Source organism: Azolla caroliniana, unplaced genomic scaffold (genome assembly GCF_043228905.1).
Source record: "Azolla caroliniana isolate FFs.n. ecotype wild unplaced genomic scaffold, voAzoCaro1.0.p SCAF_13, whole genome shotgun sequence".
In the NCBI taxonomy this organism is placed as follows: domain Eukaryota; kingdom Viridiplantae; phylum Streptophyta; class Polypodiopsida; order Salviniales; family Salviniaceae; genus Azolla; species Azolla caroliniana.
Window position 1 is genome coordinate 13,349,020 of NW_028230448.1, and position 71,712 is coordinate 13,420,731.

At 39.6% G+C, this 71,712-nt stretch overlaps 5 protein-coding genes and 1 non-coding gene across 9 annotated transcripts; 5 read left to right on the forward strand and 1 right to left on the reverse strand.

The window, feature by feature from the left end:
• Positions 1–5,584: 5,584 nt before the first annotated feature.
• On the forward strand, positions 5,585–12,260 carry LOC147856197 (shaggy-related protein kinase epsilon-like). The gene is made up of 12 exons (XM_087329798.1): positions 5,585–6,000; positions 8,483–8,575; positions 8,673–8,732; positions 8,836–9,108; positions 9,182–9,256; positions 9,383–9,439; positions 9,515–9,655; positions 9,742–9,792; positions 9,888–9,983; positions 11,363–11,446; positions 11,527–11,629; positions 11,717–12,260. Exons 1-12 carry the CDS (start codon positions 5,956–5,958, stop codon positions 11,800–11,802), a joined length of 1,164 nt encoding a protein of 387 aa, XP_087185924.1. The 5' UTR covers positions 5,585–5,955; the 3' UTR covers positions 11,803–12,260.
• Positions 10,997–11,100, forward strand: LOC147856198 (U6 spliceosomal RNA). The gene has a single exon (XR_015530752.1). It is a non-coding gene; the product is annotated as a U6 spliceosomal RNA (small nuclear RNA).
• A 3,323-nt stretch (positions 12,261–15,583) lies between the features above and the next one.
• On the reverse strand, positions 15,584–26,623 carry LOC147856199 (uncharacterized). Of its 3 annotated transcripts, none has more exons than XM_087329796.1 (16): positions 26,568–26,623; positions 26,421–26,466; positions 25,838–25,959; positions 25,602–25,652; positions 24,388–24,507; positions 24,183–24,302; positions 22,841–22,982; positions 22,251–22,421; positions 21,934–22,089; positions 21,096–21,202; positions 20,535–20,625; positions 17,824–17,965; positions 17,519–17,675; positions 17,315–17,431; positions 16,925–17,051; positions 15,584–16,026 (listed from the first exon to the last, which is right to left on the reverse strand). In XM_087329796.1, the coding sequence occupies exons 1-16, from the start codon at positions 26,573–26,575 to the stop codon at positions 15,787–15,789; spliced, it is 1,917 nt and encodes a 638-aa protein (XP_087185922.1). In that variant the 5' UTR covers positions 26,576–26,623; the 3' UTR covers positions 15,584–15,786. The 3 variants fall into 3 exon arrangements, 2 of the variants coding, with proteins under 2 accessions (XP_087185922.1, XP_087185923.1); XM_087329797.1 differs by having other exon boundaries at positions 26,421–26,463; positions 26,568–26,618; XR_015530734.1 differs by having other exon boundaries at positions 16,004–16,026; positions 17,323–17,431.
• Positions 26,624–27,804: 1,181 nt separating this feature from the next.
• LOC147856200 (UDP-N-acetylglucosamine transferase subunit ALG14-like protein) lies at positions 27,805–31,303 on the forward strand. The gene is made up of 6 exons (XM_087329799.1): positions 27,805–28,020; positions 28,098–28,252; positions 30,088–30,245; positions 30,375–30,503; positions 30,657–30,716; positions 30,802–31,303. The coding sequence occupies exons 2-6, from the start codon at positions 28,111–28,113 to the stop codon at positions 30,976–30,978; spliced, it is 666 nt and encodes a 221-aa protein (XP_087185925.1). The 5' UTR covers positions 27,805–28,020; positions 28,098–28,110; the 3' UTR covers positions 30,979–31,303.
• Positions 31,304–33,011: 1,708 nt separating this feature from the next.
• Positions 33,012–34,153, forward strand: LOC147856201 (uncharacterized). Its single transcript, XM_087329022.1, has 2 exons — positions 33,012–33,171; positions 33,479–34,153. The coding sequence occupies exons 1-2, from the start codon at positions 33,064–33,066 to the stop codon at positions 33,929–33,931; spliced, it is 561 nt and encodes a 186-aa protein (XP_087185148.1). The 5' UTR covers positions 33,012–33,063; the 3' UTR covers positions 33,932–34,153.
• Positions 34,154–43,047: 8,894 nt separating this feature from the next.
• LOC147856202 (14-3-3 protein 7-like) lies at positions 43,048–46,104 on the forward strand. Of its 2 annotated transcripts, XR_015530682.1 has the most exons (7): positions 43,048–43,206; positions 43,379–43,685; positions 44,656–44,743; positions 45,264–45,373; positions 45,476–45,624; positions 45,730–45,825; positions 46,009–46,104. XR_015530682.1 is itself a non-coding variant. In XM_087329223.1 (6 exons), exons 1-6 carry the CDS (start codon positions 43,134–43,136, stop codon positions 45,762–45,764), a joined length of 762 nt encoding a protein of 253 aa, XP_087185349.1. In that variant the 5' UTR covers positions 43,048–43,133; the 3' UTR covers positions 45,765–46,104. The 2 variants fall into 2 exon arrangements, 1 of the variants encoding a protein (XP_087185349.1); XM_087329223.1 differs by having other exon boundaries at positions 45,730–46,104.
• The last annotated feature ends 25,608 nt before the right edge of the window (positions 46,105–71,712 follow it).

The window sequence follows — 71,712 nt, forward strand, 5'->3', positions numbered from 1 at the left end:
TCCCCGGTCTTATGTCCGTGCTCGGGCGCAACCGCCGAAGTCTCCGGTCCCGGTGTCGAAGGATCTCGCCTCCGTCCGCTACAAACCTCCTCTTCGTCATTTTGGTTGCCCGCCTTGCCGCCGCCACCGTCCGTCTCTCTAGGTCTCACACCGGCTCTCGGGCCGGTTGCCGGAGTCTCTAGGACCGGTGTGTGGAAGGTCGCAGCACCGCCGCTCATCTCCTCTTCTTCCTCAATTTTTCCAGCCTCGAGTATGCTCGCGAAATCCTCGTAGAATGTTTCGGGCAACCGCGTCCCAAAACTTTCGCCCACTCTCGAAGTGGCGTCCATTGCTCCGTAGATATCAGCCTCATCCATGGTCGTCCTCTTCCCACAAGTCGAGAGGGTCGCTCGCTCCGCACCCTCTCCCACATCGTCTCCGTGGTCGCCCACCTTGCCGCCGCCACCGTTCGTTACCCTAGGTCTCACGCGGGCACTCGGGCCGGCCGCCGGGGTCTCTTGAACCGGTGCGCGTAAGGTAGCAACGCCGCCGCTCGTCAATGCTATGCCTGTAGCCACCTCCATTCGGACATCATCGTCCGTGGCTACCCCTCCTCCGTATATGCAAGCATCAATTATACTTGCCGCCTCCTCTTCCACGGTCTCCTTACCGTTGTCTCGGTTGCCCGCCTTGCCGCCGCCACCGCCTGTCGCTCTAGGTCTCACGCCGGCAATCGGGCCGACCGCCGGTGCCTCTAAGGCCGGTGTGTGTAAGGTCGCGGCACCGCTGCTTGTCTCCTCCTCACTCGATGTTTCGAGCCGCCATGTCCCGAATCCGTAGTTACCGGCCTCCATGGTCGTCCATTCGCCGCAAGACGAGAGAGTCGCTCTTTCCGCACCCTCTCCCATGTCACCATCGTGGTCGCCCGCCTTGCCGCCGCCACCGTCCGTCACTCTAGGTCTCAGACCGGCTCTCGGGCCGGTCACCGGAGTCTCTAGGCCCGGTGTGCGTAAGGTCCCAGCACCACCGCCCGTCTTCTCCCCGCTCGATGTTTCGGGCCTCCATGCCCGAACACCCTCATGTCCGCTCGAACCGGCGATCGCCGCCTCACCGTCCCCGACCTCGTCCTCAATCGATCTTTCTCCGCATGTCGAGAGGGTGGCTCGCTCCGCACCCTCTCCCGTGGTACCGATGTACCATTCTCTTTCGACCTCCTCATCCTCCGATCTGCTCGGGCCCGACTCCGCAATAAGCCCTTCTTCGGCTTCGACTTGTGCCTCTACGATCTCGTACGCTTCCCGCACTAAGGCTTTGATGTCGAGCTCCTCCGAACCGATTTGCGTTGAGCTCTCTTTCGGCGGTAGTGCGTAGTCGGTCGCCGCTCGCGGGCCGCGTTGTGGCCGACCGCCTCTCATCGCATTGTATGCACGCCCATTCCACCTCGTTCCAATCTTCGGTGAGGCCGTACGCCCCTTCATCGTCTTCGAGGTAGGGAAAAATGGCCATTCTCCCCCTTTCGTTGACCGACTTCAAGAATAGTGGGACCTTGTCCGCCCCCACCGATTCTTGATCTCGGACCGAAAGTTGGGAAAACCAGAGATCGAACTCCCGGAATGCCTTCATTGCGCTTCGAGGAGCCTTTGCCGACGACACCCATAGATCGAACTCGCGTCGATCGTACTTGTACGCCTCTTCCCGTCTTTCTCTCCTTCTTGCGAAATCCCTTGCCATTCTCATAATTACTTCCGCGATGTCTCCGGCTTCCATCTCCTTCCTCCCTTGCCGCCTCTTCACGTCGGGTTCACCAAATATGTTGCGTTGCTACGCGCGTGCGTGGAGAAGGGCAGGACCACGGGGGTCTTGGACTAAGGAGTAGAGGAGAAGGAATCGGACACGGAATGGAAGCTTCGCTCAAGAAGAGGAAGAATGAACAAGAGGAAGATGGAGACAAGATGAACAACAAGATGTATTAAAACGAGATGAACGATTACAAAATGGTGGCCGCATAGGCCGCACCAAACGACTACTCGAAACCCTAACCCTAACCCTAACGCTCGACCTATGTGGTATACCTCGCACACTCAAAATAGGCAACCCCCATAATGGTGCCTTCCCTCTCCTTTTATAGCACAAGGAGGGAAGACCGTTTACAAACGTGAGACTAAAATATCCCCTTTCATTCAAAGGGGATATTTGCCTTGATTTGGGGAAGGGTGAGATTGATGGCCCCGTTAACTCCCACCTCCTCACAAACAACTAGGTACCTATGTACCGCATAGTACCTCTCTCTCTCTCGCGCGTGGATGTGCGCACAAGACCACATCGCCTTTATACCTTAGGGATCTTATGGGGCATTTCTAGCACCATACCCTTTACCCCTATTATTATTACAAATACATTATGTACGTGTGCAACGTTGCAGATCGCTCTTTGGCTCTCGTTGCTCGGGTTTCCGCTCGTGGACGAAAATCTTCACGACAACGTGTACCTCACAATTCTAGGACATTGTCTAAGGGTAAGTGTGCTAAGTTAGCCCCACGGTTTTGTGAACCTTTTACAGTCCTCAAACGCATTGGGTCCTCAGCCTATCGTCTTGCTCTTCCCGATGTCGTTGAAATTCATCCAGTTTTTCATGTGAGTCGTCTAAAAGAACTTCTAGGTTCTGGCAACAATACAGTTACAACTGAAACTCTGGTTACTTTTGAAGAATTATCTTCTAAACCACATGTATCAGAAAGAATTCTCGATGTTAAAATAAAAAAATTACGTGCTAAAGAAATCCGAGAATTTAAAATAAAATGGATGGATAAATCAATAAAAGATGCCACATGGGAACATGAAAATACACTCAAAACTAACTTCCCTAACTTTCCATTACAAGAGTGTTGTTACGGGCATGACCATATAATATCCCGTGGTGAGAATTTATTGTAGTATTCTATACACGTGGATAAGTGTGAGGGTTAAACGAGAGTGTAAAGAAGGGGAGGATTACTTTTAATCCTCGGGATTGAGACAACCCATTAGGCCAAGTGTGAACTTGTCTGGGGGCCTTGGGTATCGCTATAAATAAGAGGCCTAACTACCCTCATTTCATTATCTTGTTGACTATGTCGAGACTTTGTCTTGTGGTGGGTCAACTCTTGTAGCGAGCGCGCCAGCACCAGGTACGACTTGATGCCACGACGGTGGTATGGGACGTCGATCGAGGCTTGAGTCCATGTCGATCCCTTCGCTCGGGGGTGGTCAAGTGGATCAGCACCCTTCTTTTTCTCTCTCCTTTCTATCTATCTATACATATTCTATCCTTATCTAATGCTTACATTAGTTCATGTCTCTAACATCCTCAGTCCACAAGAGCGATTGATCTCTATCCACCTATCTGCCTATAGCCCTCCTATCCCCCACTTCAGCCAAGTCTAGGTAGTCCTCAATCCACATGAGCGATTGATCTCTATCCCCCTATAACTCTCATGTCCCCCACCTCAGCCAAGTTCAGGTGGCCCTCAGTCCACAAGAGCGATTGATCTCTATCCGCCCATAGCCCTCTTGTCCCCCACCTCAGCCAAGTCCAGGTGGCCCTCAGTCCACAAGAGCGATTGATCTCTATCCGCCTATAGCCCTCTTGTTCCCCACCTTAGCCAAGTCCAGGTGGCCCTCAATCCACAAGAGCGATTGATCTTTATTCGCCAATTGCTAGCTCGTACACGATGGCCCTCCTGTCCCCCACCTCAACCAAGTCTAGGTGGCCCTCAATCCACATGTCAAGCGATTGATCTTTATCCATCGATTGTTAGCTCATTTTTTGTCACTAGCCCCGTCCAACTATCAGAGCCGGCAGTTCTACGAGGATGTCCTCAATGTCATTGTAGCTCAACTCGGTGTCCAACAGATGTTTACGTCCCCATACCATCCTAAGACAAATGACCTCACCAAACGCCTCAACAAGACACTCAAGAAGGAGATTGGCGCTTACATCGATCCATGCCACAAAAACTAGGATCAAATCTTGCCTTTCGCCACCCACGCCTACAATACATCCGTACAGGCGTCAACATGGATCAACCCTTTTTTAGCACTCTATAACCCTCGCCTCCAACCAGAATCGTCCATCAATGTCCATTTGAAACCTACCAACATGGATAATGCCACTTGGGAGCTCCATCTCCACTAGATGCTCCCCCTCCTTCGACAAGCCATTGCTCATGTTCTTGTTCCTGCTCCTGCTCCTTAGTGTCTTGTTTCTCTCAGGGGGAAAATGTGGTGTGCATGTGTTCCTTTGTGCCACCCTTTTAGCACACCCTTTTTAGCTAAGCCAACCCAAATGGGTACCTTTGTACGAACTATAAATTGAGTAAGAAGTAAGAAGCTAACTAGGCTAGTTTTGATCTCTTATGTGCATTTCACAATATTAAATAACATGCTTAATGCTCAAATGACCATAATTTATGCTCGATATGCTCACAATGAATTGATTACGATGCAATTTCTATTTGGAGAAAGCTTATTTGGGTTAACACACATAATGGGCTTGGACAATGTCTATCCTACCTAGAGCAAGATGTTGTGTCTAGAGTAATGCTTAATGTTGGAGTGACATCAAATACTTCCCTCGAGCTATTTGTTTGACAATGATGCACACTTAGCCCATTGTTTGTTTGTTTGTTGCAGCAACTCATTCCTTTGTTGGTGATGTTATTACGAATTGCAACTAATGATGATATTGTGGGTTTGCATCTTCCATATGGGGGACAGGTTACAATTGGTAGCACTAGCTTTGGCAAATGAATATTTTATGTTTCTACAAGCCTCACATGAGAATCTTGAGAAGAGGATGCACATATAAGACTGATTTGCCGCGGCGTTCGGATTACATATTAATTGGAGGATGTAAGGCGTCGTGCTCTTTAACAAGAGGGATTTATAATGTCTAGGATGACAAAGATCAGTGGTTGAAAAGGCTCTATTTTTAGGGTGTCCATAAATCAATAGTGAATGTTACTAATGTCCAACAAAGTGAATGGAGGATGTGTGACGAGGGGCCTCTGTCTTCTCTCTTCTCACTTTTCCGTCCCATTCCCTTGTCCATTCCATTCCATTTGGGGTGTGTGTGTGTGTGTGTGTGGACATGGAGATGGAGAGCTTGCTTGCTTCCATTCCCTTTCCCATTCCCATAGTACGTAAAATTCATGTTCGTCTAGCATAACATTCGTTCTCCTACGTTGGAAATGAGAATGTTATTCAAACATTCTTGTGTTTTTTGTTTTTCCCTTTTTTAAAGTTTTTTTTTTTTTTTTTTTTTTCCTTTTTTAGTTTTTATTTACCTCATAATAAATAGTTAATCCAAAAGTATGTATGGTATTTAGCATTCTTCGAAGGGTGTTTACCATACTCGAATGATTGAAGCATTCTCGAATGCGAATGAACTTATAGTACATACCATGCCTATTCTTCCATTCCATGCCCATTCGTCCATTCGTCCATTCGGAAAGCAGGCAAACACAAACAAACAAACAAACGTCAAAAGAAGAAAAGGGGGCTTCGTCTTCTTCCTTTTTTCCTTCCTCCTCCGCGCGCGCACAGATACACGCAGAGACGCAGAGACGCAGACGCAGAAACGCAGAAGCTCGTCGCCATTCCTGCCCCCCTCCTCCCCCCCTCCCCGGGGGGCCCAACATATCTACCCCTTCCTAACTTCCCTCCACCATGAAGAAGCTGAGAGATTCAGAAGAAGCAGAAAACCCTAGATTTCTCTGCGCTGAACGAGGATATGATCCCTGTGATGAGTGCAGAGCAGAAGCCTTCACCTAAATCTTGAGGCATCTGAAAACCTTTGCTTCCTTCCTCTCTGCTTTGAAGAAGACGTATTGGCTTCTGTGAGTGCGAATTAGGAGTCGTAAAGCTAATCGAGCTTCCAGATTCTCCATCACAGGAGCCCTTTCTGCTGTGCATCATTTCTCATTTTCTCACACCAAGATGAATGATTTGAAGATGAGAGATGGTTCTGGTGCAGAAGAGAAGGTAGGCTTCAAAGTATAGCATAATCTTCCTCTTAAGCTTTCATAAACTTGACATTTTTCTGCCATTAAGGTTTCTGTTTTTCATAAGAAAGAGTGTCTTTTCTTATGTTCAGAAATAAGATTTACTGATGGGAAGGTAAGATAAGATTCAAACACAAAGCTCCATCTTTAATTTAACATTGCTAACGACAGGTGTATGTTTTATGGGTAAGTGTATTTTTTTCATATGGTCTATGGAACTGCTGGGGAATAGAAGGAGCCATTCCAATATAGCTAAATCTTCTTTACCAAACGCTACTAAACAGTACATTCATTTGAATTTATCATGCCATTCATTAGCATTTTCTAGCATATATGTCTGGAGCAGGGTGTTCCATACATTCAGAGATGGTAAATTGTATGTAAGTTATAAAGACAAAGCGTAATTTTCAGCTAGCATTGATAGGAACAACATTTAAGATCTTATTATCCAAATAATTAATGTTTCTTTCTAGTTGCTTGCATTTGCCTTAGATATGAATGAGCGTAATTTAGCATATAGTTAGAGATGATACTAGTACAAAGTGAAGGTAATACTTGAATACAGATTCTAATTCGTCATTTCTAAAGAAAATTTCTATCTGTTACATCATATGGAAAGGGTTTATACACAAACTCAATCGTTTATTCAGTGCTCCTTATTATGAATGTGTGATTTCGTTTATCCCAAATTCAACTCTTAACAGCACCTGCCTTTGATAGTTTCTTTTTTATATACCAAATTGAAGTAGCATCTTATTGAGATGAAGAGTATTTCATATTATCGTAGATGCTGCTAGTGGGAAGATGAGATAGGCTTCAATAGAAAGTCTATATTTGGTTTAAACTTGCTCATTGGAATGTTTTAACTCTTTTTAACCAAGCCATTGACAGTTTTTAGTTCCTGGAGTTCATAAATTAATGATTATAGGCAGCACTATATTATATTCAAAAACATTTTTGTTAATCTTTGGTCAAGCTTTTTTAGTTCATGAAATAATAAATAAAATGATCAGAGTATGCCAAAAATTTGGGAATTCTTTAAACGTCTATATTTTTGTGTACCATTTTGTTCCTTCTGTAAATAGTTGCAACTGACAAGGTCAAAATTCAACATCTACCTGTTGTGCAAGATATCTTGTATCCAAGTTGAGATTCTACCCATCACCATGATGAATTACAGAGGAGAAAATTGAAAAAACAATGTTATGAACTTGTCTTTTACCACGTTGAGATTCTACACTTCATCATGATGAATGAGTTACAGAGGAGAAAAGAGAAAAAACAAAGTTTTGAACTTGTATTTATGAATGAGGAAAGAGAATAGAGAAAAGAGAAGAGAGAAAGATAAGCAGGATTAGTAGACTGTGAAGGTTGAATGATGAAAACAAACGAGAAAGATCTGGAGAAAATTTTGGGAAGAAAGATAAGATTCAAAAAGTCAAATTGGGGAAAAAGCTAGGTTCTTTTACCTTTCCTTTCATATTGTATAGTTAGAGAACCAACCTTATTAATTTTTAATCTTATGATGTCAATTTTACAATTTCTGAGAAAATAAGCATCCATATTTTGAGCTATATGTATGCAGAAACCAATCATTTAACCGTTTACTTTGCTGTTTTACAGTGTGAATGACCCTGAGAGGCATGAAACATGACTCTGAAACCTAGATTGACCAAAGTTTCTAATGTATTGGATGTGTACTTATGTATATATATATATATATATATATGTATACAACCAATCATTTAACCGTTTACTTTGCTGTTTTACAGTGTGAATGACCCTGAGAGGCATGAAACATGACTCTGAAACCTAGATTGACCAAAGTTTCTAATGTATTGGATGTGTACTTATGTGTATATATATATATATATATATATATATATATATATATATATATATATGTATACATATATATTGCTTCCAGAGGTACATAACAATTCAGAGTGAACATTGTTTTTCAATTAATCTTTACTCAATATTTTATTGGAATTATTTACCACCGGAATCCTGATATTTAAAAGTTTTCTATGCTGAAACATCCTAAACATCAAAAGTCAACTTGAGGAAGAATGAACACATATGCTGAATGTTTCTTTGAGAAACGTTATCCTAAAGGCAACAAACTTGATGGATTGGAAGAAAGCTGAAGAAAAGATACTTGAGATTAATATCCTGCATCATCATCTTACTGATGATTTTTAGCATGTTTTTGTAATTCTGAATGTCCTTGAGAATGGGTGTCCAAATATCTATTCATGCATAAATTTCCACACCTCTCGCATTTTGTTACTTAATGTACAATGTATATTCCATAGAAGATTTTCATAACACTTAAAAAATTGAATAAACATGTTTGATCATGTTTTTGAAAAAAGTTGGTGGCTAGTGCGTCATGTGATTCTCAATAGTGGGCTATGTTTTGGAGTATATTCTTTTTTCACATCAATTAGGTAATGCAGGAGATGGAAACAGCTGTTGTTGATGGCAATGGAGCTGATACGGGTCATATAATTGTAACTACTATTGGTGGAAAAAATGGACAACCCAAGCAAGTAAGTTCATTTTTCTCCTATATTTGCCCTGAAGATAAAATTGCTAGGCATCCTCTTTGATGCTGACTATATCCGATATCTTCTATTGTGCCATCAGACAATAAGCTACATGGCAGAGTGTGTGGTTGGCACAGGTTCCTTTGGTGTTGTCTTCCAGGTGGGTACCCATTTTATAATTGTGATGAGAATATATCTTTCGTTTCTGTGTACCCTACCCTATTTAACTATCATTTCTTCCTTCTATTTATTTCCTTGTACAGGGCAAGTGCTTGGAGACTGGGGAAATAGTTGCCATAAAAAAAGTACTTCAAGATAAAAGATATAAGAACAGAGAATTGCAAATTCTACGCCTTCTTGATCATCCCAATATTGTTTCTTTAAAGCATTGCTTTTACTCATCAACAGAGAGGGATGAAGTTTATTTAAATCTAGTTCAAGAGTATGTCCCAGAAACAGTCTACCGAGTAGCCAAGAACTATAATCGGATGAACCAAAGAATACCTTTGATACTCGTAAAGCTTTATACTTATCAGGTGAGGCTGGGAGATTTTTAGCATCTCATGAATTTGTTTCTGAACTGTTATGACTGAAAAAATATACAAACAGATCTGCAGGGCATTAGCTTATATACATGGAGCTATTGGTGTTTGTCATCGGGACATAAAGCCACAGAACCTCTTGGTAAGACTGTAAGCTTATAAATACTGTGGATAACTATGCTGTTTGTTGAGGCCAGTTGATCTTTTATGCATACAATTTAATTCTTTTATGTTTAAATGTATGCAAATTAACATTTCATCTTCATAGGTGAATCCACAAACTCACCAGCTGAAAATATGCGACTTTGGGAGTGCTAAAATCTTGGTGAGCATTAATTATAGAATCTTGGCAAATCGATATTATTTTGTCATTTTGACATTGATTCATTTATTAATACAGGTGAAAGGTGAAACAAATATTTCCTACATCTGTTCTCGCTACTATCGTGCACCGGAGCTCATTTTTGGAGCTGTCGAATACACTACTGCCATTGATATATGGTCCGCAGGTTGTGTTATGGCAGAACTCATGCTTGGACAGGTGCTTTCTGGTGCTACATGTCATTTGATTGGTACTTGTTAAAACTTTAGCTGATGATTTGTCTAAAAGAGATGAATGCAAAACAGCCAATTTTTCCAGGCGAAAATGGAGTCGACCAACTCGTTGAGATAATCAAGGTCCAGTTACTCTTGTAGTTCAAATATTAGATTCATATGTATTGGCAAATGACATGGGTGGTTTCGTGTTACTTATAAATACATCATGCCAACAGGTTCTGGGCACTCCAACACGGGAGGAAATAAAATGCATGAATCCCAACTACACAGAGTTCAAGTTTCCTCAAATCAAGGCTCATCCATGGCACAAGGTGAATATAATTTAGGGGACAATTATGTAAAAATAAGTCCTGTACTATTTATGGAAGTAAGTTTGCAAATTTGTAAGGCTATGCGTATCATTATTGGATTCATAGAATTTTATTTTGCCAGTTCATCTGTCACTCTTAACTTCTTATATAATTATGCCATCCACGGTACATAGTTTGGGGTATCCTTGGTGATTAAGTGGGCATGCATCCAAATATTTGCATCATTGCCAGACTACGTAATGCAGTATCCTCCTGTGCGTGCAGGTTTCTAACTTTATTATATACCCTTCATAGTTGCCATGTACAAATTTCAACTTTGTTATATAGCTTTCATAGCTCTTCTAGCTAGGATGGTGATTACTTCCATAATCTCTCTCATGTCATATTTATATTTAGTTTTAGGTGTTGACTTACAAATTTCTTTCCCTAAATTAGCTACATTATATGCAAAAGGATAGTCATAATTTGATTAAATCAAATTTCCTGCAAACCATATAAAGAAAAACGAAATTCTCAGAAAAATAGAGTTCTAGATCGTTTGTGTGAGTTGTAGCTATCAGCAGAGTCAAGATATCTTCAAATGGCATGCACAGTTCATCTAGCTGTTTAGGTTACCGTGTGTCAATGGAAGGAACTACATAATTGAAGATCTAAATTCAGATCAAAGAGGCGATAACCATGCTCAAAAAAAACCTAGCTTAAAAAGTTTGCTAAGTAGCAGGTTAGAAGTAAATCATATGAAAGGTACAATCATCCGTTGAAGTTTCTTTATGAGTATTGAGACTTGTGGATATACACACCAGAAGTAAGAAGTTCATCTCATATGATGCATGTGTATATCCACATATTAGGGATATATACACCGAAGATGTTGATCAACACTTTTGCTTTTTGTTCTTTATAAATTTTCAGGTACCCTAGGTAGTGATATGATAATGTAATATGCGAATAGTTTAGCTCATCTAATGTGTCGATTGCCATTCTGTGGATTTAAAATTATGACTTCTTTTCTTGTCCCTTTTGGGAATATCTGATAAAATTGGAATGATACAGTTAAGATTAGCAAGACTCCTGTGCAAGGATGACATGTTCAAATCATGAAATCGTCCGAGTTTCTTATGAAATGTTCCTTTTTACATCTTCAAATGGTCAAAATGACCCAACAAAAGTTCTTGTACCTCTTAAAATGAAAGAGAAAAAAGATTATACCAAAGTACCATTTATTTTCTTATACTCCCATCCTCTGCAGTTAATTCATGTTGGTTATATTCCTCAGTGGATAGTACTATTTTATATCATGAACATGGATGCCTGCAGAAAATGTGTCATTCCTGTACTGGCAAATAGAAGGTGCATTTTAATAAAACTATTTATTTCAGATATTCCACAAGAAGATGCCTCCAGAGTCAGTGGATTTAGTGTCCAGATTGCTGCAATATTCACCAAATCTTCGATTTACTGCGGTGAGCTTTGGCTTGTAGCTAAAATTTTCTGGGTGTTTTATGATGACATTTCTGAAGTAACCCTTTCTATGCTTATTCAGTTGGAAGCTCTTCTTCATCCATTTTTTGATGAGTTACGTGATCCTAATGCTCGGCTTCCAAATGGAAAATCTCTTCCACCACTCTTCAACTTCAAGCCACCAGGTGAGCCTTAAGAAGAACATCTTTGTAAAATGTATCTAAGTTGATGAGGGTCTTATTATTAATAGTTATTGATTGACCATGTCTCAGAGCTTAAAGGTGCCACCCTTGAGATGATACAAAAGCTCATCCCTGAACATGCACGGCGCCAAAATCCATTTTTGGGGTTTCAGTAGTTCTCGAAAGCTTTGTGATTTTTCAGTGAAACGTATATTATATGCACACTTTTGAAGGCATCATTCCCAAAAATTCCTATGGTAATCAGCCGGAGCTGATTATGAGTACTTTGGTTGTATGTCTTATGACAATTCTTAATCAGCAACTTGTGAAAAAGGATCAACTCATGGGATATAAATAATTTACATCTGTTGTCTTTTAAGTTGTTTTTTTCATTCTCTCCAAGTTTTGTCTAGCAATATGCCTAGCAAGGGTGAGGTACATTCTTTTGCATCATCACTGCTGTTGGTAATAGACTAACTGAACAAACACTACATCATGGTTGAAATGTACTTGGCTACATGTCTTATATGAATGCAGACAGTAGTAGTAATGTATCAATTCTTTTATGCATGGATTATGTAATTCTCTTCTTTTCTCTTCTAATGGTGTATTAGCAGACTCAAATTTTGCTCAACTAGTGGTATCTGTTGGAATGACATCCTAATAACATCATGTTTCTGCTCATTGTTTTGGTGTCAAATTCATAAAAAGATTTATGGTGTTTGATGAGCCCATAACTGGCTAGGCGTTTTGATGTTGTGTCTCATGAAAACATAGTTAAAGCTACCCATTTTTTTATACTTCAAATTCATGTTATTCCTTGAATATTGTATCCCTCATTTTAAATGTCGGAACTACATTTAGGGTACGAAGTCACCTCTATAACCATTGTCCTTGATACATCAACCTAACAGGTTTGTTCAAATCGGCCAAGTATTTGTATTTAATTTAAGAGACCACACTAGGTCAATGTATATTAGATGAGGCCAAGATGGATTGAGTATGCAATTTATGCATTTCTAATGTATGCATGAATGCAAGCAAAGACTGCTAGATAATGAAAAGGTGTGGTTGATGACTAGATTTCACAATAGTATGGCAAGTTAATAAAAAGAGCTTTCTTTGCCAGTTCATATTTTAAAAGGAGAATGTGCTCCAAACTTGCTACGTTGAATTCCTACTACTACATATCCCTAGAAGTAGTCTCGTCTGTATTCCAGAGCACATAAAAGTATGAAACATGTATTGCAATCAAACAGGTAGTGGACGTTTGAGAAGGTTGTGACATTAGTAAATAGTGATATTAAAATTTGAGTCATTTTAACAAAAGAACCACACTGGGAGGGGCCTCGGTAGCTAAATTTTTCATTCTCTATAGTTCCTATAACGTTGAGGATGTTCTGGCATTGTTTGCATTCTCTAACATGTGGCATTGTTTGTTTTGAGCCTTTGACACTCAGTTTTAAGCTCCAAACAGGCTGCAAATAAAAGCTACTAGATTTTGCTGAAGTAGTGCAGTAAAGTACTTTGATCAATAAGAACTCATAGCATAGCAACACATGGCCAGCTACATAAAATCTTGTTTTAGTTGGGACTTTCAGAATAACCACAAATATACATAAAAAACTATGCAGCCAGCCAGATATTTGTTTTAACCGTGACTAGTAGAAATGTATAGAATCCATGGAGTGTTGACATGAAATCCATTCTCACAGAGCAGAAAGATTTCAAAACGAATTTATATGAGGTCTTTTTGTAAAGAAACTCCAGGAAGCATGTTCCTTGGACCGCATTGTGATTCATTCAGAATGGGGGCTTGTATCCATGAGCTGCATCCAATCTGATTTATATATGGATGAGTTCGCAATTGAGATGTCAGTGTAACCATGATCTAGTAACAGTAAAAAAAGAAATATTTCTCTGAAATTCTTCACATCCAACACATGCAAAGGTCAACACAGAAAACTCTTCATTTGGAGTTTCCGCATTCATCCATCCAACACACTCAAATCTTCCAAACAAACCTCTTCCTCTGGATTCTTCACATCATCCTAACACATCCAAATCTCCAAGCTCAAAGAAAAAGGAGAAGGAAAACTCAAATAGTCAATCCATGATGTGTTAGTAAATATTATATGCTTCATTCATGGTACAATCCGAGCTGAAGACAGCTATTCTATGCCGGCTGTTAAAAGATTTGGTATAATGTTTTTGGCTATTTGCATTGAAAACAAATACTTACAAAGGCTAGAGAAGCAAAGCAAAGATGGATGAAAACCTCATCGTGATGATCCTCTAAGGACTTGATCGGGAGTCAAGAGTGGGCTTTCAAGTTGATAGAGGTTGAGTGCAGGTCCGATGAAGCGGAATGCGATCCAACCTCCGATGATTATGAAGATGGAGGCATATGCAAGCTTATTGAGCCAGAATAGGGCCCCTCTCTCACCTACATAGAGCTCCACTGCCTTCTCTGAGAGGCTCATGGTCTCCCAATCCTTAGGAGGGGGTTTGGATTGAAGAGCTCTCCCATCTCTCTCTCTTTCTCTCCCTCTCTCTTTCTTGCTTCGCCGCCTTTTCCCAAGCTTTTGCTCGAGTTCTTCCACTGAAAGGTTGGATATTATTCTCTCTTGTTCCCTGCGTTCTTCTCCTCCTCCTCCTTCTCCTTCTCCTTCTCCTTCTTCTTGACGCGCAAAGGCTCGTACCATGAGTGGCGATTGGCAGTATTTGAACCTGCGACAGAAGTGACGTGGGGAAGAGAGAGGAAGAAGAACTCCACGATGAGAAACGAACGAAGATGATGAGGAAGAAGAATGGGGCAGCAGCTTCACAAAGGTTGAGAAGCTGGAGCTCGCCATATCCATATCCTTCTCTGCTCTGCTCTGCTCTGCTCTGTTCTGTCTTCTACATATTTCCCTTATCTCCAGTAGTTCCTCTCATTTTCAGCTTTAAATCCCATTTTGTGCTTTATTACAAAACTATGCCTCTCCGTATAACAAACAGCACACATCACACTTCACTTCAGAGGTAGGTCTGAACTTTATGCTTTTAAGGAAAGCAATTCCTCCTCTCACATTCTGAGAAGGCATACAAAGCTACTTACTATCCATATGCTATAAGGAAAGCAATTCCTCCTCTCACATTCTGAGAAGGGATACAAAGCAACTAGCTATACAGGACTCTCATCATCAACTTTTGACTATAAAACTTTGTTGACGATTCTCACAAGTCCAGATCAATCTGGTAACTGCCTCCCAAATATGGGTTGTTTCACTTTGAACAACTATGCATGAAATGTGCTTTCTACCTTCTTCCATATTCTGTTTTCTATACCTTTATCCCTAACATGTCCATCTTCTTGTTCCCCTTGTGTAGTAGTCAACGCAGCCTTTTTTCGAATAGGGTATTGGTTTCTCTCTATATCTGTTCTATCAATGCATCATTTTATTAGCACTCTTTGGTATGTGTTTTTTTTTGGCAACATACATCATTTTCTCTAACAAAAAAATCTAATGCGTCTGCGATTTCCCATCTATTGGATAAGCGATTTCCCATCTATTGGATAAACCTAAGGTGCGCAACTCATTAAATGGCTGTTATGAAACAATGAGTTGGCATGTTTTATTTTGCTCTAGTCCTGTACATATAGACCCTTTCTAGAGCTATCACCTTGATTATCCTTCTTCCTACCAAATCAAGAACTGACCAACAAATACATAATGAATCACAAAGCAGCTCCACTCTCAAATATCTGTTTGCAACTTGTAAATCATGTGTTTAGGTAAACAATATTTTGCTTCTCTCCGTATCCCCCAATACAAAACATGTGCCACACAACCCTCGATAGATAATGCAACGACTCAAGTGCCACAAAAACAATAAGAACTAATGAATATTAGGGTTTCACCAATGTTAGTAAATGTCATGAATTACTCGAGTTCACATTCATAAAAATCAGGGTAACAGGAAAATGAAAACGTTACATTTGCCTTGTGTGTCAACAAATTACATCTAGGTTTTTATTATATTTGCTTAAAACTATGCAGAAAACACACACATGTATTGCAGTAAACAAGGTAAGCATGTAGCATAAGATGCCCATGTCCTTTTGCTTGTGGACCTTTGTAATGCAAAACTAATATTAGTATTTGTAGATATGGAAGTCAAAAACGTGGTGGTTCCTCAAGGCGTAGATAATCGTACATGACTCCAGTAAAGATACTTGTTGCCTTTCTTTGTGTTAAATAGAGTACATTCTCCCCATCCTGAAGTAGTTTTGGAGGTACATCAACACTGAATAGATGATATAAACCGTGAATTCCATGCCTTGCAATCGCATTGTCTTTCCCAATTTGCATGGTATCAAAGAGGGGCCTATATACACTTGGATCATTGAATCTAACCTGTCCATTCAAAAGCAAAAACGAGAGATGAGGTCGGTAAATCCACAAGTCATCTTGACCTTGGTCTTGTCACCCTTGTGATCAAGGCCATTATCACCCCGACACCAAAGGTGCTGTCCTCACTTTGGAGACCTATCCATGTTGGCCCGGCTCATGCTGGAGATCTTTCGCGGGCAAAATTTTAAGATCTTAAATTTACATGCTTAGCTATCAGGAATATCAGGAGAATGGAATTTGGATATTATGAGCAGTTTTACAAATTCATTTATATTTATTTCGGTTTTGTTGTTTTCCAGAATGAGAACTATTTCAGAAGTAATAACTTGTTATGTCTCATAGGTCATTGTGGCCTCTGATGTTATTTTTCTTTTCTTTCTCATAGGAACTTCAGCGAGGGTTCCTTACAACAAGCCATCGATACTTGAGATTTTTATCACAGTGAATTGAGCTAAAGAGTTAAAATTTTATTGATATCATTAGATAGCTATCAACCATAGACAATGTGACTCTAGAGTCCTATTACCCTCATTTGAATGATTCTACTGTCCAGCTGCTCAGCATAAAAGTCCTGTCTCTGCATTTCATTGAGCCCCCCATGAGTGAGAATCATAAGAAAACATCTAGTAAAGAATGTATTGTCCATTGCATGATGGTTTCCATAACAGAATCATCTTTGATATAATAATATACTTTGCTGCTATTATGTCACCCATCCGGTATCTTGACAGATGCACCATACAAAATATGTGGGTGAAGCATGAAATCATACAGAGGCCATTCTATGTCACCCATCTGGTATCTTGACAGGTCTGCATTTTATGCACTTTGTATTTGAGGCCATTCTCATGAATTTCCTTACTGATTGCACTTAATGAATGATTATGCAATGAAAGTATACCTGGATGGCAGCATTACTAGCTGCAGCTAAAGATAACTGAAGTTTGTAGTTCCCTGTCAATATGACTTCATCCAGCAAAAATTTAACTTGCCAGGTGGTAGGTAGCAAAGTCCCATCTTCACAGATTCTGCAGTATTTCAGGATATCTTATATGAAATAAAATAGACACTGCTAGAATAATAAATTATAAACAACAAAATCATTCACATATAAAACAATTCATATTTTGACATGCTGGTTGGTCCTACACAACTTTCAACGTGGTCTCACTTAATCATATCATGCATAGTATAAAGGTCATACTCTTTGCTTTTATCCTTGAGTATTGCACAGTATAGAATTACATTTTCTTGGGGGAAACTACTAAATAAAAACACATTTCTTTCATACCTGCATACATGTGCAAAAAACCAATCTCTTCTCCAATCACTAACTCCTACAGTATAGATAAGATCTGTAGTCGGATACAACTCAGTGTACCTTTCCCACAGTCCATATTGTCGATACCTGCAACAAAGAATGTTTTGATGAGCTTTTATTTTTTTAAAGAGATTACAGAACTATCAAACAAATATTCTAGGGCCCCATGTTTACCGTTCAGGATGGTTCACGAAAAGCTTGTTTACATAGTTTGGATTAGGTTCAGGGATGAAGAACTCTGATGCAGTACGATCTGGGATCCCAATTTCCCAGCTTGTTTTGCCTTGTCTAGGTGGGTGGAAAGTGATTTCACCCAGATTTACATCCAAACCTAGATAGCCAATTTCCGAATAGACCACCAAATATGTGATGAATTTATACAATGACCAAATATGTAAACAAATGGAATGGAATGGATGGCCATGGCACAAATTATATGTAGGGTAAAATGAGGTTATGCTTAGAGATGAAATATAAACCTGGAGAAATTATCACAGCTGTTTCCAATTTATAATCCCCAAGCACACCAGGTACCCAACCATAAAGATGATATTCACCCATTCGAATGCCCCGTATATCGAAGAAACCCTCAGCATCTGCTTGTGCCCAAAATTGATAACCCTATGAACAAAATCACTTAGAAAATACATTCATAAGGTAGCAAGTATTGAGAAATACCAAGGCACATCTTTACCACTTTTATATACTTTCTGAGACCAGAACTGGCTAAAACAACAGCTTCTGGATTGATTAATTAAATGTTGATAGCACATATGTTGATATTAAAAGAGGACAGGCATACTTTTCATTTTCTTAGGATGCACATCCTGCTACACCACATGCACGTCTTGTAATGAATCTTTGTAATACATATCCATCCACACATCCTCTATTATTTGTGGAGTCCTACAGAAATGGCAGCATCGCCAAATTCAAGCTTGCAAGCAGGAGTTCCATCTTTTTACTTGATGAATACTTAAAGAGTCACAAATGAAATTGTGCACATGTGCAGTTCTGAGAGCCACAAACTAAATTGTGGCTATTTCATACACTTGTCACAAGGACAGTGGTTGGAACAATTTGGATTGCCCTTTGTTGTGATGAGTCAAGACTGATTGCATGATAAGGAGCAAAGCATTGGGTTCCCCATGATATAATTTTGGCGGAGATGGAGCATCCCCAATAATTGCTGAGGCATTATTCCGATCATTGATCAATATCCAAGGGATTTGGGAACTCTCTAAATGAAGGTACTCAAGGTTGGCGATTATGCCATCAAAACAACTTGGTGAAAAAGGAGATAACCATTGTTGGTATGTTGAAACACAATGGTTTGTGTCACATGGCATAAGCATAACTGGACAACCCCCATTCGAATATATAGCTTGGATAGTCACCATCTGAACATGACCAAAGTGGAAAAAATTGAGTGATCCAAACTTATATTATCAAATTCAATAAAGGAAGAATATGGATCAGCTCCGCTACAACTCTTGGTAGGAAAAAGGCCCACTATAAGCCTTTTTATACACATCGGAGTATGGAATCATCATGAGACCCTCTTATATGGACATACATCTATGCTGTGCTTTATGATAGGGTAACTGCGGATCTCTTCATATCTATCCCAAAATTGCACGCACACCTCTTGAAGAAAGAATCTGCCACTGTATAGTTTTTTATGAAATAAGAGGGAGATATTATTGCGTCTTTAACCAAGGCTTTGACCCAATATGCAAGATCATGGAGTATGTGGACGAAAGGTGCTTGGGGCTGTTCTTGCTAGAACTCAAGATACATGGGGAGAAGTTGTTGAAGAACAATACAACCACACACACCTCTCAAAGAAAGAATCTGCCACTGTATAGCTTTTTATGAAATAAGAAGGAGATATTATTGCCTCTTTAACCAACGCTTTGACCCAATATGCAAGATCATGGAGTATGTGGACGAAAGGTGCCTGGGGCTGTTCTTGCTAAAACTCAAGATACATGGGGAGAAGTTGTTGAAGAACAATACAACCACACAATCTCAGAAACAAAGAACAAAAACAAATTACTTTAGCCCCATAACTCCTGCTCATGCTTCAAGTCAATCATGGACTGCACAAGTGGGATCCCAACTAGGACCTTGCAAAGGGGTTACAATAGATTGGGCTATATCAATTTGTCGTACAGGTAGGCAATTTTTAGTAAGCATGGCACCATCCTTGTCATTGACAAATAAAGGCCATTATCCCCATCATTGCCTTGCTTCGAAGATGTCTCCATCCTGGATCAGCCCATGCTACAGATATTTCGGAGAGACAAAATTACAATCTATTGGTGTGAAAATCTTACATGCATTGATAATGGGATTCTTTAGACTTTTTTACTTTTTTTACTCGGTTACATATATTTTAGTTTGTTATTCTTAAAGACGAGACAACATTTTAAGATGTAATCTCTTGTTTGGTCTTATAGACTATTTTGGCCTCTTCAAAGACCTTAATATAGTTCTCTTTCTCTCTCTCTCTCTCTCTCTCTCTCTCTCTCTCTCTCTCTCTCTCTCTCTTAAATGTAATGTTTTTGGTCTCATAGGTCATATTTGACCTCCACAGATAATAATAGAATCTCTCTCTCTCAGGTCTAAACAACCCCTCTACGCAAAATTATGCCAGAGATTTCTCAAATGAAACTTCTGTGACCAGAAACTAGCGCCAGAAGCTTCCCAGCAATATGAAGGTGTTCCTTGTAATATCACAACCACACTTATTTTAAGGAGTTGGGACTCTTGAAAGTTGGAACCCCCTACACTGTCACATGTTACTATAAATTAAACAAAGCACATATAGTGTGATTAAGGTTTTGAGGAAAGAAAAAACTCAAAAGATTTAACGTCATGCCAAATGAATTTGAGAGGCTCGTGACATATGGACTACTGTACAGGGATGGTAATAGAACAATATCTTTCTCTAAGCTATAATGCATGAATATTAATCTGTGTGATTGAAAACTCATGCAACATTTGGATCTGTAAAATGATTTACCCAGAGGCCTATACAATTTCTTTTAGTTGGTTCCTTTTGCACTCTACAGTTGAACAGTGAAGAGAACTATTTCGCAATCATTCTATTTTTCTAGTATTTCTGCAGTGAAGTGTTTATTCCATAAGCTAATAAGCATAATCAGATCAGATGCTAGCATCATACCTTGCTTTCCATCTGCCAAGATCCTGCTTCACCTGGTGCTGCTAAGCCCAAAAATGCATATTTACCTGACATGCTCACTGGAGAAAGAAACCTATTTGACACAGTGAATAAATTCAAGCACGAGCAGACTTGTCTAGAATAAGCAGATGATGGATTTATTCGACAATATACTATTTAGAGACTCATGACAAATCTCCTGTGGCCCAACATATTTTCATATGACAACAGCACATGTGTACATTCCCATGAATTAAGAGAACAAGAAACCTATATTTTTGAAAGGGACAAGAAACCAAACAAATTACTTTCTTAAAATATAAATTTGGAAGTGATTGGAGTTCTCAATCTCACAACAAGTGCTCCATACTCTATGCATGTAACCAGAAGCTTCATAATATTAAGTTCAAAATCTGATGCCATATCTTTGGAATGGAATCAGTTGCTCAGTGGCAGACACAATAATAAGTGAAAAATCCCTAAGGTATGACAAAGAGAATTTATCGTAGTTCACTGGAAATCGTAGAAACGGGTTTTTAGGAGACCCCAAAAGGAATAACTCACTTATCTTCAACGAGCAATCTTCCACGGATAGATCCTCTTTCCCAGGACTTCGGATAGTCAGGAGATTTCGGCCAGCTGTATGGCCATGCGGCAACCTCAGAGAACATCTGAACAAAACATAAGCAACGCATTAGCCATCAGTAAGTCAAGCTAATAAAACCAAACATCATGCAGCATGGGATGGGCCGTAGCTTCTTGAAAGAACAAAGAACACAAGATATGATATTCATTTCTTGATGGCCAATCTTAAAATACTGTCTTGAACAAATGAGCTACTAAAGATTGACATTAATTGCCTATACTAAATCATATAGCTAAAAAACCCTAAAAATGAAGGAAAACTTAGCCATCAGTAAGTCCAGCTAGTAAAAACAAACATCATGCAGCATGATGGGATGGGTCATAGCTTCTTGAAAGAACAAAGAACACAAGATATGATATTCATTTCTTGATGGCCAATCTCAAAAAACTGTCTTGAACAAATGAGCTATTAAAGGTCGACATTAAATGCCTATACTAAAGCATATGGCTAAAAACCCTAAAATGAAGGAAAACTTTCAGCATTGACAAGCACTACATCATAGTAGCATAGCAAATACTAGCTGCAACCACAACAGAAAGAGAAAAACATGGACAAACAACAAAGGTTACATCACGACATAATTAATAACTGTAATAATGTGATTATACCAAGGAGCAACAGCTTTCATATATGAGTGTCAAAATCAGATAAGATTCATTTCCTCCTATACCCTCTATATAATTGAGCCATAGCAATGCAGCTTAAACATCAACCAAAAAACTTGCATACATGCTCAGTCAAAAATAAAGTGCATACCTTTTGTTTTGCATCATTCCATAACAGGGAGTGATGGCATCCCTCAGGAATTGAATTCAGGTATATGAGTACAGGACCAAAAACTTTTGTCCATGCTTCACCTTGCCGGAATTGAGCACATAATGCCTCACCCGCATAATGAGCACTATGAAACATCTAAACGATCATTAAACAGTAATTAAAATATGAAAATCAATGAGATATTTCATTGGACACTAATCAGAAAATATTTATAACAAATGCCCAACATAATCAAGAAAAGGAAAAGATTGGCCTTCATTTTTTGCAATAGAACATGTTCATGAAATACAGCTCACAGAGAGACATGTAGGCCCAACATGAGAGGTTAGGTTCTGCTTCATAATACCACCATTCCGGAACTCATTGCTAGCAGTGATGACCCAGAATCCAACTAGTGGTTGCATACTGATCCATCCATGGAACCGGTTTTCTCTGTTGTCACAAGAGTACTGGTATTTATCATCAACCTGCAATGTAGTGGCTGTTACAAACTCGTAGATTGATCCTTTTATAGGAGCTCGATGTCAAAACAATAGAATTATGTATCCAAAAGGAAGCATGCATTCATTTGTATGTGTCCTAGCTCCTTGAAAACAAGAATTTGTGGGTGTTTTTAGCTTGATGTCAAAGCAATAGAATTATGTATCCAAAAGGAATCATGCAGTCATTTGTACGTCTCCTACCTCTCCTTGAAAACAAGAATTTGTGGGTGTTTTCGCTTGATGTCAAAACAATAGAATTATGTATCCAAAAGGAAGCATGCAGTCATTTGTATGTGTCCTACCTCTCCTTGAAAACAAGAATTTGTGGGTGTTTTTCGCTTGATGTCAAAACAATAGAATTATGTATCCAAACGGAAGCATGCAATCATTTGTATGTGTCCTACCTCTCCTTGAAAACAAGAATTTGCGGGTGTTTTTAGCTTGACAGCTTCTGGATAAGCTAGTTTTTCACAACAACTAGGCAATACATCATCTGGAGAAGGCATAAACCTTTGTTTATTGTCTGAAACCGCCATGTAGTGGAACCTGTTTAAAATAAATTTTTAAGATGATAGAAAATAACATAGCCATCAATGCATTTAGACAAGGATAATCTTCAAAAGATTCAAAGAAAGGAGGCAATGATCTACTTCCATAATGATTGTTCTGTTTTATAACTGAAAACAGGGACTATATTACTCATGCTCCATCAAATGAGAACTGTGGTGCATTTGGAGAAAGACCACACACCCAATTTGACAGTAGCATCTACTCTTGAATGTTGATAGCTTCAAGCTAGTTTCTAGGCCATGGCAAGCAATGGGTTGGCAAGTTTTCTTTACATATATAGCTGTCGACTCTTTCTAGACAATCACTTCATACACCTTCCTATCTCAAGAAGTACACTAGAATATGGAATTTGCTTTTACTATCAAATCCCAATAATGGGATAAGAAATCTTTTGTATTTTTTCTGTTTGATTCCACATGGTTTACTTCCACTCCATACAGCACAATGTGTACAACACATGTATCAAAGATTGTTGTTTTTATTTCAAATTGGTAGTTGGATATATTCGAAATGATTTATCAGACATCTGTCACTAAATGTTTTTCCCGAGTGCACCCCCTTACTCCTATTCATTATTGTTGCTCAATCATCTTTGGGCTCAAAACTCAATTTCAGACCTCACGACTATGTAAAGTAAGACGAGGTTTTTATTCAGCATCGGAGGTTAATCATCCCTATAATATGATTCGTTCCCATAATTGTTCACAATATATTTTGAAGTATGAAGTTCGACAGGTTTGGTAGTAAAGTTGATGCTTTTTTATGATATAATTAGCATATACGATGTACCTCATACAGTATTTCTAGGAAGACTTCAATCATACGTAACAATTTCCAAGGTTAATCATCTCTATAATATATGAATTGATTCCCATACTTGTTCCTAATATATTTTGAAGCATGAATTTGGACACGTTTGATGATAAAGTTGATGCTTTTTTATGATATAATTAGCATATTCATGTACCTCCTACAGTATTTTTGGGAAGACATCAACCATAGTTTTGTACATGTTGAATTTGTCATATGTTTGACTTATGAAAAACTATGAATGGAATCTTATTCATCTGTTATTTTGACTGATGAATGAATATTTTCTCACAAAAAAACATATGTCAACTATATTAAAAAAATGTAAGAACTGCTTTTTTCACATCGAAATTTATACATCCTTACTTATCTTTCCGCAATTTGAAGGTTATCCGTGTTTGATTGAGGTTGAAATCTGCCCACCCTGCAGGCCTCTCATATATGGCATAAGTATAGAAGCCACTAATCCCACGAAGAAGAATAAACCTATGCAAATCATCAAATGACATGTTTTCTACTGTCTGAAAATTTTGAGTTTATAATTACGGTACTATGCCTACTGTAACTGTACCTTTTATCAATATTCAATGGTATCATTCCTGGTTTCGTATCAGAAACAGAAAGCCGAACAAACGAGACTTCCACAATCTCTGGACTCTCCTGAATAATATGATATGAAGTGCCATAGATGCTGCAATGATCCTCAAAGTTGGAAATACATTTTTAAAAATATTCAGAATCATGAACAGCAATGTTTTTCTAAATAAACCAGAGATTTTGCAAATGTTTGTTAAAGGGGGAAAAGAAACCCCTGGATGAATAATTATTACACACTCCCTATGCACTATATCCTAAGGTACTAAAGGAGAGGGACCTACAACATTATTACACACTCCCTTTCTCTATCTACAGGATCAAAACTCATTAATGAGCTTTTGCATATGGAATTTGACAATGTCGCTGCAACCTCTCTTGAAAATTTGCATATCCTTGTACATGTATGTAACTTTTCTGCTTAGAATCCATTGCACATTAACTAGAAATGTGATTCTAAAGTCTAAGATACCCATATGGATATCTCATGCAAACTTCATGTAGGTTGACCATTGTACTCTAATGAGATTTCTTCACACTAAAAACCATTTCCTTTTATGCTAAGCAGGAAGCCAAAACCTTTACATCACCGTGAGTATTTTAAGGGTATGCTGTCTGCTTGGACGCACGGTTGCTTGGGATGGGAAACGGCTGTGAATGGAGGATGGATGCTTGGTATTGACAGGATTTGAGTCAAATGAGAAAGAGACTTGAGATGAGATCAATTACATTGAACATAAGACAACATATTGAATTATTAACGAAAAATGATGAGTCATGCTAGTTGAATTATGTTTCAAATTGTTGTGTCAGAGGCGGTTTCAGCTTTCAATGCTTATATTATATGGATGTAATATACGATTTTTGTCACGATACCTATCAACAATATACAAGTAGACCTTTTGAGAACTAATACATTCAACAAACAATAAGCATCGCCTATGCACACACAATAATTCAATAGTAATTTCAAGTTGGGATCTTGTTCTTGATTTATAACCCACTCAATATGCTCAATAGTAATAAAGATGAGATTCTATACCAAGTAAATCAGTGGTGATTCTAGAACCTATATTGCATATATCCATGAAGTAGAGGATGACATTAGAGAGTTGTTCGGATTTTTGAAATGTAGAAGGGCTTTATTTCACAAATCTCCAATGTATGACCATAAGGTGGCTGGTTACTCACACATCAAAATTATCCCGCCCTCCAGGCTCATTCCAGTTGAGATCCCAATACCTGGTAATGAGAAAATACATATATACATTATATATTTATTATCTAAAGCACAAGATCAAAGAGAAAACAGAGCAGGATAATAATCACTTGATGCACTATGTCAAAGAGGGAAACCCCAATTTATAACTGCCATCAAATTCACTAATTCAAATAGAGAAAGAACAAGCATTAAAAACTTGGCATACCCTCTATTTGTCTCTCTATTCCTTATCTCTAGTACATTGTCTATTCCACCATAACAAAGGCATAGGACAATCCCACCAGGCTTGGATAGTGTAACTTGGAGAATATGATTATCCAAAACAACCTGCATAAGAAATACATGTAAAATTCATAATACATCCAATTCTTATATAACATAACATGTTCATACTTCCCTATACCACTCTTACTCTAAATATTTCCCCAGGAATACAAATACAATGATAATACATTAAAAAATCCAATTTCGATTTATGGCATGAACTTTAAGATGCCACTCTGGGACAGTGCATCGCCTAATAAACACATGTCCAATTATCAATACACGAAATGACCCAATTTACACATTTGACATGAAATTTAGGTATATATACAAAACTTTTACACGCCACTATTGGACTATGCATTGCCTAAAGAATACATATGAGATATTCGTGGTCCGTGAAATAATCCAACTTAGTCTTCTTTCTGTAGTAATCTTTGCACTGAAGTCTCGTTAATTATTATTGGTTGATCCCATTATTTCTGTGTAGAACTAATTTTACGCTGTTGAGATAGGGGATGTACATGATTCCCTCTGTCGATCAAGCGTACATCCCCAGCAGAGATCCTGCTGTATAAACACGAGATCATGTTTTTTTTTAAGACGACGATGTGAAAAAATAGGCGCAGGTAAAGTATTTGTTTTTATAAATTGACAGAGTTTCCATGAACCTGAGCATTGTGAGTCTGAAGAAGGAAGGCTCTGTTCCCCTCCCATACAAAAACAACATAGAAATGTATGTATGTATGTATGTATATAATGTATGTACATAAGAAATTAGTAAAGATGGGGGTGGTTAGATCCACGCCGCATAGAAGAAGAAAGTCTCGAGCCGCCCCCGAAACTTGATCCGTCCATCCGTTTGGTCCGGCCGGCCATGCCCGTAACAAAACCCTCTCTTCTTCTGCTTCTTCTTTCTACTTTCGACACGCCATGGCCATTGCTTTTATGCCTGGACATGAAACATGTGATCCCCTGTTCCCGAGTTATGGTCGGCCACCATTACATGGGAAGCATTCTCATGTGGTGTGCATAGTCAAATCCCCCCCCCCCCCTTAGGGGACAACACATTGGGGGATGGGTTCGAAGAGGGGTGGTGGCAAAGGGGGGAGGACCTGGTTGTCCCATCTCAAGTGTATATAATTCTCGATGAGATAGGTAAGTAGTAAGTTGTCTGTCACAAGACATGTCCAATGAGGACCTATCAGAAAGAAGCTGTGAGTGTGAAAGTGAGAGCTAGAAAGGAAGAAAGATATATTAACGTCTTCTAAGAACAAATTTGGCCCATGAGAGAGAGATAGAGTGTGCAATTCGTGGTGTGGTATGGTCATGAGCGAGGGTTGTGCTGGAAAATGAGTGTGACAAGGCTTCTTCCTCTCTATTGTTTGTTTGTTTGAAATATTGAAAATTTTAAAGTTTTTAAGTATCGAGTTTTGACCTAACTTGAAAACCGAAACCAAACCGTGAAACCAGAGTTTGAACGGTTTAACAGTTTAAGGGTTCGAAAAATATATCTACAGTTGTTTGGTTTGCGCTTGGAATTTTTTGGTAGCAGTTCGGTTTGAAGGGGGGGGTTTACTTTAATTGGTTTCGCAGGGTTACGGTTCGGTTTAAGTTTCAAATGTTATAAACGGTTTGCGTTGTTCGGTTTGCGCTTGGAATTATTTGGTAGCAATTCGGTTTGAAGGGGGGGTTTGTTTTAATTGGTGTCGCAGGGTTACGGTTCGGTTTAAGTTTCAAATGTTATAAACGGTTTGAGTTTTGACACTGTCGAACCGAACCGTTGGGTGGGAGGTTTGGATGGGCATTTCTGGAGGCAATTATGTACATAATATGTATAGGAAACTCAGGGAAAGGGAGGGGCATTTCTTCGACTCTTGACTGTCTGATTCTCAGGGCGATGCTGATGATGAAGAAGGATTAGACGATGATGCCGCTGCAAGCAGCACCTCTTCTTAGCTCTGCAGAGATTTCTGATGCGACAAGAAAAACGACACACACGATTGAGTCCCATCTCCTGATGACCATGCCGATGATGGCTCTTCTCGCCTCATAGATGAACCTCTCCTTCTCCTCCATATCAAACGCTTCCTACTTTTGACACGAAATCTTTTCGACTAGCAGGTATGACTCTTGGTGCGAGTGATTGAAGAAAAATCCATGCAAATTGAAATGAAGTTCTTTTCTGGTTTTTTCTGCAGGATTTCTTGCACAATGTTACTCTTAGTTATCGGATCCTTGTTGCTTGGGGGGCTAATGATGCGCGTTTTCTATGTCCTTTGGAATACAGGAAAGCCATGTCCAGAAATCTATGGCAAAAAAGCTTCTTTGAAAACCCTTGTAGTACTAGGATCAGGTGAGATTCATGCTTTATCTTGCTATGAAAGTTTTTGGACAAATATGAATTGCTGAGCTTAAGCTATTTCACCTTTATTTTCCACATCTTTTTCAAGAGAAAACTCTTTCCTTTTGAAATTATGTAGCTAAAGGTGAGATCCACGCAATTGCATTTCTGAAAACTTGTATAGAATGTGTTTCTAGCTTCTTTCATTTTGTGTCAAGAGATTTGAACTATTTTATAGAATCTTAATCATCAACATGTTATCATCATCTATTAATGATGGGTCTGATAGAGTTTCTTATGTTTCTTGTGATTCCTTGAAAAAAATGATGCCTAATCACTACGTTTCTGGTAGAGTTTTTATGACCGTTCTTAGTGTTCCTTGAAAAACGGTTGTATGCTGAATTCAAGGATGTTAATTGGATTATGTGTAGAGCTCTAGATATGACAGATACCACAAAGATAGCCGAGTACAAGAGACTGAGCCCCATATATTACATTTGGATCTTAGAGGGATAACGAAGGAAGATTTGGTAGCTTCTTTTACAACTAGAAGCGAGCAATACTTTGTTGATTGATTCTAAAGTTTGACTATCGTTGAGTTTTGCATTGATGAGATGTCTTGGAACAAAGATGGCATCAGAGATGATCTTTCCTTTTGGGGATAGTTCATGGATTTTCTCTAAAAGCGTTCCCTCAGATTTTCTGAGCAAAATCTGTGCTGCAAAAGCCAATCTACTGGCCATTCTGGAGGCTATGATGTAGTAGAAATATCGCGTAAGGTTCTTACTTCTTGATGTAGTGTGATAAAAATGATGATGACATACTAACATTGATGGGGCCAACGTGAATAGTATTGAACCCGTAACCTTAAAAATTCCAAACATACACATAACCACTACACCATTTTGTTGAAAAACTGGCCAGAATCTTATTTCCAGCCTGATTACTCTCCTGTTTCGGTCCAATAGCAAATTGCCTAGTAACTCTACAAAGCTTTTCACTGCCTCATGATCCTTCACTCAATCTGTCTTTAGGTGTTTCTGCCATATAAAATGGCCATTTTCATCCATTGATAGGTTTGCCTTTACATGTGTAGTCCATTTTCTAATTCCCTATTTTTACTGCACAGTTTTTACATAGCATCAGTCTTCAGAGAAACTGTTGCCTTACATCCAATATTTAGAGTTGTCTTCTGATTACTGCTGTTAGGATTTGCCCATGATGCTCTGATTTAGGGTTTGTGCATACAACTTCTCTTACAATTTTTAGAATAGCTCAATAGGTATGCATTTGATTGATACTCACAATTATTATTGTGTATTACATATACCAGGATTTAGGATTTGGCTTTAGGCCATCTATTCAACTTCGATAGTTTTATCCCCCTCCAGACTTCATCTTCCTACCATTGCATGCCCTTGCCTGTTCACTTCTTTCTAGAGTATATGAACCATTTAGACTTGGATTCATTATTTAGATTCGTTCTGTAGCTATCAAGCTTCAATGGTAGGCTGATTCTTTGTTGATCATTGATGCAATGTTGTGCAGTTTGCTCTCTTGTTCCCTATGTAATAGGTCGATGCACATGTTTGATTTGAGCTTGCAGAACACATTTTTCCCTCTAGTAAGAGCGATGTTTGATAACTCCGATTTACAATATGGAGGAACATAATGCAATGCATATTCGTGACAGAATTTCTTCTTTGACAAGAAAATCTGTTGGTGTCTCCATTTTCTAATGGCCCTAATGTATCTTACAGTTTCTAGCAGTTTCATTGTTCTCTCTTTTGAAGTTCTTATATTTCAAATATATAATGCTGTGTACTGATCATAGTGTCTCTCCTCAGGTGGACATACTGCAGAAATGCTCAATCTTATTGATGTTTTAGACAAGCAGAGATTCTATCCCCGTATCTACATTGCAGCTCTTACAGACAATATGAGCCTCTCTAGGGCTGCAACAATGGAGGAATCAATGATGAGCAAAGATTCTTCGACCTGTAAGGTAGGTCTCACAGCATATATTGCATATTTTAATTGTATGTTGGTTGAAGAACATGTCTATGTTGTATATGGACAGGCTCACAATGTCTCAAGTTCAAGAATATATTGAGATTGTTCCACTGTGCTGCAGGATGATGTTCATTATGTACAAATATATAGGAGTCGAGAAGTAGGACAGTCCTACTTCACATCTATCATAACAACGTTAATTGCAACATTACATGGATTGTTGCTTGTATTTAGATTCAGGCCTCACATTGTAAGTACATGAACCATGGAATAGAATGCCCCACTATAAATGTTGATTCTTAATCTTGAATTTTGACCTTGGGATTCGTTTTTATCGAGCCGAATGCTTTGATAAGTTTCTCGTATGGATTATTGAATAATTAATTAATATCATGGGTTACAGATTTTGTGCAACGGACCAGGTACCTGTATACCTATATGTGTGGCAGGGTTTCTTCTTAAGGTTATTTTTGTTTTTATATTTAATGTTCATATATCTCCTTTATGAGCTGTTTCATATATTTCTTATATGGCCCTTTTTTTTATAGGTTCTGGGTGTGCGATGGGTTGTAATTGTTTATGTTGAGAGCATAGCCAGGGTGAAACATCTCTCCCTTTCGGCTCTTATTCTATACAAACTCAAAATGGCAGACAAAATTTATGTTCAATGGAGAAAGTTGCAAGAGCAATATCCTCGCTGTGAGCTTGTAGGCCGATTGATGTAAAAGACCGAGTCCTATTACCTCCACTATGTCAAAATCAGAGATTCAAGTGGAGTAAGATATTAAGTGTACCTCACACATTTTTAGAGCATTTGGTCATGGTGGAGATTGATCACATGGCTATAAGGAAAGAATGTTGGGAAGAATAATGTTTCCTAAAGTTCATATCCACAACATTATTCTTATGTTCTTTCTCATTTTTCCGATGTATACTATTGAGTTATTATTAAAGTGTTCTCTTGATGGAATGCTTGTCTAGTATAACCCCACAATAACCACTTAACAGTGTAAAAGCACTTATAATGGATGGTTCTTGGTTAGCCATTGATCCCCTAGTACCTTATGCATGATTTAGTTTCCAAGGTTGTTTATTCAATGGCCAGGCAACTTTACCATTCTTAACATAACTTAGTTTTAACAATCGCTTCTTTAGGTTAAGAGTTAGCTTTCCTTGGGTTAGATTTCCCTTGAATTGAACATTAAAACATATAAGATACTTTTTGTAGCCTACAAGTTTCAATCCAATGTTCATCTTTAACACATTTATTTTTCTTCCAAAATGAGTACATCATCATCTCCTACTATATCCTCATTATTTATTACATGCTCTAGCATTGCCATTTCATTTGGAGGAGTGCTAGAAACCTCTACTATGGTGGTGTTTGTTTACATTTTACCATAAATTTGCCCAACTTATCAGTTGAAGTGATGCCTTGTATACAACCCCCAATGCAATCGACAACAAAAAAGACTTTATGCCTTTCGTTTTTATATTTACCCGTGTCAATCTCTTCCCACTAGTATACTTGCATACATGTCAATCTCTTCCCACTAGTATACTTGCATACATGACCTAAATTGAGCAGGGTTTAGGGTTCTAACAACTATCATTTTTCCTAATTCCTCAATTGCATTTTGAATAAGAGGCCATAGGAAAGAGAACTATTCTCAACCCAAATTAGGCAATCTTGCTTCAAAATTTCTTGGAACTCTACATGCTCTCCAAGGGACATTGTAAACTTAAACTCTTAAGAAGAAGATTGGAATGTGAGACAAACTCTATCAAGTCATTCTTTAGTTGAAAATATAACCTTAAAAGAAACCCTCATGCCTTTGTATATATGGCACTATTTGTACCCACCATAGAATTAATCCATTGACAAACCTAGTCTATGAAGAGTGTTTTGGTTGTAAAAAAACAAATAACACTTATGTCATAAATTCTTATCCACCATCTCTAATAGAACTCGTCATGGTTTTGTTCTATCCCTTCTTCTTCTTTTTCATAAATAATGCCTTTCATTCTAAAAGAAAACACCACCATGAGTGCGAGCTATTCAAGTACGAAAGACAATGTCACAAAACAAATGTTCCGGCTGAAAGGTGGCTAGTGGGGGAAGAACACAAAAGGCGGACGAGCTTTGGCAATGGTTGGGGAAGGGAGAGATTAAGTGCAGATGCATGGCAACGCATTACATCCTTTGTTGTATTTGGGTGTTTAAATTTAGGGCTTGGTTCCATGACACAAACCTTCAAGTCAAACACTAGGAACTGAAACCCTAGTGAGTAGTAATCACTGAAGGTTCCACCCTAGAAAGAGCTACAAACATAGTAACATATATGTGTACATGTGGGTGCTCGAATAGGGTTTTATTTCAAATGTATTGAAATTGCAGGGCCGTTTCTGTAAATTACAAGAAAGTGAGAACTCCACCCTCACTTTATAATACATATTAGAGAAAAGTACTAGGATGCCCCTGGAACTTCGTCTATTTACCAAAATGCCCCTGGAAATTCCAAATTTACCAAACTACCCCTATGTCCAAAAAAGTACACTTTTTCAAGTAATTATACACTCAAATCTTAGATAAGTAGGGCTAGTTCGGGTCCATTTCTTCCATCTTTGGTAAATAGGGCTTGTAGATTTGAGTGTATAATTACTTTAATTTTTTGGACATAGGGGTAGTTCGGTAAATTTGGAACTTCCAGGGGCATCCTGGTATATTATTATGTATGTATATATATGTATATGTATATATGCGCGTGAAGTGATGCCTCGACGGGGTTTTTCAGGGTTTCTCTGCGAGAATGTGGAGGTCTTCTTCTTCTTCTTCTTCGTCTGCTGTTGCTGCTATCCGCTCCTCATGGCGTCTTCTCTCGCAGAGAAAAGAAGCCATGGCTTTGGCTTCTCTCCAAGTATGTATATGATCTCCACATTTTCCCTTCCTGGGAGATTAATTTGCTTCTGAGAGAGAGAGAGAGAGATGGTAGCATCCACAAGGAGGCAATAGATAGATGCACATTGTAATTGTCCTCGTACCACAGATAGGATCTGTGGAACCAATAAGAGCGTACAAAAGGGTTCTAGGCATGAGACCCAACAGTAGTGTACAAAGCACGGTCGAGCTGTTTTCAGAGGTTTTATGCATTTACTAGAGAGAGAGAGAGAGAAAGAGAGAGAGTGAGTGATTTTGTGTTCATGCCTTTACTATCATACTATCAGGGCACCATTCCACCTGGCACATCGTCATCTTCCATGGGTGTGAATAATCTTCAAAGAAGGTATATAAGAAGGGAGCCAATATCCCAAGCACAAAGGCAAGCCGAGATGGAAGAAGAGGCAAGGAGAGTAGATCTAGATCCAGCCAAATGCCTAAAGAAAGGTGACCCTGGAACAATGCAAGGTATAATAAAAGATGTTATACCTGTAGGATATTGGGTCACCTTACCTAGTGGTAGAGAAGGTTACCTTCCTGCCACTGATCTTGGTATCACGGGAGGAGTTGTGCTGTTAGAACGCCTCATGAAGGTTGGACAAGAGATTACAGTGAGAATTGATAGTATTGGCGGTGGTGGACGTGAAATATTATCGATGAAGAGGCCGGAGTGTGTCCCTGTTATTAATGATCGATTTGGATTGGCAAATCTCTCGAGAAACTCGACAAGGAAACCATGATCTCTTTATGTAAAGAAAATGGCACATTTATTCTCTTTCAATAGGTAGGTATGAATATGTGGCATTCTAACAAAAGACAGTGGTTTTTATGAAGTATTATATTTATATTTTGTTGTGCAATACACTTTTGTGAAATCATGTGTGGCTCCTTTAATGAAGAAGACATATATGTAGCTGTGATGACACACAGAATTTTGAACTTATATACATTGATTTTAATTAGGTTTTGCAATGTATTTATTGTGAAGCTATGTGTGGCTGTGTAACAAGAGATATTGGTTTTATGATGCAGCTGCGATGCTATGGCGAAATTCCCACATATGTAATGTTGATGTCAATTTGTTTGTGCAATGCATGTTTCAGTTAAAATAATAATTCTCTTGAAAACAAGGTCTGTGCTATTGGTTCATATCTTACTATGTGTTGTATTGGACACTGCAACAAGAGATACATGAAATATGTGGTTTACTAACAGGAGAGATTGTTTTATGTTTTGATTTCTTGAGAGGTTGTGCAATGCAATTTGCGAAGTCAAAAATCATTCTCTCCGTTACAATTTAATTCTGCAATCTGGTTGTTTTAGCATAGTAGATGATTTTGCCTTGTATGGATCAATGCTGCATGCACATGCATGCAAGGTAAAATTCATTATGTGGTTAAGTTATTTGCTAGAAGTCTGTGAAGCAAATAACTTGCAGAAAATCAGTGGTTGTGCCAATCTGATGGTAAGGTATTTTGGTACCCCCAACCCAATTCAAGGAATTATCCATAAGGAAGCATTCATATAGAATTAATGGAGTCTTAGTAGCAAACATGAACAATAGAATTAACATGTCTGGACTACAAAAATAATTTGATGCAATATGTACTCATCCAAAACAGGATGGTCATGTTATTGTTGGAAAGGCAAAAGTAGATGAATTATTCAAAAAGACCTATCAACAAGGAAGCATTCTAGAAGCAAATTAATGGAATTTTGTGGCAAACAAGAGCAAGAACGTCTTATTCATTAGACCATGGATGCTGACTCTCTCTCTCTCTCTCTCAATTGTATGTTATGAAAGTTGACTAATTATGACAACATTATAGATGTCGTTGGAAATCATTTATTTATACTTATGACAAAAACCTCTCAATGAATTCCATTAATAACATTTGACTTACTAGTCTAGTATGATGTAAATATTGGATGATGCTTGAAACCTTTTGGTACATTCCTTTTCATATTTGAGTTACGTTCCATGAAGAGAGACTCACTCGATGTTATACATAAAAAATATGACAAAGAAAGTAGGAAATATGAGGAAATACGGCTATGAGCCTTAGGAAACATTATCCTTCCCAATATTCTTTCTTGTTAGCTGCGTTACCAATCTCCACTACCACAAGCTCAAAAATGTGTGCTCCATTTGAGCCTCTAATTTCGACATAGTGGAGGTAATAGGACTATGTCTTCTACATCAATCGGCCCACAAGCTCACATTGAGGATCTACTGTAGATCTTTGCAATGTCATAGTTGAGCTCATTGGTGTAGCCCTTCATTGACTTGTAGCATGAGTACAAGTGATGGAGCTAAAGAAAGTTGTGATTGTTCTTTGTTTATAAGCTTGTGTGGTTGTACCATTGTCCTTCAACTACTTCTTTTTTGTGTCTCTTGAGTTCTAGCAAGAAAAGCCTAGGCACCATTGGTTTTGTCATATTCCATTACCTATTGGAATTGATATTCGCTTAGCGGGCAATTTCGTTGGTGAGTAGTTTAGCTTGACGTTCCAGATTTGTATAAGTGAGAATTTAGATTACCTTGACTTGTCCTATTTCTAGAAGGGTGAATGATAAATTGCCAAATATACCATAGTTTTCCTAGAATTTAACTATTTCTATGAGTGAGATTCAACCTGGTTAGCTTATCTCGAATTTTGTTCTTTGTATTCGTGACATAATGAATTATCAAGTACACCTTAGTGTCTTAGTGAGGTGTTGTTTCTTTAGCTTGGTGGACACTCGATGGTAATAGTGAGCTTCCCTTGACAATAACTAGATACCAAATTTTTATCTCCTCCTTTGTGGATTGGTTTAATCCAATTCATGAGCCAATCTTGTGAAAAACCTTGCGTGCTACCTTGATCCATGATAGTTACTATCCATTGGTGAGCTTGTGAAAAAACTAAAATAGACCCATGCATTATATGGTGTTTCCATACTCGATATCATAGGCATTATCCTATCATGCATATAAAGCATATGTACACATTGTTCCATCTCTTCATCAATGAATTCGCCCATTATATCTTCTTTCCCTCCCTATTATATCTTGTTTCCCATTTTGATAAGCAAGAGGTGAGAATGATGAATTTCGATGTATCCCAAGTGTTGGCTCTTGGGTGAAATTTTCAATTTCACTTATTCTTACAGGGTAAATCTGACTTAACTGTTTCAATGATCGCGAATTCTGAATTTCGCATAATATCCAAGTGTTAATTCTTGGGGACATTTCTTCACATTTTGTTTTGCTTTTGCCTACAAGGTAAACCTCTCTAAAGTGCAAGCTTAATGGTGAACTGAGTTTCTCTTGATTTTTCCGTTTGATTCTCAGTGAGATTTTTCATTTCTGATCAAGAATACCTAATCTGAACGTGCAGGCTGTATGCCTATAATGATGGCTTGCATTTCTGAGCTCATTGTATGTGAGAGGATGATGAATTGCTAATATACCCTAAAGTTTTTTCAAGTTGAGTTTTTTTTGCTTGTGCTTATAAAGTGCATGTCCTGTGGTTATCAAGTGATGGATTGCATTTCTAAGCTATTTATATGCAAGAGAATAAAGAATTTCCATGTATACCCTGCGATGATTAGTCGTCAGAAAGGTGTAAAAATCTTTTACATAACTATTCAAAAGCGTGTCATCTATTGTGATGTAAGTATGGGTGTTCCATGCGAATTTTCGTATTAGGTTGTTGTAAGGTCAATTGCATTATGTTGGTTTTATACGTGACAAGTATTTAAATTCTGGCTTAGGGGGGTTTTTGATTGTCTTCCAAATTTCTCAATGAAATTCTGATATAGAACATTTTCTGCCCTTTTTACATGACATTTCCGAATGATACCAAAAAACTTATATTTGCGTGTCTAACCATATAGAAATGGTATCAAAGTGTTGATTTCCAGAGACATCAAGATGTTATCCAAAATATTGCTCTGTTCCTCTAAATTTGGGCAAAATCCATGTCTGTTTTGCTACCAAGTTGGCTTATCTGGTGAAAGGAGACACTATTAAGTTGTCCAAAATATTACGTAGTTCCTCAATTGAATCCAAATTTGGGCCAAATTCATGGACCGTCTTCATGCCAAATTGGGTTTTCTTGAGAAAGGATCAAGTAACTTTCGAAACCACTCTGCTGTATGCCAAAGCAGATAATGTATTATGGCAATGAAAAACCATATTTGATGACATTCTATTCAGAGAATGTAAATATGTATGAGTTTCCATGAAGATTAAAGAAAATATCACATTTGTGAGTATTCTATACACTATAGCTGTTTGATCCTTGCTATAATCTGATTGTAAAATGTCTAGAAGTCCATACATTCATTTGAACAAATGTACATACATACATACATATATGTATACACACACACACACACACACACACACATACATATATATATGTATGTATGTATAGGATACCAATCATGACCAGAGAGCTGTGAAGATCAGGAGAGATTTTTTCTCGAGATATAGTTTTTATTTCTTAAACATAATGCTCACACCACACGGGTTACAAAATGAAGTTGTCTCTTGCAAGCTTCCTCGTTCATTGCTAATAAAACATTCACATTTCTATCCCTTCTATTAAATCATCACTCTTGATTTTAGGAATGGTGGTACATGGCCGTGATATAACATTGCAGGTTACCGTGGATGATATGCTTTTGCACTGTTACGCTGTAGCTACAGGTGCAAGTCAACCCCTTCTTATCGGTGAACTTAAAATTCCCTTTGGAAGCTACGGGAGAAGCTCTTCACAGGTTGCTTAGAAAGAAAATGAACTTAAAATTGTATACTTTGAAGAATTATAGATTTAACTGATGAGTCTATATTATGGTGAAGGAAATAAACCATAATTTGCACTGGTTCGTTTAAACTTGATACAATTTGGTCATTGTTCAGTAGTTCAAAAAAATTTGTATACATCACATGTACTACTTACGTACCTAGCATTGATTTTGATGATTTACTATTACAGGCAGTAGAAAGTGCTGAAAGAGGGTGGAATGAACAGGAATATAACATACCTAGTTAGGCTTATTTTTAGCTATATATGATTATTACACATTGTGTGTTTGATTCCAATTCTCTTCTCAATAGACTGAGATTGTATTTCCTGTATAGAACATGGCATTCATGCATTAAAACTAAAAAGAAACTACTTTTCCTTAGTCTCACCATCTTTTTTTTGTTGTGTTTCATCAACCATCGCAGCGTCCAACCGATACTCTTTGCTTTTGAATCACATCATATATTCTGTGTAATGAATATTTCTACATTCAGTAAAAGAAAACATAGTCAACAAAATCAAGTTTTGTTTTTCTTCAAATGAAGATCTAATGATGCCTTTACCCGGGCCAAGGTCACGTTAATCCACGCATGAACCTAGCCAAGAAATTGGCATCTCGTTAGGTGACCATAACATTCATCAAGAGCCAATTCATCCTTGATTGCCTGATGAAGATGTGCACGCGATGGCTGCAAAATATTGTGGACACACATTCGTTCTTGGGCATGATGTCATACCCAAAAGGATGATAGGGGAGAATGATGGACCACAAGTTCATGAGTCCAGTGACCACATCATCCATGACATAACCAGACACTACGAGGCCCTCCTCCAGCACAATACCTCCCACCTTCAATTTGCGTTTTATTTGTTTGGCTTGCAGGTTTTAGTCTACGATGACTTGCTTGGTACGATGCAACCAACATCCACACTGCATGAAGTAAGTCGAAAATTTTATTACCCTTGGGATTTTGCATATATGAAAAGACGTTATAGATCACCGACAATTTAATTCATTTTAGTTAAATCATTTATGTAATTCTTTACATTAACCATTGACCTGATCATTTTTACAGGTTACATCTAAGTTTTGTAAGCAATATGCCCAGGTCGGCAAGGCAATAAACGAAGCTTTGGTTGCATATAGAGATGATGTGGCATCTCACTCTTTTCCTTAATGCCGCTTTTTCGCCTTACAAAAATCTAACCAGAAAGAGGTAGAATCATTTTTGAAGCAAACTCAAGGGTAAGGGTTTATCTAATGCAGCCCAAAGCTGCATCAGCATGTGCGGTTGCAAGGGATAATGTAAATGAGGCATGTCATCACAAAAGGATGAATTATTTGCTCTTAAAATTTCACTTACTCAAACCAAATGGTGAGATTAAAAGATCATATAAAGGTCCAAACCATGCTTCTTTTAAGGTATCAAATCCATTCCTGTGTCAATGAGAGATAAAGACCTCCATCCCTGGACAATAGACATCTTACAACAATAAGTGGTCTTTTCGATAAGTTGGAAAAACAAAATGGTTTTATTGACATTTGATGTTTGTTTTGGGTGTCAAGAGTTGCTGGAGAGAGGAATGAAAAAAAGAGAATCATTGTTGTGCATACTTTTTTTATTTCTATGTGTCAACTTTTAAAGAGTAGAGCCTCTTTTGTATTGAATCATGGACAATATTTTTGACATAGTAAATAGCCCATCTACTAGAGCTATTTTGTTATGTAAAAATATGCTGGAAAGGCAATCTTTTATTATGTTAGCTATGATCTTAGCTATGCAGTTACAATACACTAAATTATTTGAGTTTTCACCATAAACCTCTCTTCATATTTTATTACTTATTCTATATATATCGTGGGGGAAATTATAAAGAAAATGGGAATGCCTCTCATACTTACATTAGGAATCGGCAATGGTTTGGTTTCAACTTAATTGGTTTGGCCTTAACCAGTTTAGGAGTTTTCAAACATTAACTGAAGCAATCCCTAAACTAGTTTGGCTAAACTGATTATGCATTAACCAATTTGACAAGGCTCGAGCTGAACTGAACCAAGCTTAAACCAGTTAAGGAAGCTCAAGCTTGAACCGAATTGCCAAACTGCTTTAAAACGGTTTAATGGCTCGGTTCTGGTTTGAGCCGAGCCATTATTGACTCCTAACTTAATATTATAAAGAAAATACAAATGCCTCCTTGTTTCTCATGTATCAATTCATGTTCAATCTGTTATTTTGCATATTGATGTATGCTTTGTTCGCACAACTTCTATTATTGATATGTTCTTCATGAACTCCCCATTTTCTAGCTACTTAATATCAATATGTTGACCATATGGTCTTTTTTTGGTGACTCATCCACATGCATGTGTTAAATAATCAACTATTCATAGTTTTGTAGATCTAATGGTTGCTTTCTTGGTAAAAGTGAGTTATTTCGTTTGTGAGGTTTTTCACCAAAAAACCTTTGAATGGTGCATCTGAGTTTTTGCCTTTCCTAACAAATATTCATGATGTGTGTTACAACTCTCACTTTTATAAGGATGTTATTCTTGTTGCTTGGCCACATCTACAAGCAATGATGGATCATGGATAGAGGTTAACTTGACTTGGGCTTAGTATAGAAAATTTTAGGAACAAGCATATTTGTTCACTACATTATTACAACATGTTTTTTGTATCTAAACCATAGAAAAGTAACCGACATGAAGTCATCATTCTTGTCTCTATTGAAAATGATAAGCTTTACAATTAGGGAGAGCCATCCATCCCTTGTTTAATATTTGAGTGAACCACACACACACACACATGTATATCCCCATAAAGCATTTTGCCTCTTCTTTGCCCATATATATGATAAAAGAATCCGAATAAAGGCTCACCTACTTTACAAAATGTAGAGTTTTTTTAAAGGAAAAAGCTGATCATTATTTCACATAGGTTTTAGAATAAGTTTATGATTTTACAAGACATGGTTAGCTTATTGATTGACGAATAATCAATTGATGCTAATAAGTTAATCACTTGATCAAGTAGATAATATAGAACTAAAAATTGCATGTGCCAATTTACGTGACAAGCAAAATCTACGGTGATGACTATGTAGATTTTCATCCCGCCCGTATATATTGTGGGTTGGTTGTCATGTCATCAAAACAACCTAGAGTAGGTGAAGATTCATAATGTAGACATTCATACGAAGTTTATATTAAGTCCATTAATAAATGTTCATTGATGCCACTACCAATGCAATCTGACTTAAACACTCGACTTCTTTTGCTTGAGTTATTTTAACAAAGCTGGATTACCTAGGTTTTGGTTATGTTCATGACATTCAAGGATAGTCACATTGCAATTACGTACTAAGAGAGGAAGAAAAATATACGTCAAGCTGATTTGAATCACAATGTCATAGACTTTGTCATTCTATCATTTGAAACAAGTAATACGAGGAGCTTTTAACTTGATGACTTAGAGAGGTGTAAGGACTCAAAACCATCCCCTATTTCTTTGCTAACAACTTTTGTTTTATATTTTATGGGGGATGTATCATATTAGCAATGGAGAATCTAAAAAGTGGGCCAGTTTCCGTTCACACGCATGCACCACCCGCACCTGGATACTTTTTTGGCGACATATGTACTTGATATCATGAGTGGGAAACCTTGACGCAAGCGATGGTAAACCGCAAGAAAAAACAGAATAGTTCACAAACACACACGTGGGCTAGAGGTGTTAGAGAAATGCAACGTAAAACAAACGTCAATATTGGAGAGATAATGACCAGAGGATAGTATTGACAATCCGATCTGAGACACAACCAAAGTTGCATCCACCCATACAAACCATACACATTACATACATACATACAATACATAGATTACATACATACATACATGCATTACATTGCATACATCACATACATTACATACATAGAACATAATATTCGTGTTCGAGCAAGCATTCAAACGTTTGGAAACGAACACGTTTGAAATGGGAAAAATATGTACTCTTTTTTTTACATTTTTTTCATTTACTCTCATTATAAGTTTGTTCATCCTAGTGGTAAGGAGTCATGTCTATCTTATGTCTTGGGTTTGATTCCCAAAATTCTCATATCTTTCTCTCTAATTGGTACCATGTCATAACAACATTTTATCTTGATGTTATAATACTTTTTTTCTTTTACACTTTTATTATTAGAACTAAGCACAACCTAGTGGTAAGTTGCTATACAACTATTACTTGTGTCTTGGGTTCAATTCCCAACTTTCTCATATCCTCTTGTTAATGTCATGGCAAAATTTTATGTTAGTGTCATGTTTCTTTTTCTTCTTTTTCTTTCTTTCTTTGTTATTAGAAATTAGCTCACCTGAGTGGTAAGTTGTTATGCTACTACTACTTATGTCATGTTTTCTTCATATTCTCGAATATAAGTTTTATGAGTTTTTGAACGTTTGATTATAATTTATATTGACATGTTTTGATTCAATCTCTATAGTTCATACTCATTTTTTTGTAAAGTTTTAAAGCGAGGATGATAGAGATGTCTTGATTCGCATCCCAAAAGTATGCATGTGATACAATGCAAATATTGCAACCATACTTATGTTGGTGGTTCACAATGGATTATTAGAGTCCACTTATTGGGATTGAGAGAGTGAATCAATATATAATATGGACCCTAGTCAATTCAATCCAACGTTGAGATGATTTATCATACACGTTTGTTTGAATCATACGCGAATGCAAATGCACGTATGATACGTATGGTTCATTCTATGATTACATACATACATGATACAATACATACATTACATGCACATTTGCATATAATACATAGATTAAATAGATTACATACATACATACATACATAGATTACACACGTGTGTAGCCATTCAAAATTATACGTTCTCACGTGTGTGTGTGTGAAAGGAATTTGTGCTCTTTCGTTCGTACTGATCCCAGAGAGAGAGAGAGAGAGAGAGAGAGAGACGCGCGCGCACACACACACACACACACACACACACACACACACACACACACACTCTCTCTCTCTCTCTCTCTCTCTCTCTCTCTCTCTCATTCGGCTTCATTCTCTGACAGAGAGCCACTACAGCTTCTTGCCTCTTCTTCCCCCCATCGCGATGACGGCCGAGAAGGACAGAGAAACTCAGGTCTATCTAGCAAAGCTCGCCGAACAGGCAGAACGCTATGAAGGTATAAGTAAAAGCTAGATCTCTCTCTCTCTCTCTCTCTCTCTCTCTCTCTCTCTCTCCCTCCCTCCCCCTCTCCTTGTTCTTCTTTCGATTTCGTAGATCTTGTCATGTCCCCGTCTCGTTTTTTCCGCATCCCTTTCCGTAATCCTCCATTCCTGCATCTTTCTCCGCAGAGATGGTGGATTTCATGAAGAATGTGGCCAAGCTTGAAGTGGAGCTTACTGTTGAAGAAAGAAACTTGCTCTCTGTTGGCTACAAGAATGTTATCGGTGCTCGCCGTGCTTCTTGGAGGATATTGTCTTCCATCGAACAGAAAGAAGAGAGCAAAGGAAACGAACAACACGTGAAACAGATCAGGGAGTACAGAAAGAAAGTCGAGGGGGAACTTACTGATATCTGTAATGATATTCTGGCTGTGATAGATCAACATCTTTTACCTTCTTCAAGCTCTGGAGAATTTGCTGTCTTCTATCATAAGATGTATGCTCCATTTTATTCATTTATTGCATTTCTGTGCATGGTTTTTCGCCTTCATCCGAAGATATATGCTCAGATTTGTTTTATCAGAGGATAAATGTTCGTTTTTACTCATATATATTGTTCAGATTTTCCTGCATTGTAAGTTGTATGTTCCGTTTTTATAGAAATACCATCCTTTTATATTACAAGATGTATGTTGCAGTTGACTTTTAGCATAAGATATATGTTCATTTTTTTGTCGTGTCATAAGATGCAAGGTGATTTTTATAACGTTTGTGCTCATTTTATTGTTGTTATAAAGTGCATATTCAATTTCTGTTATCATAAAATGTATGTTTACGTTTTGTTTTAGCTTCGTCTTCTTTACCATAAGATCTGTTCACAAAGTTTTGATATTTAGTTGATGGACATTTGGGCAATGATTTTGTATGCCCGATTTGTTTTTGTTACATTGTGACATTCATCCGTACTTTGTTTAGTTTCCGTATTTGGTTCTTCTTCTTCTTTAACGTGAATGAGATCTGCTCACGAATTTTTGGTATTTACTTCATAGACATATAGACAATGATTTCGTTGCCCAGTTTTTTAGTTATGATTGTCTGTGAGGAATGTATACATACCATCGTGGTTGTTTAAGCATAGGTAGTTTCAATGATTTGTTATCCAAGTATACATATTGTAATATCATACAATACATACTATACACTTTTATTTTCTCCTTATGTTTCAGTTTCCAAGGTTTGATATCCACATTATAGAGATAATTGCTAATAATGACGGTCCATCCAGACAACTTATTTGCTCAAACAGGGATAATGTCAAGGATATGTTATCTGAGTTTTAATATCTTGTGCAATATGAAATAGCCATCTTAATACAGAAAGTTGTCAATGATTTGTTATCCAAGTTTTGTAATTTCCAGTGATGTTTATTTGTTCTTGATGTGCCTTTCTATTCTTTAATGTTCCAGGAAAGGGGATTATTCCCGATATCTAGCAGAGTTCAAAACAGGAGATGAAAGGAAAGTGGTTGCAGATCAATCTTTGGCTTCTTACCAGGTAAGCTTCTGATAGTTCACAGTAGTACTACTATCGAGTATAACGACGTGCTCACAGCATTTGGATGATTAGTCAAGCTAGGGATATCCATTTAAGGTTTCCATATTATTATCACAAGTATTGATGTATCTTCTGAATCACTTTTTTTAATTATTTCTGTTTATAGCAATTTGGAGTCCTAGATATACAAGGGTTGAGATATTGGTGCCCCTCCAGAGATTAAAACTAAATAATACTTTTGATCGTATGTTAAAAAATTGTGAACTTACAATTTATTAAGGTATAGTGCAATGGAGTCTAATATGATCTATGTGAGGATTCTTCAAACATGTAGGAATGGATTTTGAGCCTGAAATCTACTAAAACTCTTTTACAGTTTTAGAAAAACTTTAAAAGCATCCATGTTCAAAATTTTTAAGAGAATTTAGATATTGACTAGCTTTGCATAATTCATATATTTGAGAGAGGGGTTTATGTTTGTATGGATACACTAACCTTGACCCTATTATTGAGTTTGCAGGCTGCATCTAACACAGCATCAACGGAATTATCGCCAACACATCCAATCAGGCTTGGCTTAGCATTAAACTTTTCAGTGTTCTATTATGAAATTATCAACTCTCCAGAAAAGTAAGTCTTAATGTTGTACTGTGAACTTCAAAGAAAGTTAAATATTATTATTTTCCCTTATTGAAGTGAGAGCATTAATTTTTTCTTTTTTTGTAATGTCAGGGCTTGCCATCTTGCGAAACAAGCTTTTGATGAAGCTATTGCCGAACTTGATTCACTTAGTGAGGAGTCTTATAAAGATAGCACTCTGATTATGCAACTCTTAAGAGACAATCTCACTCTTTGGACATCAGATTTGCAAGATGATGGAGGTTTGTCAGCTGAAGCACATGCATTTTAACTACTGTATTGTAAGAAGAAAATGCCTGTGCTTGTGGGGGGGAAATTGATTACTTTCTTTGTTAACATGAATTCAGGTGATGATCAGATCAAAGGTGAAGAAAAGGAGTAATGTTACCTTTTCAGATCTCTATATCAAGGCAAGATAATACAATTGAGCTACTTGAGTTATGGTAGGACTATAATAAATGCCTTTTTGTTTTTGATTTACCTACTTCATACATCAGCGACATCCTTTGATTTTCGGCATTTGTTTTGTGTGCTCTAAGATTGTTAGCATCTAATCATGCGTTTTACATTAATGTAATTAGGAGGGTCATACTATTGATTCAGCAAAGTTGTATTGCTGTTTTGAGGTCACATGATTATGTAGTTGCTTCAGTTAGTCTGTTGCCGCCTTCTTTAATTCAGGCTGTTGCTAAGAATGTCGTAATACATTTCCATTTTCCTTCCATACTTTGTATTGCCTCAATTATGTGTTAAGTTCAAAGCCAATATTTTAATTTCGTTTATTGAGTGTTTTGAAATAATTTGATTGAAATGATGAATGTCCGAGCTCATGCATGGTAGAGCAAAAAACTTTCTCAAGCTCATACATGGTAGAGCAATTTTTTATTACAAAAACCATAGTATGAACCATACGTGCATTCGAAACATTCGCGAATGTTTTAATCAATTGAGTATGGGAAACACCCTCGAAGAATGGTAAATACTATACTTTTGGATTAACTATTTATTATGAGGTAAATAAACCTAAAAAAAGGAAAAAAAACACAAGAATGTGTAAATAACATTTGCATTCATTTTCGAACGTAGGAAAACAAATGTTATGCTAGACGAACACGAATTTTATGTACTATGATAAAAACATTGCATGTTGTCTTTAATTGAGTTCGAACTACTAGTTCAACTCATTGCCTGTAGCAATGAATGCAATGAATGTAAATAAATGTCAGGGTGCTTCCTGTGTTTAGGACTCTGTTACTCCCCTTTTCTGAGTTTCATAAAAATAAAATAGGATGATTGCTCATCTCTTCTGTTAATTAGTGGTTTCCAATTTTTTTAATGACATATATTAGGTATTGGTGACAAAGAAAACGCTCATTGTTATTCACTGGTTTTGTTGAAATGGAATGTATTCTCTTTGTATTCTTATTGTAGTTTCATTTTTTAAAGATGTTTAAATTAGCTATGTATGCGTTGGCTTGCACTAACTAATACATCCCAAGTATTAATGTTTATGAAAAACATCAATGCATGCTTTATCAACTGAGCTTACTGAGGCAATTACAGTTGGTCAATTTCTCTTTCAGCATGATCAGTCAGCTAAACTGGATATTTGCACCTATTTTAACACCTGCAATTGGTATCAGGATAGGGATTTGTTTTTACCATCAATGTCTAATGAGATAATAGGCACAATAAAAATTTGCTTTTATCAATTTAGGTTCTGCTATACAGTTTACTAGTGATTCTAGTTTGTAGGGAAGAAAATCTGGGATTTGAATTGCCCATCAGTTTTAATACCCTGTGTGTTTGTTAAATGTGTCCAAATTAATTTGGTTAAGGTTAAGTATTAGTAGATATTCTCAATGTGTCCTCATATTGGATGTCTATATGTTGTAACTTACAGAAGCTGAATATTTGGTTTCACTGCTCTAAATATATCTTTGATAGATCTAAGATGAGTTAAAGTTGGAAAATAGGTGATCAGAAAGCAACCTCTAATGTTAACACCTTAGTTATCTGATTCTTATGTGTTTATTATAGAAAGCATCTCGGTAGTAGAATTATGCAATGCTGTTACTAATTGGAAATTTACTTCTAAATTCTTGGTAACTGCAGAATTATTGCTTATGAGATATTAGAAGTTTAGAAATTCCAATTTCAATAATATTATAGGAAGCTCCTATAGTGTAGGTTCACAATGGATGCATTGATTGTGTGTGCTTGCAAATTTGACTACATTTCAATATTTAGGACTTCTATGGACTATATTCATATTGGTTTGATTGCTTCAGTTTCAACGTTTGATTCCAAATTTTAAGCTAGGTTCCTAGGAGCTTGGTTCTGATTGAGTGCTGAGAAATTTGCATTTGCATTTTGTGATGTGAAAATGGAATCTATATATGGATACTTTTTATGATATTCCTATGCTTATATATTGAAAAGCGAAAAGCGAAAATTTATAAATATGCAATGATTTGAAATATCCTTGTGACTACCAAATGGGATAATATGAATCAAGAGGATAATATTAATGAGTGAACTACTGAGCAATACACTGAATGCATGGCACAAATATTTTCGAAAATGCCCCTAGAGTTTCAAATTTAGTTTAGTACTAGAGCTAAAAGTAGGGCACATGATTGAGAGAAGATTGTGGGAAATTTGGAGGATATTCTCAGAAGTCTTTTTAAAAGGGTAGGGGCATCATGTTGGCTTGCTTATGTTCTTTATTTGTTGCGTGCCCACGAATTGATTTCGGCCATGTTTGTATGTGAATATGTAAAAATGCTGAAGACTTGACTAGGTGGTGGGGAAGTGTAAATAAAAAACCTACACTTTCTTCGTTTGAATGTGAGCAGGCCACCCACCCATAAAAAAAAGCTCCTCATAGCAATAGTGTGGAGGAAACATAACATCTATATAAGTAGAGAGAAAAAGAAGAACAAAGGGGTGCCCCTACAAAAAAAGAATTGCATTTCATAAAGCATCTAAGCATGGCATTGCCCTTAACCACAACGCTTCTCTTTGCCTTGTTCATCATTGTGGGCCTGAGCCTAATGAGTGGTGCCTGGGGCTCGCATGCCATGTCACGCGAGTACTACGGCCTGTCCACATTAGATAGGCCGCGTGACGAGGTTGCCTCCCAGCCCACAGCTCCTTTTAGCTCCATCCATTCAGCTGGCCCCATGGTAGTGGGGCCCCCCACCAACCTTATCCCGGTCATCGGAGGAGGCCTCGTGAATAACGGGAACGGAGGAAATTGCAACCCGGCCGCGCTCGTGCAACGTATCCGTCCCTTTTGCGGGACATACCTCGCGCCGTCCCCTGTCCCCGTCGTCCGCCCGTCCCTTGCTTGTTGCCGTACCCTCTCCACCGTCAACCTCACATGCTTTTGTGATGATGTCGTGTTCGGCAATGGCTTGCCGAATGTTGACCAGTCCAAGGCTTCGGACGTATACCAGGCTTGCACCTTCGCGAACCCTAATTTTCCCGTGTGCGTAAACTCCATTCTTCGTAAGCCCTAGGGGGAAAAAAATGTGACACTCTTATGTCTCCCTTATCCTTGGTTGCTATTTTATATAGGTTTTCACTTTACTACTTGTACCTTTTTCGCACTTTTATACCCAATGTCAATAAGTATATTGTATTACAATGATGATTTGGGCCCGTAGAAACAATATATCTACCCGTGATGGGTTCCATAAGTCAATTGATTTGGATGGATATCATAGTGGACAACTTGGTCTCATGGGTTCCTTAAGTCAATTGATTTGGGAGGATGTTATAGTGGACAATTGCTCTCATAAGTCAATCAATTTGGCCTCACATTGACGTTAATAGAATTGTCTTTTTTGCTTCATTGTGAAAACACATAATTATTATTTATATCAATAAATGTGTTTGACAACACTACAATGGTACCACACCACAAATATGAGTGGTATTACTACTACTTGGGTAGTGGGACATGTCGAATCACCAATAGGCAAGTCGAGCACTCCATATACCGAGTCAAGAATTTTGACTCTACTCCAACTTTCCAAACTTTCTTTGTTTCCATATCTCTCTCTCTCTCCATAAAAATTGAGAGAACCTAAGTTCAATCCACGCCATGGGCTAAGCCCCATCTCATAGATCATTGATCTGCCATAGACGTTAAACAAATGTTTATTAAATCTATCGTGCACTCAAAATGATCCTCTCAAAACTCAAATGTTCTCCATTATTCATACCTTCATATCAAATTCTTTATTATCTATGTAGGGTGGTGTTGCATTGTCTTCCTAATTTGGCCACTTTGAAATTAATGCAACCCAAATGCATGAATTTTGGCCATGGATCAAGTTCATGGAACGTCAACCCACCTGCACTAATCATGAACAAGGCTTTTCTAGCAACATACTCCCACACAATGTTCTCATCCATTTTCAAATAAGTAAATGAGATAATATTCATAGTATATCTTAATATTGTGGTGTGCATGTGTGTGCCTTTGTGCCACCCTTTTAGCACAACCTTTTTAGGATGCATGTACCTAAGCCGACCCACCCTTTTAGCATTGGAACGGATAATCAAACCGATTACATGATTTGAAGGGTGTGCTAAAAGGGTGGCACAAAGGCACACATGCACACCACAATATTAAGACATTTTTCTATCAAATTCTTTATTATCTATGTAGGGTGGTGTTGCATTGTCTTCCTAATTTGGCCACTTTGAAATTAATGCAACCCAAATGCATGAATTTTGGCCATGGATCAAGTTCGTGGAATGTCAACCCATCTACACTTATCATGAACAAGGCTTTTCTAGCAACATACACCACACAATGTTCTCATCCATTTTCAAATAAGTAAATAAGATATTATTCATAGCATACCTTAATATCAAGACATTTTTCTATTCATATATGATCAAGGAGTGCTATTTCTATTCTATCTCTAGTAGCATGGAAACTTCATCATGCAAGTTACAAACTTGTGCATGTGCACGTGCATGCGTGTGTTTGCATCATGCATGTGTATGTGGATAGGAACAAATAACCAATGACAAGTTCTACTTCCCAAAAAGTGATTAGTGGTGTAAATTTCTTACTAGGTGCGAGTACTAGTATTATCATGTGTGGTTTTTTGTATATGTCCAATTATATGGCATTGACATTTAAAAGTTTTCTTGTACCGTAAGAAATAGGGAAGATATATGATTTCCTAGCATCAAACATACTAGGTGACAAAGCCATCAATATCATCCTTGAAACACCATGGCAAAAATCTTGGACTAGATCCATACTTAGCATTAGGCCTCCACGAAAGGATTGTTATAAAAATATTTAAAAAAAGACACAAATGAGATATTTCTCTTTGAATTCATAGTTTGGAAAAAAGGAAACTTTTAATATTGTCTTCTTATTGAAATCTTAGTTTCCTTGGTAATATGAGGAGAAACACCTAACCATAAAATGAGAAACATGAAAAATTCTTTTTGCTAACAATTGGACATCATCTTTTTAACTTTATCTAACTTTAATGTTCATTGAACCAAAACAAAACGTATAAACATATGTACTCATATCATCCTTGAAACACCATGGCAAAAGTCTTGGACTAGATCCATACTTAGCATTAGGCCTCCACGAAAGGATTGTTATAAAAATATAAAAAAAAAGACACAAATGAGATACTTCTCTTTGAATTCATAGTTGGAAAAAAGGAAACTTTTAATATTGTCTTCTAATTGAAATCTTAGTTTCCTTGGTAATATGAGGAGAAACACCTAACCATAAAATGAGAAAGATTAGAAATTCTTTTTGCCAACCATGGGACATCATCTTTCTAACTTTATCTAACTTTAATGTTCATTGAACCAAAACAAAACGTGTAAACATATGTACTCATATCATCCTTGAAACACCATGGCAAAAGTCTTGGACTAGATCCATACTTAGCATTAGGCCTCCACGAAAGGATTGTTATAAAAATATAAAAAAAGAGACACAAATGAGATATTTCTCTTTGAATTCATAGTTGGAAAAAAGGAAACTTTTAATATTGTCTTCTAGTTGAAATCTTAGTTTCCTTGGTAATATGAGGAGAAACACCTAACCATAAAATGAGAAATATGAAAAATTCTTTTTGCTAACCATGGGACATCATCTTTTTAACTTTATCTAACTTTAATGTTAATTGAACCAAAACAAAACGTGTAAACATATGTACTCATATCATCCTTGAAACACCATGGCAAAAGTCTTGGGCTAGATCCATACTTAGCATTAGGCCTCCACGAAAGGATTGTTATAAAAATATAAAAAAAAAGACACAAATGAGATATTTCTCTTTGAATTCATAGTTGGAAAAAAGGAAACTTTTAATATTGTCTTCTAGTTGAAATCTTAGTTTCCTTGGTAATATGAGGAGAAACACCTAACCATAAAATGAGAAATATGAAAAATTCTTTTTGCTAACCATGGGACATCATCTTTTTAACTTTATCTAACTTTAATGTTCATTGAACCAAAACAAAACGTGTAAACATATGTACTCATAAAAAACACATGGTTATGTAAGGTCAGTTGGAACCCTTTGCAATGGATGTGGCACGATCCTTATGTGGGCCAAGGAAGCAAAACCATCCCCTTCTACCAAGTTACAACCAGATTGGGTTGACACAATCCTAGCTGCTCAAACCAACATATCATGTTCCCCATACAATTATTATCCAGTTTTGGCATCAATTATGGAAACAACAAAACACTAAGCGAATTACCACATTCCAATGGCTATTAATACATAGGTTGCTACTGGTTGGAGTATGGCAACGTGAGATCCTTCATTCTCCTAATTGTGTAGCGTACCCCAATGCAACAAAATCAATCCGACACGCTCTATGGGACTGCCTAGAGACCCATTGAATATGGTGGGGGTTAGCCACCTATTACAATTATTCTAGGTACAAGGCACAATCAAGTGGGGGAATGTATGATGGTTATCATAGCATGATGAACATCAAAAGGACGAGATGATGTTGGTAATAAAGGTACAAGATATCTTGTTTTCCACCACCGATAATATCCACTCAACTCTTATCAATCCCTAAGCTCAAGTCATGTTAGAATTGGTCAACCCAACAACGCTATGGATTCTATAGAAACAATGTTGTACTAAGGCGGGTCTTCACCAATCAAACCATGCATCAATTGAGAATGGAGTGAAGTTGATATAGAGTGAACTTGTAGCCATGCCAAAGAGCCAATACAATGGGATCACAGGCGGACTAATAGAGCCAAATGACAACGATTGGCCTTCATCCAACAATGTTCATCCTCTCCTTTTCTTGAGTCAATGGACCTCCACATAAGATGAAACTATTGCGTCCCTACAGGGATTCGTATATAACATTCTTAGCTGTAAAATTTTATAACTAATGGAAGGAGTTTTGGTTTTGGAAAAAAAAAACGTGTGAAGAGCCAAGGCTCCTTATTGTTTATATTGTATGTTCACTAGGAACATTCAATAATATTGAAAAATGGCAATGGTCTCTTTAAACATTGTTTGTTGATGTGTGACTAAATATAACTCTTGCTAGCCAATGTCCTTATTGTTTATATTGTATGTTCACTAGCAATAGTTTGAACTTTGCTGATATGCAACTAAATGTAGCTCTTTCTACACAGAAATATGTTTGTCAAAGAATGGAATTATTCTTCAAGTCACTAACTTGATGGTGTGTACAATACTAAAATAATGGTGTAATTTCAAACATGTTTTATGTCCTTTTATGTCATTACATGTGCATTTACTATTAGAATTGTGGTATGGCTAGTTGGCTTGGTTAGTACTAGTGTGGTTGCAATCAATATCTCATTTTTAAACAAAAAGTGAAGCCCATTTTACTCAAATATCCTAACTACAATAATATGTTTGAAAAACAAGAATATGAGGGTTGGAAAGGAAATCACTAGGGCAATATAAATAGCTGCCTCATAAAAGAGATATATTACCAACCTACCCTTGGTAGTTCTAGAAATATTAATATTAATGAACCCCGAATTTGTTTGGAATTGTTGGGGTTCATAACCAAGAGTGTAGAATTGTGATCCTTGTTGAAACAAAAGCTCACTAAATAGACATAAAATTAGTTATCAGAAGCTTTAGGTTCCTAGGAGTTCAAAATGTTTTAACGCATGATTATAGAACTCATAAACTAAAATTTAAAATAATTATAGTTAGATTATCACAGCAAGAACCCGTTTCAACTTTACAAGTTTTGTTGAGAATCAAGCTTAACATAGTGCAACGTGTGAACACACCTTTTGAGAATCTATGATTACTCAAAGGTCAAGAGTCACACCACTACTCTCTACACATTAACTATATGTCATAGAATCATATTCTATGACACATAACTAATGAGTTACATATTCCCCATGCCTATGAGTCTTCACATTCCCCAAGAGAGAGAGTGGTTGTTGTAAGTTAATGAAGAGAGAGGGTGACTCTATATAAAGCACCCTACTCATACTTTATACTAAGTCGGTTGCGACTCCTTATTATGTTACATTTTGTAACTCTTATTCTACTTGTAAAATATACACCTTCTTGAGTATTCCTTTTTCTATCTATATTGTGTTCTCTCATCTCTCCTCTAATTCCTCTCACACATACACATAACACACATCTCTTCCGCTACACAAGAATCATACCCGATTCTTTACATGGTATCAGAGCGATTTGGTAGCTCGATCTAGCCCACTTGTCTCATCGTGATTGTGTGTTGTGCTCTATGCAGACGTTCAAGAAGAACCGGCTCATCGCTATCGTAGTACCACTACATAGTTCATGTTCGAGAGAGAAGGAAAAGAAGAAATGAAGCTTAATCAACAATGAATACTCAAATGGGGAGCGCTCTCCTTAGCGAGAAGTTGGATCGCAACAACTTTGCATCTTGGGAGTACAAGTTGCACGAATACCTTGTTGGCCAAGGTTATTGGAGTTACATCAAGGGAGCACAAGAAAACCAACCCGACCCGAAAAACGTCGACTATGGAACTTGGGAGTAAGCGGCAAGCCGAGTGATGTATTGCTTGGTGACATGTGTTCACGACCACATGGTCGGCTACATTCGAGAAGCCGGGATGCCGAGACGCCGAGACGCCGAAGGAAGTGTGGGAGAATCTACGAAAAAATTTCGTTGTCGACACGGCCGCGAGAAAGCTTCAACTCCGCCAACAGTTGAACAACATCCAACAACGGGATAATATGTCCATTACAAGCTACACCTTGAAGATCAAGGAGCTTTGTGATGCACTCGGCTCGATAAGCGTTAATGTGGAGATGATGAAATGGTGCAAATATGCCTCAACGGCCTTGCACCACGGTTCGATGCGATGCGGACTGCCGTACTAGCACGGGAGAATCCACCCTCCTTCTTCAATCTTCAATCCATGTTGTTGGTCGAAGAGAATCATGTTCGAACAAGGAGCAACGCCTCGTAATGCCACATGCTCTACACGCATTCAGATAGAGGAAGAGGACGCGGTCATGCAAGAAGAGGCCGATTTGGCCAAGGACGAGGCGGACGAGGTCCGATTTACGAAACAACTCTCAATTACGGCAACAAGATGGAGGCCATCGAGGAACCTTCGGAAGAACGGGGAGCCACAATTCCGGTTCAAGCCGACAAACCTCAATCGGATGCGGATATTGCGGCAAAGTCAGCCACCGTGAAGAAGAGTGCCGAAAGAAGATGCGTGGATCGGCTTCCACTAGTCGACAACGCACCAATTACGCCGCCGACTCCAAGTACGACGACTACGGTGGATTATTCGTAATGAGACATAGAGCGAATTCTATGTCGGCCTTTACTTCTACTAGTGCCTCCGGTCCAGAAGACGTACGGTTCGTCGATTCCGGTGCCTCGAACCATATGACGTCGCATCAAGAATGGTTCCGAGAACTTCGAGAGCTAGACCGACCCGGCTATGTCGAAACCGGAGACGACACTATGCACCTGATTCGGCACATCGGCAATGTTTCGTTCGGAAAAGAAGGTAAGCAAACTTACACTAAAAATGTCTTCCATGTACCAACTATCACGAAGAATTTGTTCTCCGTCGGCCAAATTGTAGAGCAAGGAATGCAAGTTCAATTTAATCAAGGTCGTTACTTCATCAAAAAAGAGGGCCGACTCATCGCATGCAGACGAAGAGAGGGCCAAATGTTCATTCTTGACTCGCACGAGATGAAATCGGCCATGTTCACAAAAGGCATGAAAGCCAAGTCTGACATAGAGTTATGGCACAAACAGATTGGCCATATCAACCTTCAAAATCTCAAGGCGATGCAATCGAAAGGAGTCGTCGTCGGACTCCCAACCTTCAAAGAGAGAGAGATTGAAGGCGAATGTGCGGCTTGCCAATTCGGCAAGCAACATCGGCATCCATTTCCGAGAGAGAGGAATGTAAGCAAAGGCGTACTCGACGTAATTCATTCTGATGTATGGGGACCGGCTCAAACGACGACATTCGACGGATGCCGATACTACGTGCCCTTTATCGACGACTTCTCTAGGCACACTTGGATCTACCTGATGCGACAAAAGAGAGAAGTGTTTGAACACTTCCAAAAATTCATGAGTGGAGTCAAAAAAACTACAAGTTGACACGTACGGTGCCTTCGATCGGATGGAGGCAAAGAATATTTCTTGGATGAGTTTACGACGTATCTTCGAAAAGAAGGGATTCGACGAGAATTTCCGTGTCGATATACGCCACAATAGAACGGAGTAGTCGAACGCAAGAATCCACACATCCTCGAACTAGCACGGGCTATGCTTAACAAAAAGCACATGCCGAAATCATATTGGGCGGAAGCAGCTAACACGGCCATCTATCTCATGAATCGGTGTACGACATCCGACGTGCATGAACTCACGCCGCACAAGAAGTTTTTCAAAAACAAGCCGAATCTATCACATGTTCGGATATTCGGCTCCATTGTGGATGTGTACATCCCTGACGAAAAGCGGCAAAAGCTCGACCCGAGGTCGGAGAAATGTATCCTTATAGGATACTCATTGGAGCAAAAGAGGTACAAGTGCTATAACCCCTCAACTCGAAAATCTTGAGTAAGTTGAGACGTCATTTTCGACGAGTCCACATCTTGGTACGCACCAGGGACAACTTCGACTTCGATTCCGCTCGACCTGGATTCCGCTTAAATAGAGATAGAAGCCGAAGATCGGCTCACGCGCATGTTGGAAAAAAGCCCAATTACGACAAGGCTTAGTGGACCACAAGAGCCCCCGAGCGATCAAAGCACATCTCGGCCGAGTTCGAAGCTGGACAAAGGCAAGGCAAAAATGCCAGAGTATGAAGACGATCACTTCGACGACAACGAATCAACTCACTCCCTTGAGATCCGGAGAAATGGAGCGGAGAAAGCCGTATTCGCAAACAAGAAGCTCCGCTGATCCACCCATGAAAAGAACCCCGTAAGCCGATTCGGCTACAACAATTATATGGCGTACCATTACGCCTTTATAATGAAGGTAGCGACAGTATGGGAGCTGGAAACGTTTTCCGAAGCCGCGACGGACCCCGGATGGGTTGAAGCGATGAATGAGGAGATACAAGCACTCTCCAAGAACGAGACATGGGATCTTAGACATATCATTTATCATATAACAAACAAGACATAGATAATAAAAAGGGGATTTGTTTTTTTACCCAAAAAAACACTACTTCACATTAGTTAGCAAACGAAGTACATCAAAGTTCAACCATATTAGGAAGAACTCACACTTCTCCACACAAAACTAATCATAATCCTTGTCAAGAATAGTACTGAGATAGAGGAGAAATTAGTACTAAGAGGAATAGAGGCGGTAGAACACTCGAGACAAGGAGAGAGAGAGAGAGAGAGAGAGAGAGAGAGAGAGAGATTGAGGGAGAGAAAATGATGATGACAACGATATATTGTGTGAGAAGAATATACAAGGAAGGCCAGGAGGCTTAAGACTGGCGTTGAACCGATTTGGTTCGAAATAATGCCTTGTGCCTCCTTTTGTAGGAGTAGTCCTGAAGTTTCTAGAATGTTCAAGAGAAATCTGGAATATACATTAATTTTATATAGTAAAACTTAAATAAAAATAATATCTTATATATTACAATAGATAGTGTAATGGTCAAGAGTTTGACCCATGTAACATAAGGTCATGGGTTCGAGTCTTGCCATATCATGACACTATCCCCCCTTTAAAATGACGAGTGTAACGAGTCGTTTTGGATTGAGGACCCGGTTTATCTGGATATTGATGATGGAAGTCTTCAAAAAGAGCACGAGCATTGGTCACATTCTCTATTGGTTCCCAAGTACGCTCGTTGGGACTATATCCTAGCCAATCGATTAAATAGTAGAGCTTGTTGCGAACAATCTTGTAATCGAGGATGGCGGCAACCTCGTAATCAGGTCCATCTTCAAGTTCGATCGGGGGTGGAGGTTGTGGAATACGTCCTAGGATGGTGCTGTCTTGATAGGGTTCGAGGAGAGAACTATGAAACACCGGATGTATGCGAAGTTGTGGGGGTAGATCGAGACGAAAAGCGACATCATTAATCTTTCCGATAATACGGAAAGGATCTAATCGTCGATAATCCAACTTCTCACATGGGCGAGTAGTCTTGATGTGTCGTCGTAGTAGCCATACCCGATCTCCAATGTTAAAACTCTATGGAAACCGATGACGATCCACGTAAACCTTGTGTGTTTGTTGAGCTTGTTGTAGATGAGTAGATAAATCTGGTTGTATCTTACGTAACCGCTCCCAACGATCCTCTGCGCAAGAATTTGTGTGTAACTTTGGGGTTTCAAATACACACCACCGGGGGTGACAACCCGTATAAGCATAAAATGACGTAACTTTAGTCAATAAGTGGATAGAGTTATTATAGGCAAATTCGGCGAAGTCGAGAATATCTGCCTAGTCATCCTGATGATAGCTTAGAAAGCACCGAAGATACTGCTCCAGCGTTTGATTTGTTCGTTCTGCTTGGCCATCGGTTTGCGGGTGGTAATCGGAGGAGAGGTTACAAGTGACCTTGAGCATTTTTAAAAGGTGCTTCTAGAATTTTGAGACGAACTGGGGTCCACGGTCACTGATGATATTATCAGGAAGGCCATGATGCCGACATACTTCACACATGACAATTTCGGCGGTTTCTTCACTGGAGATTTCCTTAGTACATGGCAGGAAATGAGTCATCTTCGTATATCAATCTACTACTGTTAAAATCACATTGAATCCCTTAGAGACTGGAAGATTTGTGATGAAATCTAGAGCAATGGATTGTCACAGCTTGCTTGGAATTGGTAATGGTTCTAATAAACCATATGGATGATGCCTTGGCATTTTTACTTTGCAACATGTATCACAAGTGCGAACAAAGTCTTCGACAAATTGTCGCATACAGGGCCACCATTATGATCGTTGTACTAAATCTAATGTCTTAGTACTACCAAAATGCCCAGTTGTATATGTGTCATGATAGTTTTGGACTACTTGAAGGCGGCAAGAACCATTAGGAACATACAAGAGTGTCTTAAAGAATAGTAATCCATCGTGACATTCGAATTGTCGATAGTCTGTACCTGGTTGTTACGACTGTGAACAAGATGCGATAGAGGGATCAATTTGTTCTAGAATGGCTTGGGCGAAAGCATCTGTCTTCAAGTCCTCACGTATGGTATCGATAACGTGGGAATCTAAGGGCATGCCGAAGACCTATGTTGCTTGCAGTCGTGCCGGTCCTAAGATTACTTACTTTTGGTTATCGAAATCTAGCTCGCCGAGAAGCGGAGCTAGATACGAATGCCGTGATAATGCATCTGCCTTCCCTTGGTGCTTCCTTGGACGATATGTAATTTTGAAGTCGAAACGCGTAAGGAATTGGGCCCACCAAGCTTGACGTCGATTTAACACACGAGCACTCTGAAAGTAGACAAGGTTTTTGTGATCACTGAATACGATGACTTTATGAGAGGATCCCTCCAGAAAATGCCTCCATTGCGTAAAAGAGTCCACTATTGCTAATAGCTCCTTATCATGAATTTCATACTTGCATGAGTGGAAAGCCACAAGATGTAGCTTTTCATCATTACCTCGTTGTGATAGAATGCTACCCAATGCGAAATCCGACATGTTCGCTTCCATGATGAATGGTTTTTCTAGATCAACGTGAGCTAGAATAGGAGCCGATGTAAATGCCTTCTTAAGTTTCTCAAAAGCCATGTCTGCTTCTTCAGACCAAACGAATGATTGTCCCTTCTTAGTAAGTTGTGTGAGAGGCAGAACAAGCTTTGAGTAATCTTGTATAAACTTGCGGTAGAAATTGGCAAAGCCTAAAAAGCATTGCACATCTCGCAACGAATGCGGATACTGCCACTCTACCACCGTTGTCGTAGTGTATTTCGTACACTACGTGAAAAACTTATAAAGTACCGATTTAATAAATATGAACAAATAGTAGAAAACATTAAAATATATATAACATGCATAGGGCAAGATTCAAACCTTGCACCTCCATGTTAATAATGTAATGTCTTACTATTACACTAACATTTCATTCATGTTAAAAAATAGATGTTCTACATAGAAATGTTAGTTCACCTAGGATAAACTTTAGTTAAAAGAAAACGCATGCTAAAAGAAAAAGCTACACATGCACATCTAGCGTGCATGAACGCTATAGTTAATAATAATAATAATAAAACGCACAAGTTAGAAAAAGCATGATCACTTTAGATAAAGCATACAGTCTATCTATAGATAAAGCATGGAGTCTATAGTTAGAAAAAAAAAGCATGGATTGTGAAGACTCTCTCATCACCATATAAGGATGGGGAGCACAATGTAATAGGGGTGTGAAAAATATTTGGGAAATTGGATATATTTCCTAAAACACCAATTAATATAATCGTGGGATTCACGAAGTTTTATATAATCTATCTCTTTCAATCTAAATTCATATTCTTACATAAATATTGATTAATGTAATACTTGTAGGATTCACAAGGTTTGATCTAAACTATTTTAATTTATTACTATGATTAAGACAAACTAAAACAACTCTACTTGTGGGATTCACAAGCTTCTAATAATCTATACATAATTAAAATCGCCTCAAATTTTTCCTCTTCCAAGTCCATAACCCCAGTGGTTCCCACCCAACTCACGCAAACGATCTGGCGCCGAAAGGCACGACACAAGTGGTGAACCCGACGTGAAGGCGGGTGGCAAGGAGATGGAGAATCAACAAGAGGCGGGTGTCGTTATTGTTGTTGTAACTTTAACGTAGAGAGAGCGACAAAGAGAGAAGGAGAGAGATACAGAGTGATACTCTGTTGTAACCGCCGCATGGCAAAGAAACCGAGCTAGAGGTCGTTGCCACGAGTCTTTGATTGTACCCCTTCTCTTCATAGTGATAGTTCGGAGTCTGTGGTTTTTCCCATTTAGGGTTTTCCACATAAACATCCTGTGTACTCTCTTTTGTGTGTACGTGTATTCCCATTCCTGTGTTGCACTCTTATCGAAGTGATTCAAAGACTCGGTTGTGGCCGAGCAGTATTCCATGCTATTCCTCTCAGCTCCACCATGCCGCTGAACTCCTGAATAACATCCCATTTCTAAACAAAATCAATTGTTGTAGTGTTTCTCTAGCAGTCTCAAGACCTGCTCTAGACAAGTGACATGTGGGATCTTTCTGAAGCATTCTTTGGCAACTGATAGATGTACAAACAACTCCATTTCTACCATGCTCACCCTGAGTTGGGGACCAAAAAGTATTTCAATCCCTCTCACGAGGATTGCCAATACTCAAGATTCTGTTCGCACTCAAACGATGCTCTTGCAAGATCAAAATGTTCGGGATCCCCTTAAATCACGGGGATTTGACTCCTGACGAAAGTTCTTCCTTTCCATCATGTATTTGCTGCCACCAAGACCTTGTATGTTCCACATGATTAATTTCATGAAATCAAGTGTGAAGTCTCCTAAGAAGGACATTGTCCCTCCCCTTGAGTCCATGCCCAACCTCCCTCATTGATCCTCTCCCATCCTAAGACCACATTCTGCCTTGTATCTTCTTCCAGTTCCTCCTTGTTAAGAATTAGGTAAATAATTACGCAAGGGTTAATAAGTACCTAAATATGTGATTAAGTTAAGCGCAAAAGATTATGTGATATGTGTGTGTGTGTGTGTGTGTGTATTGGAGAGAGAGAGAGAGAGGAAGGTAACACTTATGAACAACACAAGATGGGGGATGATTAACTCTATATTAAATTAGCATTATCATCATCAAATACAAAAATACCTACAATGAGGTATATATAGATTTCATGTGCAAGGGTGCACATGTGTGAGGATAATATAGGTACAAAAGTGTAAGTCCTATATTAAATGTACTTAGGAGTGGAGGATCTACAATATCCCACTTAAGTACAAGGTCCTATTTAAGGCATTATAGTCAACACTTCTAACTAGATTCTATCTAGGTAACTACGAAGTTACATGGTTGACTAAATAACTAACTCTAGTTGAGCTTTATCTCTCAACACTCCTCATGGAAGTGTAACATCTCATCGAGGAAGTCTACCCACTCCTCTAGGCATAGTTACAGTAGTTGCTTTCAAAACATGAACAAAAGGCAGAGTGATGTCGAGTAGGTTTAGGGTTGCAAAGAGTGCCCTGAACACACCAGATAGTTGACAAGGAGGTGTTTCCAAAGACTTCAACCGAGACAACGTTGTCGTGAAGAAAACCGTCCCTAGGCGGAAACCAAGTTTAGCGTGTGTAAACCGGCCCTTACACACGAGCACACTTTTCGTTGTATGGTAAGTAGGTAGGTACAAGTCGGCTGAGGTGAAATCCTAGGTAGCACGCATTCAATAGGGAGAGAATCGAGGTGTATCTCTGTCCGAAAGGACAGAGAATTAATGTGATGTAACGGATGATAACGGCCTCCCTCCTTGGGCTATAAAAGAGAGGGAGAGGAATGGAAAAGGTATCGCACGTTAGAGAGGACGAAGTGCAGCCGGACTGGGACCGAGCCCTTCTCCTCTGCCACTCTCCATAGCCATTTTTGCGCAGGTTTTCGGGAGGCTGACTCTGCTCCGTGGAACGCCCGTGTGCTTCCGGTAGAGTCTCCATCTCGCTCTTCTGTGTGTGAGTGAACAGGCGGCGGTGTTCTCCTTGCCAGCCTGTTAGTTGTAACCGTCTTGATATATATATATATATATATATATATATACATACGTGTTCATATACTCGGACTTCTAGTCGTCTCATTTTGCTGTGTTGTTGGACTGTGATTCCTGTGTGCTCCCGTGTCTGTGCGTGTGAAGTGCGTCCGTTGCCTTTCCATTCTCCTCCTTCTCAGTTATTTCTCGGTCCAAGACCCCGGTGCTCCCGCCTCGTTCTCCACACACGCGCATAACAACGCGACAACGTCACATGCAGCAATGACGGGGTTTATGGTTGCAGAAAGTGCCCTGAACGCAGCAAAACGCTACCGAGTTTCCCTACTGCTCATGTGTCAGGTATGTCTCTTTGGTTAGAGTGTATGGTTAGTAATGGGGCTACACAAGGAATCTACCCTGTCCTCTAGGCATAATAGTAGTTGCTTTCAAAACATGAACAAAAAGCACAACAATGTCGAGCAAGTTTATGTTGGGATTTCGGTCCCTCCGGATGGGATGTCCGGAGATGAATGACGGCAAGCCCGGTTACGGTCACGGAACCGGATGAAGATACAGGCCCGGTGCGAGTGCTCACCGGATGTGAAGAGTACCCGGTATGAAGCCGGATGAAGAGTACCCGGATACGGATCCGGATGATGAAGACCCCGGCTACGGAGCCGGATGACGGAAGTACCCGGAGAGAGATCCGGATGCGGGGACATATTTGTGAATATGTTTTGCCAAGAGCCCCTGAGGCTATATTTGTAAATAGCCCGAAAGTCATATGTGTATAAATATGACTTAGGGCAAACTGTGTTGTTGTTGCTCATTTTTTTTATGCGAAGAGAGAGCAGCCGAGAGTGAGAGAGAGAGAGAGACGAAGAGGTCGTTGCCTCTGTGTATTGCCGCCGCCTGTGGCGAAGACAGTGAGCCCAAGGTTGTTGCCTTGCAGCTTCACCAGTGTACATCCTTGTTCATAGTGATAGTTGGAGTTTGAGGACTCCCGTGGTTTTTCCCATTTAGGGTTTTCCACGTAAAACATCTAGTGTACCTTTCTCTCTATTGTCTTCGTGCATTTTGTATTTCCTGTTTTCTGTGAGTTGATCATATTGCTCGGTTGTGGCCGAGCACTGGTCTCCAACAAAGTGGTATCAGAGCGACGGTAACACAGAAAATGGAAGGCGGCAGCAGCGGGCAGCCGGGGATGATGGTGCTGAATGCGCAGAACTACGCCGACTGGAAGATAAAGATGGAGGATCTGCTCATTGTTCGGGACCTGTATGAACCGATCGACAGGTCGGAAATACCCAAGGGGGTACTTGAGACGGAGTGGAGGCTTCTGAACCGGAAAGCCGTTGCAACCATTCGGCAATACGTCGACGTGAGCGTTCTACAACACGTGGCGAACGACACCAACGCATATGAGATGTGGCGGAAGCTGTCGGGCCTCTACGAGAGGAAGAATGCGTTGAACCGGACCTCCCTGATGAGAAAGATAGTGAACCTCAAGTACCGGGACGGCGAGAGCATGGTGGAACACGTAAGCACATTCATGGGATTCGTGAACCAGCTTGCGGCGATCAAGTTCCCGTTGGAGGATGCAATGCAAGCCATCATCCTGATGTGTACATTGCCGGACAGCTGGGAGAACTTGGTGGTGACTCTCAGCACCTCCTGCACCGAAGATAACTTGTCCTTACAAACGGTAAAGACAAGTATTTTGAACGAAGAAGCGCGTCGGAGAGATAAAGAACCGGCCTCCGACTCGAAGGCGCTGCTTACCGAATCGGATCGGGGAAGACAATGGAACCGGAGTCCGCAAAGACGGGAGAAGTCGGGGACCCGGTCGCAGTCAAGAGGAAGGCCCACATGCTTCCACTGTGGGAAGCCGGGGCACTTCCGGAAGAATTGTCGGCATTACCGAAAGGACAACGGAGCCGACGACACCGATTCGAAGAAGTCACCGGAGAGAAACGGTGCATACCGGGGAGCCACGGACCGGAGAGGTCCGGATCGGCGAGGGCAGGACCGGAAAGGAACGACGGCACTCGCGGCAAGTGAGGAAGAAATCATGCTCATCACCGAAGAAGGTGAGCTAAACATTGCCGGCGATGAGACGACCTGGGTGGTCGATTCCGGAGCATCGTTCCACCTGACCCCGGAGAGAAGATACTTCTCATCCTACACAGCCGGTGAGCATGGCTGTGTTCGGATGGGAAATGAAGGTACGTGCCGGATTGCCGGCATAGGAGACGTGTGGGTGACAACCTCGACCGGATGCAAAATGCTGCTGAAGGATGTCAGACACGTTCCGGAGGTTCGATTGAACCTGATTTCGGCCGGGAGGCTAGACGATGAAGGCTACACAGGTAGCATCCGGAACGGCGTAATGAAGTTCAGCAAGGGGAGCCTGATAGTGGCTCGGGCCCGGAAAGACAACACACTGTACCTGATGAATGCCCGGTTATGTCCGGAAGAGTTGAATGTGGCAGCCGACACTGCCGGTGAGCTGTGGCACAAGAGACTGTGCCACATGAGTGAGAAGGGGATGAAGAGGCTTGCAGAAGACAACCTTATTCCAGTGAAGCATGTGCACCTGGAGAAGTGCACCGACTGTCTGGCCGGTAAGCAAAACCGAACCTCCTTCCACTCAAGGCCACCGACGAGACGTAGCGCACCATTGGAGCTGGTGCATACTGATGTGTGTCAGGTAGAAACGAAGTCACATGGCGGAGCCCAGTACTTCGTAACATTCATTGACGACCATAGCCGGAAGCTGTGGACGGCACCGTTAAAGACAAAGGACCAAGTATTGTCCATCTTCAAAGAACTTCACGCGAGAGTGGAAAGGGAATCCGGCAAGAAGCTGAAAGCGATACGAGCGGATAACGGAGGGGAATACCGGGGGCAGTTCCAGGAGTACTGTCGCTCGAAGGGAATCCGGCTTGAGTTTACTGTGCCGAAGACGCCGGAACTGAACGGGCTGGCCGAGAGGATGAACCGGACCATAATGGAGAGGGTCCGGAGTATGCTGGCGCATGCAAAATTACCCAAGGGGTTTTGGGCTGAGGCAATGTCGACGGCGACATACGTGATAAACAGATCACCCTCAGTACCTTTGGACGGAGACACGCCGCAGAAAGTGTGGACCGGTAAGGAAGTGTCCTACCGGCATCTGAAGGTGTTCGGGTGTCTCGCATACGTGCATGTGGCAAAGGACCGGAGAGGAAAGCTAGATCCAAAGACCCGGCCATGCATATTCCTCGGTTACGGCAACGATGAGTTCGGCTACCGAGTATGGGACCCGGTCGACAAGAAGATATTCAGGAGTCGAGACATCATCTTCATGGAGGACAAGACACTCGCCGACTGGGAGTCGGAGAAGAAGATGAAGAGCTCCAAGTCGACCGGTGAGGATCAACTCTACGAGGAGCAGTCCCGACCGGCAAGGGACCGGTTAACACTCGAGGATCCGGCCGAAGACGGTGAAGAAACAGAACCGGCCGAAGAAGATGAAAATGATACCGGAACCGGTCCCGATCCCGAAATGGATTCGGATGAAGAAGAATCGGAAGAACCGGTTACCGAAGCTCCCGAACGGAGATATCCTCTAAGAGAGAGAAGGGCCCCCCGGAGATTTCCGGAACCAGAGCACGTGCTGCTAACCGACGAAGGGGAGCCGGAGAGCTTTGAAGAAGCAAAGCATGACACCCAGAGCCGCAGGTGGTTGAGTGCCATGCAGGACGAGATGGATTCCCTGCATGAGAACCACACATATGAACTTGTGGAGTTGCCGAAAGGAAAGCGGGCACTTCGAAACAAGTGGGTGTTCAAGCTGAAACCGGGAGATGCCGAAAACCCCCCAAGATATAAAGCCAGGATCGTGGTGAAGGGGTTTCAGCAGAAGAAGGGCGTCGACTTCGACGAGATATTCGCCCCGGTAGTGAAGATGACCTCCATCCGGACGGTGCTGAGCATAGCGGCAAGCATGGACCTCGAGGTAGAACAGATGGACGTGAAGACGGCATTCCTTCACGGTGACCTCGAAGAAGAGATCTACATGCAGCAACCGGAAGGATTCGAGAAGAAAGGGAAGGAGCACCTGGTATGCCGGTTGAAGAAGAGCCTTTACGGACTGAAGCAGGCTCCCCGGCAATGGTACCGGAAGTTCGACTCCTTCATGACCGACGAAGGGTACCACAAAACGCAGTCTGATCACTGCGTGTTTGTGAAGAAGTTCGAAGGAGGAGACTCTCTAATACTCCTCCTGTACGTGGACGACATGTTGATCGTCGGACGGGACCAGGTCAAGATACGGATGCTGAAGAAGGCTCTTCACCGAACCTTCTCAATGAAGGACTTGGGTCCGGCGAGACAAATACTAGGGATGCACATCATCCGGGACCGGAGCAAGAAGCAGTTGTGGCTGTCACAAGAGAAGTACGTGACAAAGGTGCTTCAACGGTTCAACATGTCGGAAGCAAGACCGGTCGGATCAACCCTCCCGGCAAACTGCAAACTGTCCAGCAAGCAAAGCCCCAGGACAAAGGCTGAGAAAGAGGACATGATGAAAGTACCATATGCCTCTGCCGTCGGAAGCTTGATGTACGCAATGGTGTGTACAAGACCGGACATAGGATATGCAGTTGGAGTGGTGAGCCGGTACATGAGTAATCCCGGCAAAGAGCATTGGAACGCGGTCAAGTGGATACTCCGATACCTGAAGGGCACGGAAAACGTATGCCTCCGATTCGGCTCCGGTAAGCCCGAACTCGACGGCTTCACCGATTCGGATATGTCGGCTGATGCAGATACCAGCCGGTCCACATCAGGGTATGTGATGACCTATGCAGGGGGAGCCGTTTCGTGGCAGTCGAGGCTGCAGAAGACGGTTGCGCTGTCAACCACGGAGGCGGAGTACATGGCGGCTGTTGAAGCCGGCAAGGAAATAATATGGATGAAGGACTTCATTAGAGAGCTCGGTATCCAGCAGGAGGAGTACCGACTCTACTGCGACAGTCAGAGTGCCATCCACCTTGCGAAGAACGCAGCTTATCACTCCCGGACGAAGCACATCCAGCGAAGATATCACTGGATCCGGGAAAGGATAGAAGACCAGGAGTTCGTGCTGACAAAGATCCACACGGACGAGAACGGCTCAGATATGCTGACCAAAGTGCTCACACCCGACAAGCTGGAAGCATGCCGGAAGAGGATCGGATTGGAGAGACATCCCATGCCGAAGTGAAGGGGGAGTTTGTTGGGATTTCGGTCCCTCCGGATGGGATGTCCGGAGATGAATGACGGCAAGCCCGGTTACGGTCACGGAACCGGATGAAGATACAGGCCCGGTGCGAGTGCTCACCGGATGTGAAGAGTACCCGGTATGAAGCCGGATGAAGAGTACCCGGATACGGATCCGGATGATGAAGACCCCGGCTACGGAGCCGGATGACGGAAGTACCCGGAGAGAGATCCGGATGCGGGGACATATTTGTGAATATGTTTTGCCAAGAGCCCCTGAGGCTATATTTGTAAATAGCCCGAAAGTCATATGTGTATAAATATGACTTAGGGCAAACTGTGTTGTTGTTGCTCATTTTTTTTATGCGAAGAGAGAGCAGCCGAGAGTGAGAGAGAGAGAGAGACGAAGAGGTCGTTGCCTCTGTGTATTGCCGCCGCCTGTGGCGAAGACAGTGAGCCCAAGGTTGTTGCCTTGCAGCTTCACCAGTGTACATCCCTGTTCATAGTGATAGTTGGAGTTTGAGGACTCCCGTGGTTTTTCCCATTTAGGGTTTTCCACGTAAAACATCTAGTGTACCTTTCTCTCTATTGTCTTCGTGCATTTTGTATTTCCTGTTTTCTGTGAGTTGATCATATTGCTCGGTTGTGGCCGAGCACTGGTCTCCAACAGTTTAGGGTTGCAAAGAGTGCCATGAACACAGCAAATAGTTGACAAGGAGGTGTTTCCAAATACTTCAAGTGTGACGTCACATGTAGCGATGGCGGGGTTTATGGTTGTAGAGAGTGGCCTGAACGCAGCAAATCGCTACCGAGTTTCCCTACTCCTCATGTGTCAGGTATGTCTCTTCGATTAGGTTGTAAGGTTAGTAGTAGGGCTACACAGGGACAATGGAACATGGTGGCGAATGAGCCATCAATGGGCAATAAAGCATCATTAGTGGCAGCTAAAGTATCGACGGCAAGGGGGCCGGTTGGACGGTGGGTGGAGTCGAGGTATGCATTGCAAGGAATGAGTAAGAATTGGGAGAAGCATGCAGAGATTTTGGGACAAAGGAAAGCAAGCAACATGTGGAAAGACATAGGTAAACACATTAATGGAGGAATTGGCAAGAGGAGGAATTGGCAAGATATGCAAGGAAGTGGTGAATCAGACTGATAATGGAGGATTGATGGAAGAGGTTAGGGCCCCCGCCAGCAGTATGCGGCGGTCGTCTTCACAATTGACTCACGAGTGTGGGGAGAGTTAGAGGCTTGGAATAAAGAGGTCGGAAGCAGGGGGGGGGGGAGGGGATCTCCCCAACCTTGCATTATGGCATATGGAGGGGGTGGGAGTAGAAGAGAGGCAACAGGGACTGCAAGGAGGGTCATCTAAGGGGCTAGATGTTGACATGGAAATGGAGGCCACGGAGGACATGTTGCAGGTAACACGTTCACGTTCACAAGTGGAAGGATCGTGCATAAATGGAAGGATAAGGAATATTTTGGTTGATTTTAGTACTTTTTCAATGATTTTACAAAACACATTGATACCAGTATCATACATGTTCAAATATACTATGAAAAAGGTTAAAATCCACTATTTTCGTGATTTAGAAATAAATGAAAAAAGAGGAATTTCAAAAAGTTACATTCTCAATTTATATCACAAACTTTACAACCAATGTTATTTTATAAGAAACGATTTTTTAGAAATCATAAGAATTCAAAACACATCCGTGATCCTTCCACTTGTGAACGTGAATGTGTTAGGTGGAAAATCTTTTGCAAAAGTGTAGTCATGCACAAAATGCATGCCAGAGAGGAGATTATGATAAGCAATTGGAAATGAAGGAGAGCTCTGAGATACTTGATGTTTTTCTGTCCGAGGAAGAAAATGAAATCGTAAATGCAGAGATTAAAAGGTTAAAGAAATGTTCATTAATTTGCAAACTACTTTGTGGTAGGCCAAGTAGAGGTATGGTTTGTGACATGTTACAGGTAGCTCTAATGGATAGGGTCCCACAGATAAAGAATACGGAAAATATGGGACAAAATTTTACATTGAAGTGGCTAAGGGGAGTAAGGGATAGTGTCATGATAACAGTCACATCATGCATCGAAAGGATCATGACACTCACATTATGACTCGAAAGGATTTGAACCCACGACCTTGTTATACACATGTCAAATCCTTAACCATTGTATTAATATTCTTATATGTATAGTCTCTAGAATATGAAATCTAATATCATAGGAATATTCTATATTACTCTACATTCTAGAATGACCTAGAATATTCTAGAGTGTTCTATACCACTAGAACCTTCTAGAATACTCTAGAGATCTTCTAGATTACTCTACATTCTAGGATAACCTAGAATATTCTAGAGAGTTCTCTATTACTTATAAATAGGGATCTACCACCCATCCCAAACCTAAATTGGTTCAACGCCATTTTGTAGCCTACTCTTTGTAATCCATTTTACGCTTCAATATAATAATTCTCTTTCAATTATCTCTCTATCTCTTTTTCTCTCTCTTTCTCTCTCTCTTTCTCTCTCTCTCAGTCTTGACAGTATCACAAATTATTGATATAAAATTTGGAGAGCTCAAATATGGAAGAGCTCTCTTGTTGGAATTGTTAGAATCGACCGACCACAACCGGTTGGACGTTTACGTTCAAGTGCAAAGAAACAAGTGAGATAGATACACACATAGATAAACGAGGAAGCAGAATAACGAAGAAAAACAGAGACATTGAGTTTAATGTGGAAAACCCGAAAGGGAAAAACCACAGGGGTCTACAAACCCCGAGAAACAGAATCACTATGATAGAGGAGAAGTACAATAAGATACTCAGAGGCAACGACCTCGATATCTTCTTTGTCTGACAGACGGCTATTGAGTTATTACTCTCACTGTCTCTCTTTGTCACAGTTAGAGAGGCAACTACCTTCAGTGTAACTTTACAACAATGATCTTCACTATGCAAATAAAGTGTTCCCTAGTTGTTTATATACTAAAACAACTTTCAAGTTATTTACAAGTATAGCCCACAAGAGGCACTATTAACTATTTACAATTATAGTCCCTCAAATCGGTCCTAAAATCAATTCTCGATTTCAGTTTCAGTTTTCGATCTCGGCCTCAACCGAATTCCACCCGATTCGGCTTGTACTCTTCTTCCCATCCGCAAGGACCTAGTTTCCCAACAGGAATGGCATGCTAATTTCAACGTTATGGAAGAAGCCAAGAAAATTGGTAATCCCATAGTGATATCTGTGGTATTTCCTAATCTTCCGCGATAATTATATCCCTTGATGCCAAAGATTGGGGAGAAGATTGGCACAGTCTGTCTTTTAAAGGCAACCATGGTAGACAAAATCAGAGACTCCTCTAAGATTAGGGTGCTTGTGCAAAGTTTGTCCACACTCCCCGCTATAATCAGGGTGCATGATGTGGAGGCAAGACTGATAGATGTGGAGGTGGAATATGAGGGACTACCTGGTCAATGTTTCTATTGTAAAAAAACGGGTCACATTGCTAAGGAATGCCCTAGGAAGATCAATAGTAATGTAAGGGGGGGAGAAGGTTAAGGGGTCGATAGCTAAGCAAGAGAAGACAGGGGTGGCAAGACAAAGTACTCTTAATGGGCTGAGAATGTGACATCTGGACTCTTGTTTTGGGACACAAAAATGGATTGCAACATGAAGGAAACACATCTACACCTCATGTAGATTTGAGAAATCGGTTTGAAGTGTTGCAAGAAGAGGACATATTACAAAATGAAGGACAACTAATGTGGAAGAGGTGGTAGCGTGCACACCCGATGTCTTACTAAACAGTGCACAGCTCAGACAATAAAATGTCATGAGC

Coding starts and splice junctions, on each gene's coding strand:
- LOC147856200 (XM_087329799.1), top strand. CDS start 28,111: ATGTTACTCTTAGTTATCGGATCCTTGTTGCTTGGGGGGCTAATGATG. Junction 28,253..30,087: donor CCTTGTAGTACTAGGATCAG/GTGAGATTCATG, acceptor GTCTCTCCTCAG/GTGGACATACTGCAGAAATG. Junction 30,246..30,374: donor AAGATTCTTCGACCTGTAAG/GTAGGTCTCACA, acceptor ACTGTGCTGCAG/GATGATGTTCATTATGTACA.
- LOC147856197 (XM_087329798.1), top strand. CDS start 5,956: ATGAATGATTTGAAGATGAGAGATGGTTCTGGTGCAGAAGAGAAG. Junction 9,109..9,181: donor TAAAGCTTTATACTTATCAG/GTGAGGCTGGGA, acceptor ATATACAAACAG/ATCTGCAGGGCATTAGCTTA. Junction 9,440..9,514: donor TTGGGAGTGCTAAAATCTTG/GTGAGCATTAAT, acceptor TTATTAATACAG/GTGAAAGGTGAAACAAATAT.
- LOC147856201 (XM_087329022.1), top strand. CDS start 33,064: ATGTGGAGGTCTTCTTCTTCTTCTTCTTCGTCTGCTGTTGCTGCTATC. Junction 33,172..33,478: donor TGGCTTTGGCTTCTCTCCAA/GTATGTATATGA, acceptor TCATACTATCAG/GGCACCATTCCACCTGGCAC.
- LOC147856202 (XM_087329223.1), top strand. CDS start 43,134: ATGACGGCCGAGAAGGACAGAGAAACTCAGGTCTATCTAGCAAAGCTC. Junction 44,744..45,263: donor AATCTTTGGCTTCTTACCAG/GTAAGCTTCTGA, acceptor TTGAGTTTGCAG/GCTGCATCTAACACAGCATC. Junction 45,625..45,729: donor AGATTTGCAAGATGATGGAG/GTTTGTCAGCTG, acceptor ACATGAATTCAG/GTGATGATCAGATCAAAGGT.
- LOC147856199 (XM_087329796.1), bottom strand. Junction 24,303..24,387: donor CCATTGAATATTGATAAAAG/GTACAGTTACAG, acceptor TGATTTGCATAG/GTTTATTCTTCTTCGTGGGA. Junction 22,983..24,182: donor TTCAAATTGCGGAAAGATAA/GTAAGGATGTAT, acceptor TATTTTAAACAG/GTTCCACTACATGGCGGTTT.